This window comes from Borostomias antarcticus, assembly GCF_949987555.1.
Source record: "Borostomias antarcticus genome assembly, chromosome: 6".
In the NCBI taxonomy this organism is placed as follows: domain Eukaryota; kingdom Metazoa; phylum Chordata; class Actinopteri; order Stomiiformes; family Stomiidae; genus Borostomias; species Borostomias antarcticus.
Window position 1 is genome coordinate 28,319,088 of NC_140239.1, and position 72,089 is coordinate 28,391,176.

Here is a 72,089-nt window from a genome sequence, read left to right on the forward strand (position 1 = left end):
ACTCATTAAGAGATTAGCCAAGCGCTGCACTCAGCACTCGCTCAGGTTCACACACACACAGACACACACACACACACACACAGGCGACACACAAACAGAAAGCAGAAGTGGAGAGAGCAAAGGGTTTCGGGCGTCGTGGTTGGCTATGGCACAAGGCTCTGACAGCAATGACACAAGTTACACTAAGTCTCCATCACCCGGCAGCAAACAGGTGAGATGTTCCTTTACCACCTTTTTTCCACTTGTCACTGTATTTATTTTGTTATGAGTTGACCATTGGGACTTACAGTATATAGATACAGTACTCTGCATCTGCTTCTGTACATATGGCTCAACCTGCAAGCAGCTATGGTGTGTCAAAATGTTTTGCAATGCCAATGCCCATAACACATACATTCTACTGTATATATATTATAGACATACACTTTCATGCACATAGTATTTGCTGAAAAGTGTCTTTAGAGTGGTGTCTGTTTGTTTCTCGCCCTTTACCAATGTTTTCTCTCACTCACATTGTGGAATTTGCTTTGGCGAGCCATACCTTGTGTAACTAATAGTTTGCTCTGCCGAGCAGTTAGAAGGATATGTTTGCAGTTATCCAATCAAAACTGTTGACAGAGCTCAGCCATCAAGAAAGAGAAGGCCAGCAAAATATTTGGTTGTCAGTTGTTGTGGATTCATCGCTCATAAAGGCTTGTGGAAATTTGCATGTATGCATGAAATCCATGTATGTAAGCACATGAATATACCATTCTCGTCAAAAACGTTGACCACTCAATCAAATTATTTGGATTCTGAATGTTGTTTTTAGTAAGGTACATATCTATATGCATTGCGCTGCTGAAAAGGTGACTCAGCATTTCGACAACGCTTAGTTATTCTGATACTGCAAAAACTGTTATATCCAGGACACGAAACAGGGTGCGTTCTGAATACATGAACTGATCAGTCACACACACCCTGACCCAACCCCAGCCCTTCCCATCTGAGGCTGTGCTGAGCCCGTTCTGCTCGATCATGGCTGAAAACCACATGGTATAAAACCACTTACCCAGCAGTAAAGCTTCCATTTCCGGGTCACGTTTTCATTGATGAGAGCTAGGGTTCCCATCTCAGCCCTGTATCAGTTAGCTATCCTAACAACCCCAGTGGTCTAATCAGTGATGTTTACTCGGTTTTGACACCTGTGATTACAATTTCATAAAAACAAAACCCAATTCACACAGAGACGACTTGGTCTGAATCATCTTACGCCATCCAACCCTTTGCTCAGTCTACTGCATCTGTAGTTTGAAGTCAACAACGTTGTTCTTTTCTTTCCATAGATGCTAAATTAATATCTTCTGACATTTAAGAAGCTGGCAAGCTCCATCTTGGTGTTCGTTCAAAAGCATGACTTGCAACTCCTGTCTCTCCGTTCAGGGCTCCTCGGATGACGTAAAGAAAGTGATGAGAAGGGAAAAGAACCGCATCGCCGCCCAGAAGAGCAGGATGAGGCAGACCCAGAAAGCTGACAGCCTGCACTTGGTGAGGAGACCTTCCACCGCCACCCTGGTTGAGGCACAGTTGCTTGGCTGATGCAGTAGATGAAAGGCTCTGTACCGGAGCTGTATAGCTCCTTTATTGGGATCAGACCTGGGTCACAGGGATGTCATTCATGGGTTTCAAATGTAGTCCTAGACCTGCCATGTTGGGGACCAACAGAGGTGTTTCAAATGAATGAATTAGTTCTACTGCTTAGGATTCTATGCAGTAGAGCCAATCAGATAAACTGAAACACCTGTGTTGGTCCCCAATATGGCAGGTCTAGGACTACATTTGAAATCCATGAATACTTGAATGTATTAGCGATGCACCTGCTTTATTCCCCTGAGTTGTCAGGACTGTTTTGTTGGTTTCTGGGTAAACTAAATCAGGGTACTGGTATAAGCACTGGTATAAGCACTGGTATAAGTACACCTCAAGTGTATGGTAGTATTTGTGAATCTTCTTTGACCTAGGTCTAAATGGGATACTTACCAAAAAACTGGTGGGCATATTTTATCTAATGACATTGTCAGCCTTGTAAGGATCATTGTACTGTAGGTAGTATTACATGCAGAAATCATTTGCACAACAGGTGTAAGGTATTTGAATGAAGTCACATTCAATCTTTAAAAAAAAGTAATTTATTTAACAGACAAACGGTGGCAATCACACACACAGCTACAGACAACTCAGGACATTCGATACTAAAACAAAAAGTAGGACACAAACATTAAAATAATAAATGCAAAAGCTTGTGTAAACAGATGATACTAAATACCTGAGCAAGCGCAGCCTCCCACAGACACTCTCTCCAGTTTCCCTAAAAGTAGTTTAAAATCACCTCAGGGAATTAAGCTGGGCTGCCTCTGTTCCTGCTGTGTGTTGCAGGTTGAGGGGGCAGAGTAGGAGAAGGCCTTTTTAACAAGTTCTGTACAGACTGAGGGGCTGGCGAGAGTGATGAAGCACTGGGAGAGTAGGTTATGATGGGACTGTTTATGTGACATGTAAGTGGATAGATAAGTGAGCAGTAATCCAAGGATGATGTATATATCAATATAGATGAGAAGATACCAATGCAGAGTTCTGCGCATTGATAGCGATGACCAGTTAACTAAAGAATACAGAGCACAGTGATGTGTGAGGGGTTTACAACCGGTTATGAATCTCAGAGCTCCGTGATGGACAGCATCCAACAGATACTGTATAGGGAGCAAGCAGAGGCATTCATATATAATACATTCCCATAGTCCAGCAGGCAAGAAGGTGGCGGCAACAAGCTGTTTCCTGGCACTAGAAAGAAAAACAGGATTTGTTCTTAAAGAAAAACAACAGAAACAACATAACAAGACATTCGTTTTACATCCATCTCGTCTTGAGTCTTTCCATAAGAGTTTCGGTATTTGAATATAGTCACATTCAATCTTAAAAAAAAAAAGTAATTTATTTAACCTTTATTTATACAGGTAAAAACACCTTGGATCTTGATGAAGCCAGTTGTAGAACATTTCACGTCCCAAGGAAGCAGTTACAAAACAATATGTTTTCTTTCTGACTCAAGTCTAATGTTGTTCCAGATTCATGACCAAGTTGCAAACTTGGCAGGTCAAATCTAAAGCTGCTTTGCAACTTGAAAAATGCCACCAGTCTGCCTGGTTATACTGTAATTATGATCACTCAGATTAGGTTATACTGTAGGCCTATTTATGATCACTCAGATTAGGTTATACTGTAGGCCTAATTATGATCACTCAGATTAGGTCAGCAAAGATCCCATTGATTTGTCAAAGTGAACCTTCTTAACTGTTAGGCCTATACCAAACTCTATATTCACAAGGCATCTTCTCATAGACATACTGTAGGCATCTAGACAAGAAACTGAGCCTGGCCCTTCATTTGTATTATATTTACAAAATGCTGGTTGACCATGTGGCGATGTGTCATGGCTTCTGTTGAGCTGCACACTTGGACGCTTTTCTGTGTGTGTTTGCAGAAGTCCGTGGGCATTAATTATCATGTGTGGGCGTCATTCCCTTTAGAGCAGAAATCAACACTAGTGGTTACAGAATCTTACTGAACCTAAATATCAGAGATTTCCCTTTTACTGTACTTGCATTTTGATGGACTTATCTTTCGTTCCGGTCATTCTTTGTGTCAACGCGTCACGTGATAGTCAGAGCAGAAGTACACACTTTAATTTCAACTGCTCTTTCTGGTCAGTGATGTGGTGCAATGTGATGTTTTTAGTCACATACTCTCACTTTAGTTAGTTTTGAGGGAAGCCATTTCTGTTTGTAGCTTCTATTGGTTACGTGTTTTGTAGAGTGGGAGAGTATGGGTGAGTTTGGTTCAGTAGTTGAGGACTCATCAAGTCTCTGAGTGTTCCAATTTATACAGTATTATACAACGGCTAGTTCTGACCTTGCAATCTGATTGGTTAAGAGCCGTTGTATATGCCACGATATACCACGGGCAAAGCCTCTTTACTGTTCTATGTGAAATATTACTGCACCAATTATTACTGCCTGTAAAAACGTTAGTTCCATTGCGGAGTTCACTAAAATCGATATTAAGACACTGAAATACTAGGTATTTATCCCAGAAATGTTTCCCGATGATATAACCGTTGTATAAAAGCAATAACTCACTCGTGGGTTGTGGTATATGGCCAATATACCACGGGTTGTGTTGGTCAACAGCAGACTGCAGCACAACCCGTGATATATTGGCCATATACCACACCCTCTCATGAGTTATTGCTTCAGTAGCCAACATGTAGCTGTCACAAGACATTCATGCAACTCAGTGGGGTGTTTTGTGAGTATGTTGTTGGTCCTTTCCTTAAGAATTCTGCCCTCTCTACAATTGACTACAATTGTGATTAGCAATAAGCTAATCAGTTGTTGACTAATCAACTAAGCTTTCCAAAACTCAAAGAGTGGAGGTGGAGAGGATATCGCACTCTCTCTAATTCACTTTCTCTGTAATCTATAGGCTTTGGTAAACAGAAAATTTGAAAGAAATCCCCTGCTAGCTTTCATGAGCACTTGATCTTTTTGGTGCCACCTTTCTTTGGAACTCCCTTGTATGATCTGAACAGATATCATCGTCATTGACTTTGAAGCAAAGGGGTGGGTGGCGATATGAATCTATGTGAGAAATTCCACCTGTGAAATTTTGTGAGGGTTGTCTTTTTCTCAGGGTTGTCTTTTTTTTATGAGAGAGAGAGAGAGAGAGGCAGAGGGGGGCGGGGGGCGGTAGTGGTGGACTACTAGAGCAGTCAGCGTATTCTGTGGTTATGGTTTCATGGCCTTGCACAATAAACAGGAAGCTGAATTTTCCCTCTATGACACGTTTCCTGTTTCCTGAGTAGTAGGCTATTCGTTCAGTTTCTCTCTCTCTCTCTCTCTCTCTCTCTCTCTCTATCTCTTCAGCATAAATGAGATTTAGTTGTAAGACGTGGGTAGGAGGGGAGAGATAGGCTGTCATTTCTGGTAAAAGATGGATGGCAGTGGGCTGTGTTGGGACGTGACGTGAGTGTAGGGGTTTACCCAGGGTTCTCGATGACAGTACGGCCCCCGTCTGAGCTCATTGTTGTCGTCTCTAGTCCAGGGACGACCTTTACAAGACCCAAATGGAACATTTCTACCCTGTTATTCCCACACCTCTGAGAGAAAAGGCCATCACCCACAACTTGTGTTTACGCCTTACAAAGATCATGTCGCTAGCTGTGATGACACCCAGGCCTGTGCTCTGTAGGGGAACATTTACAACCTGGGAGTGAAGATTAAGACGCCAAATAGTGACAGTTACATGTAATAGAACGACACTCTCTGAGTCTCTGTGCAGTAGCTTCAGTAATTTTCACATCCCAGGCACCAGGATATTAAGTTGTGCCCCTCAGGTTGATGTTATTGACATCAGGACATACACACGTTTTACAAACAAAACGAAGCCAAACAAATAAGGCCAGGCACAACAGACTGAGAAAATTCCACAATTTCAAGGTTGAAGAATGAAACTGAATGAGATGAAATGGAACTATCTGGCACCTCTATTACGATCTGTGTCCCTTGATGTAACGTCATTTAACATACTGAATGCTACAATCAGTAAATGGGACAGTGACGCATGCTGGTTGGCCTTTAATCCACCTGTCTGTCTGCTTCCTGTTTCAGGAGAGTGAGAATCTGGAGAAAGAGAACGCAGCCTTGAGGAAGGAGGTGAAGAGGTTGACGGAAGAAGCAAAGTACCTGTCCTCTGTGCTGAGTAACCATGAGCCCCAGTGCACTGGACTGGCCCCCCAAACCTCTGACCTCCTCTATCCACCTCACCATAGCAGTTTTCATCAACACATTGCTGTGCCGCACTACCAGCACTGACCACCAGGTAGTGCTAAGATGCCCGGCACCAAGAGTTACCCTGTATTTCCATTTACAGTACTCAAATTTGGACCTAGGGGAAATTTAACCCCTATTGACTGAATGAAGCAAAGACTCTTTTTGTGTGGACAAAACAGGCCGCAGTAATAGTCTATTCATTGGCGCGATATCACCATTTTACTCATTTCAAAGATGACACAAGATTATGAAATGAATTGATGTGTAGAATGAGGCCTTGAATGTGCCAAGTAGGCTAGTCAATGTTTACAAGACAGAAAACAAACATGAATGGAGAAATAATTTTGTGCTTAATAGCCTACTTTGTTTTGAAATATTTTGTTTCATATTTCTTATTTTTGGAGAATGAGGGTTACCTTTTTTAACTTTGCATCAATGTTTTTTCTCTAATGTTGTATTTATGTTTTATCATGTAAATGTATAACTAAACTAATTGTGTAGTTGTACAGTAAAATTGAAATGCTCAGGAAAAGCAACTGCACATTAGATCTGATACATGAACATATGACTGACTGTACTTGACTGACAAGATATGTGGTAGTGGTTGAGAACAGAAACGACAAAGTGCTTGAATGGCGTGTTGTATACTCTTAAATCCAAAATGATGCTGCTTTTTGTATCTGTATATGTATGTGTACAGTAGACCTACACAGCTTATTTTAAGTTATTTCTTTATGGATGAGACCACGTGTAGGCCTATCATTGAGTTTATTTGCCTATTGTGTGATGAGTCTGTAACGTCTCTAGATGGCACTGCATACCTCTAAGAGAGTATAAGGCACAATGTACAGTAGTCTACATCGGTTTAATATTTGTCATTGGCTCCGAGAGAGATCTCATTGTCTCACTTGAACAATATAATGACTTATTGAATGTTAAGTATTCGGCAATGTTGAATAAAAACAAAGTATAAAAAACCTACTTGCATGCCCTAGCCTAGCTGTATTTTAAAAATTCGACAGGCTAAATCTAGAAACGTTATATTAGCCTACCCTACGGTCAGGCTACAGCTAGCCTACATCTAATATGAGGGCTAAATCTAATACGAGGGGCATTATCAGCCTAACCCTCTCTGGCTGTAGGCCTATTTTGAGTAGCCTAAATCTAAACATTTCTCTGAAATGAGAGATTTAAAGAGAAGAAAAGTAGTTCCTAGTGATGCAGGAACTCCGCCCTCGAATGCCCATGTGTCAGGAGGCGTTATCGCGTGCTGCTGACGAAAAGTTTGGACGCGCAACACCATAAACAGAATAACCGTAGCTTATTTTAGTAAAAAAGAGTTGCATTGAATATAACATTGTAGATGGGTAGCCTACATCACGGCTTGTGGGGTTCACCGCTGGAAAAAACGGTCAGAAGTTGAAATTATTTTGTCTTTGTAGTAGGCTAGTATTGGGCACATGTGCGTAGCGTACACCAAGGAAACCTGAGACGGAAACGAGAAACGTTAGCCTCCAAATCATGCTCTAAATTACTATCTCTGTGCAATGCAGCCAGTTTATCCAATATCCCCCACACATACCTCCCCAGTCCATACAGGCGTTCGTACATGTTACTGTTGATATCAACGTGGAAATATAAAGTGTTGTCGAAGTTGACTGTGATTGGTGAACAGATTCTGCTGACAAGAGCCACTTTCGAGGAAGGCAACAACAACCCCGTTGGCGACTTGGGAAGAAGCGACAAGTTTTTAATCTCATGAAAATGAAATAGAGAAATAGCTGGCCATTGTATTCTTCGCATGCATCGAAGACTGAACTAGTGTTATTTTGACATGGGCGAAAAACCCCACCTCGATGGTGAAATCAAAGACCTGAATGTTACGGACTTAGAAACACTGAAAGTAATGCAGTCCATTGACCCGGAGGATCGCACAGAACATGCGATAAAGCCGAATGGCAACGAACCAGCGCAACCCACTCATCTATACAAGCGGCGATGGCTTATTGTAGGGCTGTTCAGTTCGTATTCCCTTTGCAATTCTTTCCAATGGATACAGTACGGGATAATCAACAATATCTTCATGAAATTCTACAATGTAGAGTCTTTCACTATAGACTGGATGTCTATGATCTATATGTTGACTTACATCCCATTCATATTCCCAGTGACTTGGCTTTTGGATAAGAAGGGACTTCGAGTCATTGCGCTTGTGGCAACTGCTTTGAACTGCGCTGGGACATGGGTCAAAGTGGTCAGCGTAAGACCGGACCTGTTCGCAGTTACCATGCTGGGGCAGGTCTGCTGTTCCCTGGCGCAGGTCTTTATCCTCGGGATGCCATCAAGAATTGCATCGGTGTGGTTCGGTTCGCAGGAGGTGTCCACGGCGTGTTCTATCGGAGTCTTTGGAAACCAGGTATGTTGTAAGTTCCAAGTTAAATATTGATTTTATTTCTTAATAGTGGATTTAGTTCCAGTATTCATTAAACATCCCAGTTAACTGATTGATTCCGACATCTCCATGTATCCATTGGGCGAGTTGCGCAATTACGCACACATGTTGCGGACGTGATCGACATTCTCTGCTCTCAGGGAAACAGTTGAGTCTTGAATATGCCAGCCTGAATATGCACAGTCCATATGAATTAAATTGAAACCCAATCTACCATCCTCATCATTTATTCGAATATCCCTCTTCAAAATCCCTTTCAGTTCAGTGTGTCCCATATCAACATATATGTAGCCTAATAGGTTTAGGTTTCAGGTTGGAAACCACACATCAATCAATCAATCAATCAATAGATCAATCAATCAATCAATCTATCTCATGAGCTCTCAATCCACCCCAAGGATCAGTCTAGCTTGACCCCAGATATTTTTTCTACTTAACCAATCAGTATTCTACAATGAACTGAAGGGTCTACACACATGGTCTACACCAAGCCCCTCACTGGTGGTGTGTGGTGCAGTGCATTTTGGGGTGATTCTGGCCGTTGAGAAGTGGATTCTGGCCAACAATAGGCCTGTCTCCAAATTCATGCTGGTGGATGGAACAGCTACAATAAACTGGTTGTGTGTGTGTGTGTGTGTGTGTGTGTGTATATATATATATATATATATATATATATATATATATATAAAAAGTCTACCCTAATATACGCAGTGGCCTATATTGCTGGGAGCCATTTATTGTCTAGAGCTCGAATGACAGATCATCACCTTGTCAGCCAAGTCAACCATCCTTGACAGGACTGTCAAGCAATCATCACCCCTGGATTGTGGCAGATATCTTGTTCAAATTCAAGATCAGGATCTACACAAGTATTGTTTGGCTTTTTTATTGCCTATTGGAGTTTTACCGTTTTACAATGGGAGTGAATGGTGGGCATGACCTAGTCACAGTCTCCAGTCAATATAATCAAGCCCTTAGCATCAGACAGCTATGTTGAAGGAGGCACGATCTGCTGGAGGAACCTGAAAATGGCACATGTACAGCATCCTGATGCCAGTAGGGCCTCATTGCCTCTGTACTACTGTATGTGAATTGCGAATCTCTACACTGAACAAATATTTTAGGGTGCAGAAATGATGTTTAACTTTGCCCCCCAACCACTGAGAGGGGAATCATAATGTTTTCTTAGCGTTGTCAATGCACTCTTCTTCTTTGAGTGAGAAGGAATGAGAGTCAGGAGCGTATAGAAGAGATGTTACAGTACAGCGTGGATTTGATCTTCCTCCGAGGGAAAGCATGTGTGATTGGCATTTGACCCATTTGAACATTGCCACATCAACTTGGAGTGCTGTTCTCAATCTTCATTCAAACATTGCCGCATCACCATGCTTGAGAACTGTACATAATGTATTTACTCACAAACAATAAATAGCCATTAAAGCATGGCTCTGTTGTTATAGGAGGCAGCCACAAAAATAGGCATCAACACCATAAGTCATGTCTTAAACTACTATCTATCAGTGTAATCTGATGGGCTGTCACTCTTTGCATGTATACAACAATTGAATATGGCCTACAAACTGTAGTTATCAGTTATCAGATATTTTATAATATGCAGAATTGTTAGGCTTTGGATGAACGTGAGCATGAATATCATATCAGCTTTATTCAGAGTTGTTGAACTTTTACCTCAATCTTCCTATTGATCATTTACGACGACACAGCAAGAAATTCTTGAACCTATTTGCTCTTTTATTTTAGTGACAGTTTCCTTTTTGAGGAAAGACAGCTTATAAACAGAACAGACAGAATAAGGTATATTCTAAAATTGTGTACTTACTGAGGACAGTCAACATTTTAGTCAAATAGTGTCTATACTGCAGTTGGAACAGTTGGAATTATCTTTAATTCATTGAGCAGTGACTTAAAGACTATCTCTCATAGACATTCCTTTGTTTTATAGAATTTTAAAAGTTCAAAAAGTATGATTGCGAAGCCTTCATAAGCTTGTCATCTTGAGAGTTTCAAAGTTTGAAGGCGGTGCATCTTCCATAGATAACCGTTCACATTCCGGACATAAACTTCAGGATCATCTCTATTTGCACAATCCTTAAGATATGGTTGGCTGGTCTCGAGTCGGAAGGAGGGCAGTAGACTTGTAAATTATCCCCAAAAAATGCACCATCACATGACAGTGCTGAAGGTGATAAATAGTTGAACGGGTAGAGGGACCTCCAAGCAGCTGGGAGTGAACAGGCTGTCGGACATCCCTGCTCACACGCCCTCCCCAGAACCAGCCACAGCCATTAGACTGTATCTAGTTTCAGCTGAGCTCCGAGTTGTTTTATCGGAGGCAGATCTCCACATTCACACCTCCTTATTCCCCAGCGCCCCTCCTAGACTGCTTAGAAATGCCTCAAAACAATGATATGATGAAGAGAAGTTTAGAGGTGAACATTTCGGACCCAGACTCTGAACTAAGGGGCGAGTTGTCCCACTCCAAGACCGCAAAAGATCTCACTCGAGGTCTGGATTCGGTGCGGTGGACCCCGGGACCCCTGGGCAAAACTATCTCCAATGGTTCCCAACTGGACACGCAGGTTTCATGCGGCGACCTAGCGGATCTCGTGCCCAAGGAGACCAAGGTCTACAGGCGGCGCTGGGTCATGCTCTTCCTCTTCAGCGCCGTGTCCGCCAGCAACTCCTTCATGTGGCTCCAGTACGGCATCATCAGCAACATCTTCATGCGCTTCTATAACATCGACTCGCTGGCCATCGATTGGCTCTCCATGATCTACTTCCTCACTTACATCCCGCTCCTCCTACCCGTCCTGTGGCTCCTGGACCAGCGCGGCATCCGCGATGTGGTTCTGGTCGGCGCGGCTTTCAACTGCATCGGAGCTTGGATAAAGATCGGCAGCGTGGGGCCGGACCTGTTTGCCGTCACCTTCTTTGGTCAGTTTGTGTGTTCGGTGGCCACTGTCTTCATCCTAGGCATCCCCTCTCGTCTGGCCTCGGTGTGGTTCGGCCCCAGTCAGGTTTCCACTGCCTGCTCTGTTGGAGTGCTGGGAAATCAGGTTGGTTGTCTTGTCCTTTTTTGGACACTTCTAAGATTTTCACCGGTTTAGTTTTGAATCGTACTCTGGAGTAGCGGTCTTTGTGGCTTGACGCTTGTCTGTTCTCATGAATAAGTCATCTTTTAATCGATGTTGGCCAAGAGGACAGAATAGCGCCTCACTTTGTGGCATTATGCTAAGTTACACCTGACACAAATGTAACAAATGTAACAAATGTACGTCAAATACCTGACACTGAAGTGTGTCATCGGGTTTCATCTTAGAGATGGGCTTATCGTATGTCTCTGTTGTCAATTGTCAATAGATAATTTGCATCATGGCCAACTTTTCGATAATATAATATTGATAATAATAATACGTTAGTGTGCTGATGTCACAAATAGAGTGAAAAACTGTGTTGTAAAGTTATTTTCACTACACAGCACCTGACTAAAAATGATAATGGGCTTAGGGGCTACATACAGTATATTACAGGATATTACAGTAAATTACAGGATATTACAGTACAGGATATTACAGTAAATTACAGGATATTACAGTATATTACAGTTCTTCTCCTCAGGGCTGTCGGTTCTCAAGTGGGTTCTCTCCCTGGCCTTTCTGTGCTGAGTGTGCATATTCTCCATGTTCACACAGGCTTCCTCCATAAAGAACCCCAACATGAAAACGATGCCAATGCAAGAACAGATCGCTCTCCTGCCCCGTCTCTGACCAAGACAGGGTGCGAGCACATGGACTTGGTCCCTGGTCACAACTAGTTCAAGTTCAAGGCTTTTATTGTCATGTGTATTTATAAAATACAATGAAATGCACTGTGCCCGGCACTCTCAGACATCAAGACATGACTTAAGACATAAGACAGTAAGACATTACAACAATATGACAGGAGACGTTTACAATATAAGACATTAAGACACTATAGACACTACGAAATACGACAATAAGAAATTAAGACATTACAAAGAGACATTAAAGTGCATAGAGCAAAAGTAGGAGCATCAGTGATTCATCAGCCTAACTGCCTGTGGAAAAAACTGTTACTGAGACGGGTGGTACGTGACTTGTAACGTTTTTTGGATGGAAGGAGAGAGAACAGTGCATGGGGAGGGTGACTGGGGTCCCTAATGATGGTACAGGCTTTCCTCTTACAGCGAGTGGTGTAGATGTCATGGAGTTTAGGCAGATCGGTGCCAATTATCCTAGCTGCTGTCTTTACAACCCTCTGCAGTTTCCCACTGTCCTGGGAGGTCATGTTCCCATACCACACCGTGATGCAGAATGTGAGAATGCTCTCAATGGTGCACCGGTAGAAATTTGTGAGCGCTTTTGTGCTTAAACCAAACTTCTTAAGACGCCTCAGGAAGTACAATCTCTGGTGTGCCTCTTTGAGGGTGCACTTGGTGTTCAGGGACCATGTGAGAGTGACTACTAACACAACTAACGCGTTGTGTAAAGCGCATTGTGTTGCCTCTGTGTACTGTAGGAAATGCGCTATACAAATAAAGTTTGATTTGATTTGATCACTGCTCAAGGCTGCCCTCGGACATGTCATCGGCGGGCGGACGCCCTGCATGCGTTTGTGTTTTTCATTACTGCCTCCCTTTACACCTAATGCTGTGTTCACATTGTGCGCAAATATTTCCGGCCGCGCTGCGAGTTTACTTAGGAAGTCAATACAATTCACGTGAACTGGGCGGCGGGCGGCACGGGCGGTGCGAATCAGGTGAACCCGGCGGCGCGGCGGCCATGATTCGCCGCGCGCCGACATTCGCAAAAGTTACATTTTTTGAACTTTCTGCGGCGGATTCGCACGACAACCCATTGGATCCCGCGGCGAGATTGGGGCGAACTGGGCGGCGCAAATTTTCTCGCAGCGCCTGGTGTGAACGCAGCATAAAGCAATCACCACATGAGGCAACATTACCGTAGAGAGTACATGCCAGTAGGGATTTGGCAAATGTCTTTGACACCATTTCTCTCAAGTGAGAAGTCAGACCGAGCTGTTGATGCTAACGTCTGTCAGGTTTGTGGTTAAAGGGGTAGTGCGCTATTTTGGACATTTAGCCAAATTTGTGGTCTGTCTACCATGAACCTGAAACACAGAGACCATAATTTCACTTATCCATTCCAGTATTGAGCTAGCTGCAGTTTTTATGCAGGCTCTCACCGGGCTGCAATGGAAGTCAATGGGGCATACGTAAATGCATTGGAAAAAGTATGAAAAAGCGAAATGATGGTCTCTATGTTTCAGGTTTATGGTAGACAGACCACAAATAGGGCTAAATGTCCCAAATAGCACACTTCCCCTCTAATAAAGCCATAAAGCACCACATAGTTCAGGCCAAATCTCTAACGTCATGTTTATTAACTAAATACGTACCTTCTCTATTCTTCCACGTACAGCTGGGTATTGCCATCGGGTTCCTTGTGCCGCCCATCCTCGTACCCAATGTGGAAGACATGGACGAGCTTGCGCATCACATCCGCATCATGTTCTACATGACAGCTGGAGTGGCCACCCTGCTCTTCATTCTCGTCATCATCGGTAAGATGTTTAAAACATAAAGTAAAGTTAGCAACAGGTTAAGTTGCCATTTAATGTGTGTATTTGTGGAATCCTTTCACCTCACTATCACGATTTAGACTAAATATTTTGCAAATATTCCAGAGGTCACGCCGGAAAAATGCAGAACGCAGGGGCCCTTTCCTAGCAAAAGCCTTTTCTCTCCCAGGAAAAACAGGACGTTTTGCTACCATCGCCATTCATTTTTCCAAAGCTGTCTGTCATTTCAAATCATCGCCAGCTACTATCGGCCAACATTACATTACATAACATTGCAGTCATTTAGCAGACGCTTTTATCCAAAGCGACTAACAATAATTGCATTTAACGTAGGAAAAGCCAATGTACTACTACTTGCCAGAACTTACAAGTGCATCTTCTTTCCAAAACAAGTGACTAAGAGCATAATCTAGTGCTGAAGGCAAAGTGCAAGAATATCTAACCATCTAACCAACATATCTAACCATCATTATAATTAATTATTTATCACTATTTTGTTAAATTGGCAAATTAAATTTAGAAAGATACTAATCAGCATACGCTAAACTGGTCAGTTGGAAGTACAATACTCTATCTTGCTAGCCTGTATGTACACTAGTGTCAGACAAAAAACAATGATAACTAAACTAAATTTTGAAGCATAATTCGTAGCCAGAGAGATTTGATTGTTGCTGGCTAAACATTACATTTTAATTGAAGTTGTACAGTTGAGGAAATTAGATAAAGGGTTGCTATTTTTGATCTACTTTTGTGGATGTTTTAGCATGAAGCCTTATGTTTATATACTCCTAGTAGGCTGAGTGAAATCCTTCCTATGAGTTCGCCAAATGAGGATGTGGAAGTGATATCCGGCTACTTTAGCAAGTTGTGAGACAGTGTGCATTAGGCTTAGATTCTGTTTCCCCTTTCCTGCTTACCGTAAGTTTGTCTCTGGTTTTAAATGACTTGTTCTGTGTCCATAGGACATTCTGTTTTCAGCAGCCAGAGGTTGTGATGATTGTAATTTAGGGAGCTTTGACTCCAACACAAACTATTTCCTTCAAGCGGGTGTTGAAGAATGGCAACCATTATGACAGTTGTGAGTTAGAAAAATGTGCCTGAAAATGAACTTTGTTTACTGACAGCTTTTGCATTTCAAACACTCCAGTGCAATCTTGTACTCCTTACTGAAGTCTGCTTTTTGACCCAATTTCCAATAAGAAACTGGGGGAGGGATATAGTCAGGCCCTGCTGGATGGACATGATTTTTTGAGGCAGTACATTGCAAACAGAAACATAGTCGGCATAGAGATACCTTTATTTAGTCTTCCTCAGTGTCTGGCTAACTCACTTCCTCTCTTCTCTTTTTGTCTCTCTGTTTATATTCAACACTGTGCCTCGTTCCCATAACATGCACCATTATGCTGGCGTGGCACTAAATGAACACATGCTACTACAACTTTTAGAAGTAGGCCTGCAGCACACTACGTCATAAGTGTGGATACTCCTCCACAGAGGGCACTGGGCCAGGTCACAGGCAGGAAGGGACAGAAAGGATGAAAACACCATTGTCCGTTTGCGGGGTGGCGTGTTGCTCATGAGTATTAGAGACAGAGGAGCACTTGTCAATACATTCCATAGTAGTACAACGCAAAGCAGTGGTACAAATGGCGGTCATTACCATTTCTATTGTCTTCCCACAGCTCCCCTATTTATATCCGAACAGTGCGTCATAGATGACCCAAATGACCTATTGAGGCGGATATGAGGGACAGAATTTTAATTGGCCGTTTTACTCAGGGGCGTGGTCAGGTTTTTTTGAGGAGGGGGGGGGGGGGGGGGCTACAGCAACAATTACACAGTGTATTTGTGTCTTCATCAAGTTTTATTGGCTACATTAACTCTTCATCTTGTAAGGAAAGTTTACATGTTTTCCTCTTGCACGGTCAACATTAAAATGCTGATGGACATGTGTCCTTGTTTATGATATTCTCATCAAATGTATTACTAGACTACCCAGTTATTGGGCAGTGGGCAGACAAATTCTGAAAACGTGATTCAGCAAGCTGTTCAGAATTTCCTGGGCTAGTGACACCACGAGCCCATCTGAGAAAAAAGTGGGGGGAAAACATCATAAGATAACTAGCTACTCAGAAACGTCCTACTGCGTTTGCATTGTTTGAACTTCTGAAGGCAGTTGAGAGTGGGGGCGGGGACTAGCAGCTCATTTGCATTAAAGATACAGACACATGAAACGACGTGTTCAGAACAGGACTGTAACAGAGGGGTGTATTCAAAGACACGTTTTGGGGATCCCAGAGACCTATATTAACTTATTGGAAAAAAAGCATAATAGGGGCCTTAGATCAAAAGCATAATAGGGGCCTTAGATCAAGCAGCAATCATTCCCACAGTGGAATTTCAAGTTCTCATCATTCAGAGGTACACTATACAGAGTAAACATCTAGTAATCAGTCGGAGATTACCGAGCGCGCTCCGACTCCAGCTAAACTCTCATGATTTTATTCCGACATTGGAAATTTGTCTGCGACAGTGAAATCGGTTGAAAAGTTGGTTGGTGTCAGGCCGGCATAAGTGAACTCACACCAACAGTCTGACTAGATGCCATGTGCATGTGTCCTGCTGGGCCATCTGGGGTCCTGACTCATGCCCCGGAGCTTGGAAGGGGTCTGGGGTCCTGACTCATGCTCTGGAGCTTGGAAGGGGTCTGGGGTCCTGACTCATGCCCCGGAGCTTGGAACGGGTTTGCCGGTTACGAAGACAAAGTTCTGCTGCTGACTCAGATGGAAGCGTGCATCTGTCAATGCAAATGTAGAAATGTAGTTTGGTTGCTGACACCCATAACTGGTTGGATAACAAATGAGAGAAGAATATTTGTCAGTTTAGAATAGCAGGCTATATATATGCAGTGTTACTGTACAACCAATGGGGTTTTCCAAATAGTTACATATTAACTTCTTATTCAAATTATATGGTGGTCTCTCAACACCAGGACTCAAGCTGCTGACTCATTCAATTCGACAGATCTTAATTGTCCCTGAGGAGCTGTTTGTAGGTAGCAGAGAAACTGATCATATACTGTACAGTAAATGCATCAGACTCAAATAGAATACAACTGTAGAATAAGTTAAAATAGATTATAGACAAAAAATACTAGCTTGATATCAGACAGAACTTTCAACCTGCTACACTCCGTTGAGATCTTCATTCTGACGTTGCTTCCACTCTGATGATTTCTGTGTGGGAGGGAGATTGGATTTTCCCTAAAGCCGGGCTCAGACTACAGGATTTTTGGTCCGATTTATCCCTGATTCACCCCTCTCGACAATCGGAGGAGAAATCTGGTCTGGAACGTTGGTCGGGGCCGATAATCGGCCCAGATTATCTTGTAATGTGAGGGGTTTACAGATCCAATCTTATACCTCCCGATTGGCTCGCAGACCCATCGGGGCGGCCCCGATAATATCAAACATGTTTGATATTTAAGATTATTACATCTCTACTTTACAAGTGAGACGGCGAGACCAGTGGTTCGTTGCTCCCTCGGGCACGATAAGATCCATGAAACAGAAATTCACAAGTTTCTACACGTTTTCCAAAATGGAGGGTGGTTCTCAAACTCTGCAAGCTAAGAGTAGCCTATAGCCTGTAGGCTAAACATTGATTTTCACATTAAAGACTGCGGATGTCAAAGAAGACAGATTACGTTTTAAAAGAAAATGTACTCAAACTTTGATCCATAAAAAAATGATTTAAAAAGTGATAATAAAGCCTAAATAAATAATAGCCTACTGTGCAAAAAATAGCCTAAATTAATTATCATTTTTTGAAGGTGTTATCGCTATCAGTCGAAATAAACATTGGTGACAGAGCAGCAGATATGTTATGTACAGTATACAGGCCCAATACGGCATAAAAACATCTAGACAACTAGAAGAACTAGAAATGGTGCTCGGAGAGCACAAACCTCCGCCCATGAATGCATTCCATGGCTCTGTGCACACATGGTCGAGACATGAGGTCGAGAGCGTTATTCCCATCCAAACCCTGTGTCTCTGTGACCCTCCCATGTTAAGATATGGCCGTTTAAAATTTTCTAGTAATTTTTATTTTCAATTTTTCGCTCCCCAGTCCAAAAAGCGAATGGAGATGAACAGCTGGCCGTGTTTGGGCGACCTGTGGCACCGCCACGACATTCGGATGCGATTCAAATTTTAATGGGGTTCATGAAAATCTGTCTGGTAGTTTTTGCGTAATCCTGCTAACAAACAAACAAACAAACCAAGAAACGGCTTGTGGCCCCGCCCCGTGATTTGGATCCGCTCCAAAATTTAACGGTTTCTACGGTGGCCCATGCTACACCCCTCCACCGAGTTTCATGAAAATCGGTTTGGTAGTTTTTGCATAATCCTGCTAACGGACAAACACACGCCACTGAAAACAATGCCTCATGCCTAGTTTCAACACGAGACCCATGAGAGTTCTTTCGCTGATTCACAAAGTTTGAAAGCACTGCATTTATTTAAGGTGCTATATAAATAAAGTTTTATGACCCTATATAGCTGCGTGACTCAACACTGTAGTAAGGAGCCACCCTCTCTCTCTTCCTCTTTCTCTCTCTCTCTCTCTCACTCTCACACACACACACACACACACACACACACACACACACACACACACACACACACACACACACACACACACACACACACACACACACAGGTGTGTGCGCACACGCTTGAATAGAGGGGGTGTGACTAGGCTACTAGTAAAAACACACATCCAAAGATCGTGAAGTTAGCATGGCTGAACGTCTCAGTCCTCATTGCTGAACGTCTCAGTCCTCATTGCTGAACGTCTCAGTCCTCATTGCTGAACGTCTCAGTCCTCTCAAATGACTCTTCAGTGAAGAGGTTCATGTCTTGTGGTTGGGAGAGCCTTGGTGCTGCTCAGACACCCCAGGAGAGGCTGGACTGATGCAAAGAACCACAAATAAAGACATCTGCCTGCATGCATCATACCCCACAAGGGTCCTGGATCAGTGCCAATCATCATACCCCACAAGGGTCCTGGATCAGTGCCAATCAACTCGTGGAAAATCAGCTTTAAGCTCCTCCTGTGATGGCTACAACCTGTGAACTTCTCATTCTTGAGGGACCTGAAAGGCGCCTTATAAATAAAATGTATTATTATTATATTATTATTATTATTATTATTACTATTATTATTATTATTCCATGAAGTATTGTAGGCTAGAATGTATGCAGTCGGAACAGAATAGTCCTTTTTTTTTTTGAACGCATGTGTAGTCTGATTGTCGGTCCGTGTCTCGTTTGCCAGTGTTCCAGGAGCAGCCCGACCTCCCGCCCACTCAGGCTCAGGCCGTGGCTCGGGGCATCCCGCCCGAGCAGTACTCCTACACCGCCTCCATCCGCAGACTGCTGCGCAACAAGCCCTTCATCCTCCTCATCGTCAGCTACGGTTTGCCCGCCACCTTCATCATCCATCGCCGTCACTTGCAATGTTCTCACTTTAACACGATCACGTGTAAAATGTTGTGCGGTATATTCTTGATTCTCAAAACCTCAACGATGTAAGTGATTTCAGCTCTCTTGGTGGTGAGGTGTTGGTATTGGCTGCAGATTCATAAATCTGAAACCCTGATAAGAGCTGAAGTATGATGTAAAATTACAGTGGAGGATGTGTACTATATATATATATATATATATATATATATATATCCTATATATATCCTACACTGCATCACAGGTGTTCTGAATTAGAGCTTGTAATCCCAGAGAAAAGTCCTTACTGTGCTGGCAAGGAATCTGTTCCCTCCCAAACAGCAAGTGATCCTTTTCTCTGTAAAACAATGTTTCCGTTTCTTATCGCACTCTCTCATAATGTCTTTGCCAATGATTAGCTGAAATTAATATGATCGACTGCTACCAGAGTCAAGTTGGACCTCATATCAGCTACTTTATATTGTGTGAGGTTGTTTGAGTGAGGGCGTTTGTCTTTGAGAGCACTCTGTGTGTGTGTGTGTGTGTGTGTGTGTGTGTGTGTGTGTATGTATGTGTGTTTATTTCAAGTTTTTGCCAACCTTTACCTTTTTAAGTGTGTATGTTTTTATGAGACCTGTCACTATCGTCAGCCATCAAGAGTGATCTAGTCCTCATTGGCTGATCTCCTTCTACAGTGTCCAGTTATGTTGGATGTACAGCACAGCTAACAGTCCCTGTGTCTCTCACAGGGCTGAATGTGGGGTGCTTCTACGCTGTCGGCACTCTGCTCAACCGAATGATCATTCAACACTACCCTGTAAGTCCTGTCCTCTTCGCTCACTCTGTCCCTCTTCGTGGACACTTTAACAATGTCATGTACAACACTGAAAGCATTCCAAATAGGTGCATGTCCATCCAGATGATTTAAATAAATGCGCTTTCCAATGTCTGGATAAAATCATCAGAGTTTTACTTGAGTTGGAGCACGCGCTCCGTTTGAGGTGGCAATCCAAGCTGCTGTCTTAAGTCAGCCTTTTTCTCGTCTTGACGCTCCGGTAAAATCAAACATATTATCGGAAGTTAATGACCCTGCATGATCCCAGTCTTTACAGAATTGTTTAGTCTGTGACTAAAAACGTCACGTCTTGAAATGTTAGAGGGTGTCAGACTTTAGTCATTTAAAAATATTTTCGAGTGTATGGTAGGCATTTATTTCGAGATTGCGCTTTGTCTAAATTATATAATGCTGCCTTTGTGCAGAATGCATTTGTCTTTGAAAATTGTGTTTTGACTACTATAATGTATAAAAGAATAACATAGAACAGATGTAGAAGAGATTAGACTAGCAGAACATAATTGAATTGAATAGAATTGCCTAGCAAAAAAATCACCTATGGCATAACCTACATATCAGTAGGGCTAGGGGCTAGGCCATGAAGACCTAGGGGCTAGGCCATGAAGACCTAGGAGCTAGGCCATGAAGACCTAGGAGCTAGGCCATGAAGACCTAGGAGCTAGGCCATGAAGACCTAGGAGCTAGGCCATGAAGACCTAGGGGCTAGGCCATGAAGACCTAGGAGCTAGGCCATGAAGACCTAGGGGCTAGGCCATGAAGACCTAGGGGCTAGGCCATGAAGCCCAAGCCGATATGGCTACATACAGGACAGAATGAACTAATGTTGCTGCTTACTCTTAATGAGTATGCTAGTCACACGTCATTCGAATGTAAACATTAAGTCGCCTGTTCCAACTGACATTTAACACAGGGTTATTAGAACTGCAGTGTGAATCATATAGTCTTGGGCTTAGGTTAACCCTGGGTGTGAAAAGGGGCTATATTAACCCAGGGTTAACTCTTAGCCCAGGGCTAAGGATAGCCCTAGGCTAAGAATATGCAGTGTGAAAAGACCATCATAAACATTGTAACCTGACCTTCATTATATCTTTTTGCTAATAAGGATCCTTTTAAATTTAACTAATAAAAAAAAAAAAAGTTGCTTAGACTTCTTCTTATTCCTAAATAACGACAGGCCTACATTTTTAAACGATAGGCCTACATGTGTTGTGCACCCAGCATGCATTTGTCTTTAGAGGTTGGGCTGGACTTTGAACCCTTTCTTTTCAGCAACCCATGTTCAAAATACGTTCTGCGGCTATGTACAGTATAGAAGCGAATCAGTCATCAGTCTTATCATAAACCATATAATACACATAGTCTATTTTATATAGCCAATTATATAGCCTAACAAGCTTTGTGATTGCTCGACTAATAGAATATTTGTCGGACAAGAATATTTCGACCAAGCAATTCCAGCCCAGCACTCAAATCCTACAAGCACATTCTGGGCTGTAAAATGATGTTAATCGAATCTAATCTCTAATAATTTTACTGTGCAATATCCAAACGTGCATCATCATTATCCAAACGAGATCGCCTTCGCCCGCTCACACGAGGGCGGAGTTCAGGAAGACGAGAACGAAAACGGCGCTGTCGAAAGTTCGCGGGTTTTGACAGCGCGAACGATACGCTCGCGCGAGGTGCAAAACGAGACCTACGGCAAGGAACCTGGGAACAGCGGGGACATGACACTGTGTAACCCAGGCCTAAGGAATGCTCAAACACGCACACTCACCAGCATGGAGTCTCCAAGGCCCAGACTCCTGACCTCCAGGTCAAGGGTCGCTAACCTCACTCTACTGCTCCCCTGTCTCTCCTGACCCTCAGGGCGAAGAAGTGAACGCAGGGAGGATCGGTCTCACTATCGTCATCGCAGGCATGGTCGGGTCACTGATCTGCGGCATCTGGCTGGACCGAACCAAGACCTACAAGTAAGCCACTACAAACAAACAAACAAACAAACACTCTTCAGACAGACTCTCACTGACATAATGACTTGAATTGGATAATGAATTGGATAATGTTATACAATTTAGCTAGTAATGTTTCACACTGTTTTGTCTGCTGAGTTGTCTTTGATGTTGTGTCCATTTTCCCCTTGAACTCCCCCCCACTACCACCCCCACCCCCTCCACTCTCCTCTCTTCTGTTTCTTGCGTTCAAGTTGGTTCTTTAACTACGTGTTTCTGGTCCTGCAAGCTGTGCAGCTTGTTTTGTGTTCATCTTGTGTTTGTATGGTGACCGCTGGTCCCCCGCTGTGTGGGTTGATGTACAGGGACCAGCTTTGTTTCTCCAGGTGCAGCTTTGCTGACATCTGTCCGACCTCCGGCTCATCCCAGGGGGTCACTGGCCGACCGGCCGTCCGTTCACAGAACCCTCCTCCGGGGCAGTGAAGTCCCCTCTGCCCTCCCCCCTCCCCCCCACCCCCCATCATGTCCCCTGCGATAGTCGGGGACATGATGATAATTCGCCTAATTGGGTCTTTGGACCGCTGTGGAAACGCAGACAACAATGGGCTAAAAATAGTCCCCGGGACTAAAAGTTCCAAGGACTTTGGGTGGATACGTGGCTTAGAGGAATGCTTATCAAGTGGACATACTTGTAGAGAACTTGCTAGAACGTGCATATCCCCCTCACAAGCTCGCCAGTTAGTCATTGTGTTGCTGGGCTGAAGGTGCGAACGTACGTAACAAAATGCTCTGTCAAGGTGGATTGTGTAATGTTTTACTTAAAATTAACTTTAATGTTTTAAGTTGTGAGCAGCGCAAGTACCTGTGTTAACCTTTAAAAAATACTCTCCAAATTCAAGTCTTTATAGTCTGCACATTTACCACAGATGAAGTTCACAGTTAAATGATGACTCCTAAACGGCATTGGTCATTGTGAAATGTTTTTGTGTGTTTCCCAGACAGACCACGCTGGCGGTCTACCTCATGTCTCTGGTGGGGATGGTGGTCTATGCTTTCACCCTCAGTCTGCACCATCTCTGGGTGGTCTTCATCACTGCTGGGGCACTTGGGTAAGCCCTTCATACACTGTCAAAGGATAGGGTCACTTTAGGGCCTACTCTCAATCCGTCTCACAGTACATGAACCTGACCGAAACCAAACGTTGAAACCAAAGTTCTATTTGAAACAGAACTATTTCACGACCGCACCACCTCATACCTTTCACGCTGTAACCCTCCGCAGTACGTTGTAGAGAGGGGGATGAGCCTGATCACATCTGGTCGGCTGACCAGTCGCTCCTCGTCGTACCCAAATCTAGGCTAAAGCCCAGGGGGGGCTGAGCCTTTGCCGTCGGCGCCCCCAAACTCTGGAACGAGCTGCCCCCCCACATTAGGCTGGCCCCAACGCTTCCAGTGATTAAGTCCCACCTAAAAACATCTCCGTGGCGTTTTAATACTAAGTATCAGAGTAGCTCTTTTTTTTAAATTATCTTTCATTATGCTTCTATTGTCCTATTGTGTTGTCTACTTTGTTTTTTGTATTGATTGAAATGGAAAGCACTTTGGTCAACTCTTGTTGTTTTAAATGTGCTCTATAAATAAAGTTGGATTGGATTGTAGAGTAATAACTGTGATCAGATGTGATCAAGGGGCCGTCGCCGTCTCTACAACGTACTGGACTGTGGGAGTTTACATTGCAAAACCTATGAGATAGTGTGCTTGCGAAATAGTTTCAAATTGAACTTTTGTTTCAGCACTCTATTTCGGATTGCGCTAAATTTCATAGGAGAGCATATTGAGACCAGTAAGATTATTACACCCTCTGCATCCTGTCTTGGAAAAGCACATTTATCGTACTTTTTCCAACATTTCACTGACCCCGTTGGCTTCCATTGTAGCCGAGTGCGCACCTGCAGAACAACTAGCTCAATACTGAGGCAATCAGGGAAATGATAGTCTCTACATGTCAGGTTCAGGTAAGACAGACTGAGAATAAGCCCCAAAGTCCAAAATAATGACTAATGGAATATCCTTTAATTTACACACAGTCAAAGCAAACTTACAGTGTTTAGTAGGATTACATGATAACATGTACTCAACATTACTCTAACATTTAAAATGAGAAGTAGACACAAAACATTCAAACACAGGATTTAAATGACAAAGGAACTAGTTGAGCAATGCATCCGATGCGTCCATCATGAAACCTTAAAACCTGAAACCTAAAATGGCTCCTTTGTTTTCATTTCAACTCTACTTGAATGAACCTGCATGTCCTGTTCCGGAATCTTCCACTTCATTGTTTTGTTATTTCCTCAATCAGCTAATATAAATGACTCAGTTCCCCAGCAGCACAAACACATGGGAAATGTAATTCAAAGGCTCAAGTGTCAAGTAAAATCAGTGATTCACACGATCTTTGGTTTGTTATTAACTGTTCCTCTATTTTTGTTCTATTTTTATATTTTAGTCGTTTAGCATTCAAGGTACTGTCTGACACCTGGGCGAAAACCTGCCCCTTGCTCAGACTGACCTAGTTTTCAGACTACATATATACATAAGGTGTAGATCAGTATGTTCAGTATGTTAAATATGTAGATGGTACAGTATGATAACGTGGCTGTGGCGCTCCATTCATAAAACTTCACCTCACTAGGCCTGTGAGGGGAGTGTATCCTCACAAGGCCTGCCTCTGTCTCCTCCTACTGTACATACAGTACAGGTCAGAGGGATTTTATTAGGCTTCTTTTATGAGCTATCACTGTGTCATACAGTCAGAGGATAGATACGCCAGGGCCCAGACGGGTCGCGGAATGTGTTGCAAGTGGGAGAGAAATGCTTGCATTGCAGAAATACTTCCCTTGTAGTGTCACATGAGGGCGGCCCGGAATTAGCAAATTGGTCAGATCGTAGCAAAAATACCACCTCAGAGATGTTGAAAGAACAGTGACAAATAGTGTGCATTGTTGGACATACTGTACACTTTGCTTAAATGTTTAGAGCCTTTCCAGGGAATGCATGAAATATTGTTTTTGGGATCAATATTGTAGCGTAGAAGGTGCTATTAACGCCCCTTCTTGAGAGGGGCAGTATTAATGCCCTACAGTGTGACAAGACTGATTTCTGCCTTGTACTAGTGACATTTTAAACTCTAAACAGAAAAGCAACTGACTCTCATACAATTACATATCATAGATCATGATGATCATGACATCATACCTTCATATTTTCAGCTTTTTATGTGCATATTTACTGTAGTTGTATAAATACGACCTCACATCATCACTATTAATTCTGTGAAGTGTCACCCTAAAAATGTTGCTTCCTTGGTGATGCCATGTCATTGTGTGAGAATTCCATTTATACTGTAGTAATATTAATGGTTACTGTACATACGGGTGGGGGTTTCAAATCGTCAAAATTAGAAAAAAAACGGAGTTGTTTAAAGGACATTTTGAGCAAAAAGTAAGCTACATTATCACCAAACGTCTGTTTTTATTACATTTAAGTTTTAGTAATAATTTGTGATGTTATGGCCTCAGAGGGGGCGTTAATAGCACCCCTTCCACTACTTCCAAAGGACAGCCATAGAAAATTCAGCTCAATGTCTGTTATTATCTGTCAAGCTTTATTTTCACATCTACAGTAAGCATACTTGTCAAATAATGTTTTATCCTCAGGTATGTGAACATGGTTGTACTCTCTTCTACATATACATTGAACAATATTGTGTAGCTCTTGACGTCAACTCACTTGAAGACAAGTAGTGTGGCCATGATGTCTTTCTCAACATCATCTTAACATTGTCATGGTAAGGGACTGTTCTGATGTAGTCTGTCTGTTTCTCTGTGGTGTCTAGGTTCTTCATGACGGGCTACCTCCCGCTGGGGTTTGAGTTTGCCGTGGAGCTGACGTACCCAGAGTCCGAGGGGACCTCCTCAGGACTTCTGAACTGCTCCGCACAGGTGGGGCTTGGCGTGGAATTATTAAATCTGAGGGAAAGATTTGATGTGTGTTCAGTCAGTATGTACAGTATGATTTATATCTGGGTGCTCAGCTATTGTGTGTGTGTGTGTGTGTTTGTTTGTGTGTGTCTCCCATGTCCAAATGTGTGCGTGTGTCCAAATAAGTGTGCTGTATCGTGTTTGCTTGGATGTGCGTTTGCTTGTGAACGTTAGTCTAAATCTTTGTAAACCTGTATGTGTCGCAGGTGTTTGGGATCATCTTTACCATCTGCCAGGGGAAGATCATGGACCACTTCGGCACATTGCCAAGCAACATCTTCCTCTGTGTCTTCCTCCTCATTGGCACTGTACTGACAGGTAGGCACTTCCTCTTCCAAATCAATTTTACAAAAAGCACGCTGCACATTCATACTTAAAGAGTTCTCAGTTTCGGAGACGGTTTTGAAGTTCAGAGAGAGTTTTTACATCGTGGTTACTGTGTAACGTTTGCGTGACTATTTCAAGGTTAAATGTAATTACTCAGATTACAGGACCTGAAGAACATTACTATTGTGGAGTGTGGGCACAGAGGCACTTAAAAACAACGCATGATGTCCCCATAAACCGAAGACTCATCCAATGATTACATTTTCTCCTTCCCCCTTAAATTAATTATATACTTTCCACAAGAGAGACTCTGTGTTCATAAATGAATGTTTTAATCAGGTAATGGATCCAGTTTGTTAAACAATGTTGCTTAGAAGCATTTATCTGGGAATGCAATGCGAGATGTTGGTCTACAGCCACAACAAAACGTCCACTGACACCATGGTTTGATTAGTGGATGAACTGATTACCACTGAGGTACAAGGAAAGAGACACATGAAATTCACTCTATTTTGAACAGTTTTACAAGTTTTCATTCATCCAATCTCTCTGAAACACAGTCGACTGGGATAATACAACAATAAAATATTGTGACAAACACAGCACAAGCTGGAATGCAAATTAACGTTTTCCAGAGATTTCTATGCTACCGACAGCAGTTTGTAGGTCACTGTGGTCATTCTTAATATCTCACTTTTCACCTCATCTGACGGAGGTTAGCCAAGTAGGGCATGGTTCATTAAGGAGTTAATGGAGCAATATGTTCCAATATGTTACTCCTTAGAAATACATTGGCTACTGCATTGGGGCTGAAGTCCACATCATAACCATGAGGCCAGAAGTGAGGTCTTAGTCCGTGGGCCAGACCATTCAAGGTGGCAAACTTTTTATACTTTTACTTATACTTTTTTGAAAAGATCCATGTCTGTAGATGACATTTTGTTATGATAACCATTCCTGAGTGGTAGCTGTGTCACAGTAACCAGCTTGTGAAGTTACACAACCCATAAAGTAAATTGCAATTTAGATGCTGGTGCATATCTTGGTTTAGGCTCATGGTCAGGAGATGTTTCAATGTTTTATAATATTACTGTGCCCAGTTGTTTCCACAATTTTCGACTAAACTATATATTTTCTTTCATCCCTGTGGTATATAGGAACATCAGGGACACAAAACTAGAATACTCACTGGACTAACGATTCAGGAAATGTACAGTATAATATACCTATACTATTTCCTTGTGAGAGTTGATTGTGATTCTGAAATTAGAAGGGCATTATTACTAAGAAACTAACTAGACCAAAGCCAGTTAGGTCTCAAACTGGTCTTTATACATTTGTTTAAATGAATAAATAAATACATGAAAATACAGGATAATAAGGAATACCACCGTATATCGTTAGTGATGGGAACATATGAAGGTTACATTATTACCAAGCTCTGTGTGTTTTTAGATGGTATTAAAAAGGGTAGCCAAGTCCAGAATCACACCACTCTGTCACTCATCAAACTGCTCGTCTCTCTCGTCATCTGACTCCCCAAGTTCAAAGTCTGGTGCGGCAGGTGCCATGCAAGGTGCTAGCCTGCTCATTGGGAGCAATTTGGGCTTCAGTGTCTTGCCCAAGGACACTTCGACATGTGGACAGGAGGAGGCAGGATTCGAACCGCTGACCCTTCGATCACTGGACGACCCGCTCTACCACTGAACCACTCTCCCCTCCGCTGTGCGTCTAGCCTTCTCAAACGGAATATCACAACACAAAGCTGCCTTTCTGAATCAATCTTCTTATAATAACTAAGATATCCGCTGGAAAAAATATTTTTTCCAATTGACAGATTAAGCTCTAACGTCCGCGAAAATGCTTTAGTGAAAGCCAAAACATATGACTGCTGCCCAATGCATGAGACTGTTTGCGCACGCTTTGAAATGTGCAGTTGAGGAGACTATCGTCAAATCACCCAACCCTAATGTAGGCCAGGGGAAACACTGCATAAAAACACGGGGGCTTCTGAAGTAGATGTACAATGTGGGCTAGATCATTTGTTTAATAACAAAAATAGGTGTCTTATTGTGCTGCCTGCAAGTTTGAGTTTAAAGTTTGACAGCTGTCCCGACTACCGCAGTCTTCCCTCAGCCTAGCTTCATTAATCTAGAGCTTGTCCAGAAAGCTGCTGCTCGCCTGGTGTTCAACCACCCCAAGTTCTCCCACACAACTTCCCTTCTCTGTTCCCTACACTGGCTCCCCGTAGCAGCTCGCATCCAGTTTAAAACTCTGGCGCTAGCCTACAGGGCAATGAAAAGAACAGCTACCTCCTACCTCCAGGCCATGGTCAAGCCCTAGTTAGTAAGTAAGTAAGTTTTATTTATATAGCGCCTTTCACAGCACGAATGCACAAAGCGCTTTACAATACAGATAACACATAAAAAGGAAGAAAGAGCGACATACAAAATGCAATACACACAAAATACAAGGCAATTACGACATACAAAATACAGTACAAGGCAGTTACAAAATACAGTACAAGGCAGTTGCCAGGGGAGGGGAGGGGGAAGGGAATTACCATACAGGCAGCCAGCCTCGACAAGCAGCCATACAATCAGGCGCGGCCAATATCCTGACAGCACTGTACTGAGCCCTACACCCCCTCCCGACCACTATGCTCTGCTACCTCAGGGCAACTGGTTCTCCTGTCACTCCGAGGCCCCTGCGGTCGATCGACACAGTCACAGCTCTTCTCTGTCCTGGTCCCGCAGTGGTGGAACGAACTGCCCACTGACGTCAGGACAGCAGAGTCGCTGCACCGCCACAGGCTCAAAACTCACCTCTTTAAGAAGTACTACCAGGATCCTCCCTCTTAAGCACCTATTGCATTTATATTCACGCTATGCATGAAGAAACAGTCTCTATGGTGGCAACTGGCTGGACTCGACCTCTCCCGTTTTGGTGCAGAAGAGCTGATCTGATGGACTGACAGGTTACAGACCTGCGGTAAGCAAACACTGCAGAATGATCTAGAACCTGACTTTGAACTTGGGGAGTCAGATGACGAGAGAGACGAGCAGTTTGATGAGTGACAGAGTGTGGTGATTCTGGACTTGGTTACTCTTTTTAATACCATCTAAGAACACACAGAGCTTGGTAATAATTTAACCTTCATATGCTTCTATCACTTCAGACGAGATCACTTTTGTCAAATTTGAACATTTATTATACAAGCGGCATAATACATGCATATGAATTTTTGGCGGTGTGCTCTGTCCGGGGGGGCCCCCTGCCTTCCACCGCGTGCAGCGCGTTAGCAGGGGGAGGCAATCTAGGTGTTCCCCCCCTCTGGGCCAAGCCCTTGGCCCAGAGAGCCAGGAAGGGGGAACGGCATCTAGCCCCCTGCCTCAATGACGATCAGAGTGGGCTGCGATCGGGAAGACGCTCGGAGGTAACTCAGCCCACTAAGACCGTCAAAGAGTGCCACAGGAGGACTGCTGTACATTATAGTCCCTGGTCCCCACGGGCCGACGCCCGTGGGTTCCGCGGGAGATACAGCCTCGTGTCTCTGCTTCCATGGCGCCCGCCACGGAAAGCCACAGAGACCAGCTAGCGGCTACTCTGGCATCCACCGGCCGACGCTGGTGGAATACCTGCAAACTACCCCGGACAGAGAGCGACGATGACAACAGACGACATCGACATACGCAGGAGGAGCAGGGGAGGAGGTGGGGCGAGCATGCAATGCACAACAGCAGTAAAGCAAGCGCGAACAATGACATGTTTTGACAGCTTAAATACATGCGCTCTAGTGAGCTGACCAATGCTATGACAGCTACAGTCAGCTGGTGCTGCGTCATGCGTGACTGATTAACCTCTGCTGACCCCCCGGCCCTGACGTACGTTCCTCGGCTGAATTTGCGTCGTTGACTTCATTAACGATATACTGTGGTATTCCTTATTATCCTGTATTTTCTTTGTGTATTTAAACAAATGTATAAAGACCAGTTTGTAGTTTCTTAGTAATGCCCTTCTAATTTAAGGCTCACAATCACCTCTCACAATGAAATAGTATAGGTATATTATACTGTACATTTCCTGAATCCTTAGAGTCCAGTGAGTATTCTAGTTTTGTGTCCCTGGTGTTCCTAGATGCCACAGGGCTAAAAGAAAGTATATAGTTTAGGCGAAGATTGTGGAAAACTGTGACGTTGACAGTTTGAAGAGCTCAAGTGACCTCTATATTTGTCAGAAAGACTCACAACTGGGCCTGAATGAAAGCTAAGAAGGTCAGCTTTAAAATGATACCGAACACAATATTATAGATTGCAATTTACTTTGGGGTGGGGGGGGGGGTAACTTCACAAGCTAGTTACTGTGACACAGCTACCACTCAGGAATGTCTATCATACCAAACTATCATCTTTAAAATGATAAGTTTTGCTACCTTGACTGGTACTGACAGGGTAAAATAATAGATAAAAACTTTTTACAGACAATTTGTAATTCTTTAGGCTAATTGGAATCAGTGAATCTCCTAAACCGACTCAATTGATATACACATGACCTTGAGGGATATATGCATTTTATATTGTTTTGGTTACTTATTCACCAATTTATAGACTTGTATCAAAGGTCGACATACTTGATGCCTTTCTATGTTTACATTATGTAGGGGGGCCCCCTTGTGGACTAATACAAATGTGCAGAAATACACCTCACACTGCCTAAATGTAATTATTATATCATAGGATTAGTTATAGGGATAGTTATTATATCCACTTATTTATTTGACTAATCCAGTTGATAGAGTCGTCTGAATATTAGGCACCAGAATGACCTCCTGTCTTTTTAACCTGCTCAGCCATGTTCTTCTCTTCCCCTCAGGTTTAATCAAGTCTGACCTCAGGAGACAGAAAGCGAACCGATTGGCCAGAGCAGCTGTAAGTGTCAGGGAACAAGTCCTTGGGGAGGGGCTTAGGTGGTGTGGGAGACATTTAAGATAAAGAGGTAGTTTAAGGGGTTATCACAGCCATGATGGTGTGCTACGATACATGTTCTTTATTATAATAAGAGGCACAGCCTGCCAAATAACTGGCAGTGAAGATGTGAATTATACTCGCTACATCCACTATGTTTATGTTCAGATACAATGAGGGCATGGTGACACACAGGGGATCGAATATATACCTCAGTTGTTGATATTTAAACGGCCTGTTTATGACTATTTATTAGAATTGTATTGAGAACGTGCTATGGCCTGAAGTATGCTTTCAGTGTCACCTTACGTGTTGTGGTTGTTCCAGAAATAACCCCAATCGTGCTGCATAACTCATCTGTCTTTGATGTCCTTTGTCTGTCAATTGTTATGGCACGGCTTAGAAATAAGATACCACTCTATACATAGTCATGATGGATAACAGCACCCTCCTAAGGTTACAGTCTTGAAAGAATGTATGAGAAGCACATGATAGCATTTTACAGCCTCTTCAGTTTCATGAGGCCTTAACAAGCAGGACTTTAACTAGCAAAGGTTTTACTACTCTATATACAATGTAAGACTCTTCTCTCACTTTAGTTACTTAACGGTTTTGGGAAGTCATTTGAAATTCAGTAGTTTGAGAGAAAAAAAGGGTGAATAAAACCCTGTTGCAACAAAGCCAAGTTTAAATATTCTCTGGTCCCCTTTTCAACCTTCCTATGTAAAAAAAGATTCATTTTAAAATCAACAGAAATCAGGTAGTTCCATTATTTTTGACACTCGATTACCTTTCTTTAATCATGATTACCTTGATCTTGTGATACGCTGTGGCTTTATTTACTCGTCCCTGGCTCATATTTCAGAACACGAAAGAGGAATAGAAAGAGCGAGAACAGATTAGGCAGCAGTTTAGTGACTTAGTGTCCTATATATATGTTATAATATACCGAAGATTGTATGTTTTGATACAAAGTTAGTGGGCACGGCTCAAGAGCAAGGCCAATCTGTCTCAGAGAGAGACTGAATGTTATCAGTCAGTAGCACAACATGCATCACAATGAGCATCAGCATGCTTATCAAGTTCACCTCCATTGTAACAAGTAAACTATGTTGCAATTCCAGGTTTGGACACACCAGAATAAACATTTAATACCAATGAAATGGTACATGTATAATAATACAATAAGCTACAGAAATGTTACCAGAGAGCCGACGGGACCCAGAAAGAGGAAAGACATGAAGGAATAATTTGCTATTTCCACCACAGTGGACTCTGACCACAACTGCAGACCTTGTGTGACCCCTAGCTGTCATTCCAGGCGGACAAGCAGACCGCGGGGCAGGACAGTGAGGCCACGACACTAATCAACCCAGCTCTGCCTCCCAAGGCTTGATCATTAATCCGCTCCCCCTCATTCCAAAAATCTGACATCTCTTTTTAGCTCCGCAAAAAGTCGGTCCAGGTAGGGGCACCACCGAGCACTCTCAATCAGCACACCCTTTCCTCTGATCCTACCACACCTACCTGAGCACACCTGCACACCCTCACCTCACTTCCCCTCGGTTATAATTAACCTCACCTCACATGTCAGTGATTCCTCACTCACTCAATCAATCAATCAATCAATCAATGAAGCACAGACTCTTTAGACCAATCACATGAACGTTGGAGGGACATTTCACAAGGAGGGTTGTCATACTTGTTCAACTAGTTCCAAGCATGTATTGTGTTAGTTGACTTACTCATTGACTTCTGGTTGAGATACGTACGAGCTTTCAATGCAGCTCCACTGGAAACCATTTGATAGTTCAGTAAACTTTAGTAAATTCGAGTACATTGTTGGTTCTAGTATAAAATATACATATAGTTGCTGTGTAGTGTATTTGTGGAATAATTTTTATTAACAGTATGTGTGTGTGCTTTAGTTAATTGTCTGCTGTGATATGACACTAAAAGTAGCTTTGCACATTTACTACTTTACTGTGAATCCTGACAGGTTTAGCGTTTAATGTTTCATGTGCTTATATTTGCTAGATGCACTAACAATAGACAAAGTACTACTTCTTAACCTCTAGATTAGGGGGATGATCTAAATTTATCATGTTAACATTATTTTGGTGATTCTTTTGATTGACAGGAGCTGTCAGACAATCAGGATGGAAGCACCCCTGTGCCTGCAGTTTTAAATGAAGCTAGGTTTTAAATCACACACACACACACACACACACACACACACACACACACACACACACACACACAAATATTGCCTGGAGATTTTAAGAATGGTAAGAATGGGAGATAGGCACAATCAGGAAGTGTGCAAAATGACTCTCTTCCAAACAAATTATTATTTTTTTAAACGTTTGCCTAATTGTGTGTTGGAAAATGTTGTTTTTTACTTGAATTAATTTTTACAGTCTGGAATGTGAAGCCCGCTTAGGAAGGCTGATGTACCTTGACAATATTCAAATCAACACTCGTTTTTTGTCTTTTTGTCTCTTTTTTTGTGTTTGAGTTGCATTTGTTTGACTGTTTTTACTGGAATAATTGTCCCCGACCCAATTAAATCGAGGTTGGGGGGTATTAATTTGACATTGTACATTAGTGCTGTTTGGCATGCATGCTGTACATTACATTAGTGTGTGTGCGCGTTCATTCGTGCATTTGTTCAACTCTCACACATGTACCAGAGCCCACCACCAGGGGGCACTTGCCCCAATTCATTTTGTTCTGTATGTAAAAAACTATGCTTGGTGTTGCAGTAAAAATCGAATCTAGTCTTCTCAGGAGCCCGTCTGCTTTCTAAATCCACAGACTACAGAGTTTGAGGAAGCCTAACAGTCTGACTGAATTGACATTTCGTTTCACTTCATTATTCAGTCTGAAAATGCTCCCATTGCAGCCGTTTTCTGAGATGGCCGTTGCCGAAGGAGTATTCAGCGATTAGTTCATCCCTTAACCAATCATGTCGCGAAGTTTAATTCCATCATCACATTGAAAGGACACTGATTGGCTGGGAATTCTAACTGAGATCCACTATGGTGGTAGTAACACTCTAAAGCAGCCATTCTCAACCAGTGGTCCCGTGGCCCACTGGGCGTCCTTAGAGTGACATCAAGTGGGCCACGGAGGCAGTGGTAGCCTACTGCCAAATGGTTAGAAAAAAAGAAATAAAGTTTGGTAATTGACATTTTATCTAAATACACTCAAGAATTCACATAATACATACATAAATTCAAGTTAAAATGCATAATTTCAATGACGAGCTTGAATATCACCACGCCAATCACATCCAGATGTGTTCAGCTAACGTAGCTCGCTTGCGAACGTTCCCTCGGATGCAAACTTTCCCTCACCCTCGGATGAGAAAAGTGATGGAACACCAGTTTTTTTTTTCATGTATTCGAGAAGGTGGTCCTCAGAATTACTTTAACAATTAAACGTGGGCCTTAAGTAAGAAAAAGGTTGAGAACCCCTGCTTTAAAGGACAAGTTCGGAATTTAGCATTATAAGCCATGTTAAAAGGTTATTTACGATCATATACAACGGCCGATATCAATGTTTCGTCAAACGGTGCACTATTGAGATATAGCCCGTTGCCGCTAACACACTCAGTGGATCCATAGGTGCATAGACCAAATCCCTCAAAAACATCATGAACTCGTTTTCAAAGATAGGAAACTCACCAAGTGGTCACTGGTGTATGCTTCCGATCGGGCCTTATTTATCATTTAGCATTGAACTTTTTTCACTCGCAGTACATACATTTGTAAACTTCTGCTTGAACTTTTGGAGGTCTGACTGAGTTTAGACGCTACTGTAGAAGAAGAAGAAGAGCCGCTTCCTGGTCACAGGTCTACACAACAACAACAACAACAACAACAGCAACAACAACAACAAGTCAAGAAGCCTAGGATTGATCTGCAGCTGGTATTTCATTGATAGTGTTAGGTAGAAGTTCGGAAGCATAGTTTATGGCAAATTCTTTTTGACAACATCCACGGACACCAGTGACCACTCGGTTCGTTTCCTGTCTTTTAAAATGAGAGATTATGGTGTTTATGAGGGATTTTGTCAATGCACCTACAGTATGGATCCATTGAGTGTGTTAAGAGTGACGGCTATATCTCGAGAGTGCACCGTTTGACAAAACTTTAATATCATCCGTTGTATATGATCGTAAATAACCTTATAACATACTCTACTGTATTTAATGCTCAATTCCGAACCTGTTCTTTAAGCACAGCAGAGCATAGACCATATCTCAAGAGGACCTCTGAAAGGAAACAAACTGACACTTTTCAAATGAACAGTAACATTGTCATTGTCATTACATATTACATTTTCATTTCCTTACACAGAAAGTTATATTCACTCTAATTGTTATAATTGAGTTTTTTATATTAACTATTCTAATCACTGATATTGTAATTCACTACTTTTAAATTAATGCTTGCATTTTAGACCAACCAAAAAATATGATGGGCCTATTATGCCGACTCCACAGATAAATCTAAACTAGATGACTTACACTGAACATGCTGACAACATCAATGGTGGGCGACCAACAGGTTAATTTTATCCGTTATCTGTCATATAAAATGCACAAATGTGTTCTTGTGATTTCCTATGCATGTTTTTACAAATATGGACTGATTGTAAGATATTAATTGCCATTTATATATGGAAATATGTTGAGCAATATGTCTGTTTTTGCTATGAGCAGTTGCCAATATTGTTGTAAAGTCATGTTATTGAAAGAAGTATTTTGTAAGATAATTGTGATGATGATGATGAATTGTTTTTACCACATGAAGTGATTTCCAATCCCTGCCACAGTTTAAGTAACAATATTAGAGTCAAAACAAATGGTAGCAGTTGCAGTTAACACTTGTATTTACTTGTTGAGTACTGTAGTTGTGATATCGGTTATTTTATTTTAATAAAACTAGACTCTTAAACATGAAGTGTAATTGTGATGCGTATAACTCATTAACTATTGTCACATGAAGATCTCTTGAAGGTGTTATAGAAACAAAACTACTGTTGCTTATCCCCACATGGTTGTCTCACAATGGATGAACCAGAGGTATCAATGACAAATGAATCCATAACATGCCCCTTTGCAAGTGTATCATCAGAAATTATCATTATCAGTTGAAATCATATCTCTCAGCCTTCTGACCCTGTTAGCTACATAGATAACTCAGATATGAGTGACCAGACAACCTTTCTGTATGTTTCACACTGTTTGTCTTTACATTGAGGGTTAAACTGCTCCATTAATATGGGAATAATCCCAACCCCTTATGGTATAAGTACACAGCTCTGAACAATAGATCTGTTGATAAGCATGTACGCAGGTAAACTGTGCCGTTCTCAGATTGTCTTCGTGGTTCAGATCCGGTTGTCCAAATTCACTCCCTCAGAGCGGCTCTGGGTTTAGTTTAGTTTAGTTTATTTTGAATCAGCACCTCCTGTTTGAAAGGATTTTAAATTGTAGTTCTTAATGTGGATCAGTTTATTGTAGTTCTTAATGTGGATCAGTTTATTGTAGTTCTTAATGTGGATCAGTTTATTGTAGTTCTTAATGTGGATCAGTTAATTGCGTAATTTGTGTTTGTGCTGCGCTGTACCCTATGCATGTACAGTAGGCCCAGGGATCGGTACTATTAATGTCCACCTATAGATACTGGCAGGACATGTACTTCATCACTTTGCCAGTTGTCCAGTCATTCTCTTAACCAGATTTTGGCTCCTGACCTGTAGTACTTCACTATCCAGTCACTCATATACCATGTGATTCACATTGTTTTTCACAACCACTGACCAGCATCATTGTCAAATTATCACAGGAAAAGCTCCTGGACAGCCTTGTTCTTTGTTCAACGCTATCGTATCAATGCTAAGAGGGATGCATGGAAATTTACAGAGAAGTACAGTTTGTAAGAGCTTGACCTGCCTTATGAACCCCATTTACGTTTAAAAAAAATAAATCCATATGAAGTACTGGCTCCTGCTACAATGGAGCTCCTTTTCTGAAGCCAGGCCTGAGTCTCGTGGTCAACGCCAACATCTGGCTTTCTCATCGCTGGGGGGCAGCAGACCTTCGCCAAACTACCCCCCCAATAAAGAACACGGGAGAATAGGGTGAAACACATGAGACTAATACCTCAACCTTACGGATTGCTGCAGAACCGACCAGTTCATTGAACAAATGCAGAGCTTGTGTCGCACCTTGTGGTATTTTTGGTTAAAAGAGTTTTTAGACCTTAGTTGAAGATGTAGTCATGTACTGTTCCTTTGGCCCGAACACTGCTGTGGCAGATGTGAAGGCTTTGCTCTGCAGATTCCTCTAGATATGTTCTAGTATTACAGCATGAACTGGGAGTTATATTCCTCCAGATATGTTCTAGTATTACAGCATGAACTGGGAGTTATATTCCTCCAGATATGTTCTAGTATTACAGCATGAACTGGGAGTTATATTCCTCCAGATATGTTCTAGTATTACAGTATGTACTGGGACTTATATTCCTACAGATATGTTCTAGTATTACAGCATGAACTGGGAGTTATATTCCTCCAGATATGTTCTAGTATTACAGTATGTACTGGGAGTTATATTCCTACAGATATGTTCTAGTATTACAGCATGAACTGGGAGTTATATTCCTCCAGATATGTTCTAGTATTACAGTATGTACTGGGAGTTATATTCCTACAGATATGTTCTAGTATTACAGTATGTACTGGGACTTATATTCCTACAGATATGTTCTAGTATTACAGTATGTACTGGGACTTATATTCCTCCAGATATGTTCTAGTATGTACTGGGAGTTCTCCATCCATCCATCCATCCATCCATCCATCCATCCATCCATCCATCCATCCATCCATCCATCCATCCATCCATCCATCCATCCATCCATCCATCCATCCATCCCATCTGCTTATCCGGGGTCGGGTTGTGGAGGCAGCAGTTCCAGCAGGGGGCGCTAGACATCCCTTTCCCTAGCAGCATCAACCAGCTTGTATAGCGCATTTCATACACAGAGGCAACACAATGCGCTTTAGAGAGAGCAATGGGGGGAGTGGGCATAGGTCCCACCCTTACATATTCCAGAGGGAAGCAAAAAAAGAGTTTCACCCGGGGGCCAGAAAAGCGAGCTGTAAAAGTTCTTCCCTGACCTCTCTCAATGAGACGATCGTGCAAGCTCCTGGAAAATGTTTATCTATTGGCTAAGAACATATACAGAGCAGTAAACATGGGCTAAATACTTCATAAGAGAGACATGACTAACAGTGGAGTGCACAAATAGTTACAGAGAAGTTGCCTACGTGGTAGACCATTATGTGTTAGCTAGCAGCTATCCCTGTAGTCTCTAATATGATATTTGAGTGAATCATATAACAAAGCACATTAAGCACTGAGCAGAACAGGCCCATAGAGAATGCCGCAAAGCAGAGGTGGGGAGAAAGGATTAAACATTCCTTTAGGATGGGAAGACAGTGAAATATTAGAGCTTTCATCAAAAGCGGATGGGGGTAGCAGTTCGCATCAGAGCCATTCTAATTCTGTATGCTTTGCAAGAGATGACACTAATTGGAATACAAAGTGCAATATCAGCCACTCTTTTAAATTGTATTTTACTATTAGATAAAACTATTTCACAAAAAAGCCAATAGTTACAATACTATAGGGTAAAATGAATGACATTGATTGATTATTGCCTATCATACTGTATGTGCATGCAAAGTAATACATTTTATGTACTTTCAAAATATAATAATAGTACCTAAAATGTATGACACTTTATTATAAAAGAAACATGTTATACATAATGTTATTTGAGGTCACTGTGGTGACTTTAATACTGACTCACAGTTCAGAATAACAGACTGCATGTAATGTATCTCCCTGGCCTCTGGGTGGCGATATTGTAACATGTTTTTCCAAACATTCACTGATGACGAAATCACATCAATCCCATTGATTGGTCATTTGTTTTTTTTAAATATTGATTGGAAGTCAGTGAATTAGAGGCAAATGAGAGAAACATCTAATTGTAATAGTAAAAATAAAATAAAAACTTACATTTTATGTAGGACCACTTGACTGTCATGTGTAACTAGACCCTGAGCCTCTAACCGTCAATTGGTGTGATTTTTCCATTCTCTGACGTCATTCATCTACAGTATGGAATACCCGTTTTTGGTGTTTTGGTGTTAAGCTTTAAGTTTTAGATGGTCTACACATAACTGAATTCAATAGTATTCCAGATACTTGGTGTGCTCATCACATGCACATTTATTCATAATGTAAGGTTTAATTTACACCTTTTGTGGATCTTTTATGTTTGGACAAATCCCCAAGTGTATTTTTTTTTTTTTTTTAATTCAAACTAAATAAGGAATTGATTCCTGTATTGAAGGGGTGATCATAATGTACTAAGCCTTGTTAGTTATATTATATATATAAATGGAGGCCCCAGGATATAACTACCTGGACCTCTTTGTGGAGCTGACTGAGCATAGGGCTCTATGGTGGAGTCTATAGTGTATGTACATGTACAGGTGCTGTAGCTATATGAGTTGGCCTTCCTTGCGGAGTTGGCTGCATGAATGAGGACAGAGCCCCACAGTGGAGCTGACGTGTGTGTGTGTGTGTGTGTGTGTGTGTGTGTGTGTGTGTGCGTGTAAGATAGAGCCGGGTCTCATGGTGGAGCTCATTGTACTGGATATTAATGGTCCAGTTTTCATGACAAAGGGAGGACTGTTTATATATTGGTCTTATAAAACTCATGCTCTCAACCCTCAGTCCCCCACCTTTCCTGATTTGGCTGCTTTTCCAACCATATCGACGGTTACATATTGTAACCCTTGTTCTATGAGTGGAGCGTAGTCCCACAGGGCAATCTCCTATTGGCTTGAGAAACCCTAACCAGCTACATTGACTGAAGTAAAAAAAAACATACACGCACCTGTGCCCAACTAGGTGTGGTGCACTGCTGTGTAAGTGGTCTCGCCCACACATCTGCTCCTAGCCGAAACTCAGTGGTTAGACTGAAGTCTATTATGTCCTGTGGGGCTACGCTCCACTCATAGAATTATCGTTACAATATGTAACCATCGTTCTATTTCGTGAAGCTCCGTCCCATAGATCAAGCTCCTATTGGAGCAAAGCTTCAAGACCGCACCATACACTCTTGCTGGACCCGTTAACAAAACTGGCGAGCCAGGAGACAAGCCAGGGCTCCAAGGTGAGGCCATACCAAATGTTGGCCCAAATGAAGCACTGCTGCACTCGGTTTATCTCAGCTGAGGGCAAGGAAAGGGTTTGTGAGGAGAGAGACGGATCGGGAGCTGTTTAGACGGGTATGGCACTAGACCGTCCACATGATCTACCAGGTGTTAGAGAAATTCCAAAATCGTCTCAACCAAGCAGGAGCAGCATCTCTTTCACCACAGCAGCGCGTAAAAGCGGCCCACTTGCGAGAGGAGACCGTAGCAGTGGAAGCCGCCCGCGCATCCTGAAAAGTACTGATCACTGCCGGACCTCCTACCACACAACCTCCGCTGTTCAATAGCCAGGCCGCCAGTGGCCGCCCCAGTATTGGAGGCACACCAACGGATGAAAAGGCAGTTTCACAGAGGGTTAAAACAATAAACTGAGAGAAACTCAGAAAACATCAATAAAGTGGGAAAACAGAAAGAAACAAATTGGGTGTAACACTTTTGTGATACTTGAATTTCATTCGCAGAACACCAACATCATCACCCCGTCTGAGCCGCCCTCCGCAAGTTCACAATCTTCGTTCCCCGGTGGCGGCGGCGGTGGCAGGCAGTCGAGGAAGTGCTCTCGCCGAAGCCTCTCCAGAGGCTCAAGTTGAGCGCAGGTCTGGTCGTCAGGATGCGACACCAGACCTGCCTTGGCGTGCTGCGGCCCCATGCAGAGTGGATGTTCCACGTCGCTGTTGACGGTGAAGGCGCAACCGCAGAATCTCTCAGGTAGACTAGGCCGCCCCAGGGGGCGCCGCGAGGGACGCCGCCGCCTCCACGGTGAGTCGCTGGGACTTCATCAGAGTTTTGGACATGAATGAAGTGCGCTGCAAACTGTGCAATGCAGTACTGACAACGCAGGCAGTAGCCTACCACATTCGTAGTAAACATCCACAAGCCACATTTCGTCTCAGACTGAGAGTAGCCTATTTTTTGAAGTTATTGTCTAGTTGACAATAACATTATTCTTAATGGCTCGTTATGGCTCTAGCCATGTTTTCTTTCCCTATAACGACACTGCAATGGATCTGTCTGCCGGTGGAATGCGGTTTTAAATCCACACCTACAGTACCAAACGATGAACAGCTGACATTAGCTGAATTAAGAAACTTGCCGCTTGACTTTTCAACTTAAACTGACCACGGGTGAGAGAAAATGTGTCCAGGGTCACAACTGTCGTTCTCCCACATATCACATCCATCACAGGCTCCTGCAGATTCATGCTCTACAACAACAGAATAATTTGCCCTTTCCTCACTGATGAAATGGCGCAGGTGCTCATCCAGGCCCTGGTCATCTCCCGCCTAGACTACTGCAACTCCCTCCTTGCTGGGGCCCCGGCGTCAGCCATTAAACCCCTCGAACTTGTCCAGAAAGCTGCTGCTCGCCTGGTGTTCAACCACCCCAAGTTCTCCCACACAACTTCCCTTCTCTGTTCCCTACACTGGCTCCCTGTAGCGGCTCGAATCCAGTTGAAAACGCTGGCGCTAGCCTACAGGGCAATTAAAGGAACAGCCCCCTCCTATGGTCAAACCCAATACCACCTCCCGACCGCTACGCTCTGCTACCTCGGGTGACTGGTTGCCCCATCACTCCAAGGCCCCTGTGGTCAATCAACACGTTCACGGCTCTTCTCTGTTCTGGCCCCGCAGTGGTGGAACGAACTGCTCACTGACGTCAGGACAGCAGAGTCACTGCCCATCTTTCACCACAGGCTCAAAACTCATCTCCTCAACAAGTACTACAATGATCCTCCCTCTTCAGCACCTATTGTATTTTAAATTGCTATTCTTGCACTTTGCCTTCAGCACTATGCTCTTAGTCACTTGTTTTAGAAAGGAGATGCACTTGTGAGTTCTGGCAAGTAGTAGTACAGTGGCTTTTCGTACGTTAAATCCAATTATTGTTAGTTGCTTTGGATGAAAGCAAGTCTGCTAAATGACTGTTATTTAATGACTGTAATGACTGTAATACAATGTATGTGAGTGTGTGTGCATTTTAGACCTGGTGGAAATACTGCTTAGTAGTAATTACTATTTGTACTTGATTGTTTTTCTCTGGCACAATGGAACCATTGTGGGCAGCTGTGGCTCGGTGGTAGAGCAGGTTGTCCAATGATCGTAGGGTCAGCGGTTCGAATCCCGCCTCCTCCTGTCGAAGTGTCCTTGGGCAATTGAAGTCCCAGTGAGCAGGCTAGCACCTTGCATGGTAGCTGCCGCCATTGGTGTGTGTGTGAATGGTTGAATGAGAGGTCATTGTAAAGTGCTTTGGATACAAGTGCTATATAAGTGCAGTCCATTTACCATTTACCATGTTCCCAAAAATGCCAACCCCACCCACCTGACTCCGGGTAGACCCAAGTAAATGCTGATGTACTGTCAGTATAATTCTAGACGCTTCAAGTGTTTATGGAACGATGTGCTTCTAGGATTGCAAATCATTGAGAAATGAGGATCTATGTAAGAAACTCTGTGCCAGTTCTCCTCTTTCAGCAAAACAGCACTCGCTGTTACCTTTGTTGTGTGTGTGGTTCAGTTCTATTATATTCATATCCACTTCTATTATTCGTAAAGCCCATAGCAACTACCGTAAAGTAAGTCACCCTGTCTCTGCTGCACAAACTAGTGAACATGAGGTTCTGTACCCAGACAAGGAGGTAAAAAGTGAGAAGATACCCAGCGAGAGAAGCTCTGTGGGTGGGGGGGGGGGACTTTGAAGAACTGGCCTGAAGTAGCACGGAGCCCCTGTTTGTGTTGCCTGTTCAAACAGTGGCAAAGATTGATGGTGCTGGCTGTTCAGGAGGCGCAGTAGTGAAGGAAGAGCTGTTTGCTCTGCAGACAGACTGAGCACAGACATGAGACAGAGAGAGAGAGAGAGAGAGAGAGAGAGACAGAGAGAGAGAGACAGAGAGAGAGAGAGAGAGAGAGAAAGAGAGAGAGAGAGAGAGTCTGAAGTGGACGGGGAATGAAAGAGATGACCGAGAGACAGAGTGACATACAGACGTAAAGTTAGAGAAACTAAGGAGGCTTTAGTGACAGACATCTGTGCGCTCCATTTTCACTTTTGCACATTCTAGTTTGATCTATGTCCGTGGTAACAGCTGAAGTGGGTCATTTGTGGATCCACCCATTTGCACTTACCGGGGTTATTAATAGTTAATATGAATGTGCGGACATGTGCATTGTTTAATGCATGCACTGTAATACAGGGCGCTAAGCAAGCCTGCACACATCCATCACTCACTCCCAGATACTCTACTGTAGCTGGTAAAGTGCTACTGTATATACAGTGAAAGTGTGAAACTGTTACTGATGGTAAACTCTGGCTCAGATCCAACGAGCTCTGGTGGGTGCCAGTACCAGGGTGTACCAGATCCTCACTCAAACATGTTCCCCCACATCATCAAAAGAGATTAAGTGTGTTCTTACTCTTCTCCACTATTGCACAGTTCTTCAACGTGTGTGTGCGTGCGTGCGTGTGTGTTTGTGTGTGTGTGTGAGTGTGTGTGTGTGTGAGAGAGAGAGAGAGAGAGAGAGAGAGAGAGAGAGAGAGAGAGGGCTGAGTTCAGTGAGTCCTAGTATTCTTATTTTTATATTATTTTTAAGGTGGTTTTCACACAATGCTGGTTCTTGGTGTTGCATCATAACGTACAGTAAATCACAAGGATTTATGCACTTTGTTGTTCATTACATTTCATTACTTACTCTCTGTACAAGTGGTTTATTCTGTGTCGGCACTACCTACTGTACAGATCACACGCTACACATGGGGCCCTGCACGCTCCCTAGGCTAGATCTTCTTGTGAAGATTCTAGAAATGTCTTTGAAGGCTAATTTGGACATGAGCAACACATGCAGTATTTTAATTTTTTTCTTGAGACAAAAAGTTACCATACTGTACACAGCGAGTATCAAGGGCCTGATATTGCTTTGACAGTTATATTATTTCAATCTTAGGTGTTAACTGCTATACTTTGGGCACTTTTTCTATGCTCGGAAGATAAATCAAACCAGAACCAGTGGTATAGTTTAGGGTATATCTTGCAAGCTTGCATATTACTTGCCCATTTTATTATTGCTCTATCTTTTGGGTTGTTTCATGTGGTCCGTCTCCAATTGGACAGCGCAAAGAGCTGCTAAGCCACACGGTGTCTGCTTGTCTCCTCACAAAGTGTGGAGCAACATCTCCACAAAGTTAAGAGGCTAATAACAAACACAGAAGAAGGGCGTCTAGAAGTATTTTGCTCCTGCTTGTTGTGGTCTTGTTGATTCACTGCAGTTCTGGGCAACTAATTTCTTCCAGCGTTTTGCGAGGCTTACGTGTCATTTTCATATTTCGATGGAGGATGAACAGGACACTTGGACATGCTGTAAAAGGGGAAAAATCACTTTTAAAGTTTGCCGCTAGCTACTGTTTTGGCTTTTAGTGTGTAACACCCGCCCATCTAGAGATTCAGCCCCACCATTAAACGATTTGTGGATTCTGTGCAGGCATTATGGAAACATGGTGGGTTATATAATATCAGGCGTGTACTGGCTTTCATCCCCATGACCCCCACGTAACCATACTGGGATGGCGACAGAGATGACAAACCGTTATTATCAGATCATTAGGATTATATTACAGTTTCAGATCTTTTTTCCCCTCGCAGCAAAAGACAAAAGCATAGTTAGTCACAGGTCGGCGTTCTACGGGCTTTACTTTCCTCTCCTCTGCAGGACACTTTACGACGATTGATGTATTTATGAAAGAAGTTGCGGAAAAAACTCTTTGATTTACCCTCTGCACCTCCCCTCTCTGGTGAAAGCAAGAAGCGTCTATACTTTGGGAGAGTGCGTTTCTCAGGCCCGCCTCGGGTTTCAGAGCTGGCCGGGTGATCAGAGCAGCAAGGTTTGTGAGCCTTGGCACACGCACACAGCCCCAGACTGAAGAACCCTTTGAGGACCCAGATTAACCTGCACAGTAGTTAAATAAACACGCACCGCTGAGCGGCCGCATGAATGGACATTTCATCCTCGCCCTGACACTTTTCCGTGATCGTATTTGATTGCCGCTTGCCGCGCCCCATGATGCAATTTTTCTAAAATAGGGGGCGCAGAAAAACGTGAACATGAATTATGGACTTACAGACAGATGTAGTGTGTGCAATCACAGAAAGAAAAAAAAACTTACCTTGCCCTCACACTGTTTCAACTTTACCTCTTGGACGCTACATAACCACCGCTGGAAACACTCCTTTCCTTTCAGAAGTTGTTCTTCAGACTCAAATGAGCAGTTGCCTCCTCTCTTGGGCTTTTGTTGCTAACAATACTTCCCCTTGTGTATTATGACTCTGTCCCCTAGCTTCGAGAAGGATACATTGACCTCAAGGCCTAATTGGGTTGACCGCTTTGTAGGTTTTCAGAATGAGAGGGGTGGGGGTGCTATGAATGACTGCGGGGGGCTTTGCAGAGTGTGAGGTAAGCCCCCCTGGCGACAGGCCCTGTTAAAACAGCGGAGGCAGGGCAGACAGGGTGGTGTTTGTACACAGGGAACTCCAGGCAGCTCACTAAAAAGGGCTTTATTATTTAGGCCTCTGCCAAGCGAGGATCGGGGTGGAAAATATACAGGATCCCCGGCGCCAAGTCCCTAACGCTTGGAAAATCCTCCCCAGAAGCGTCCAAGCGCGGGGCCTGGATTCAATCACCCACCGTGGCATTTGTCCTCAATTTCTGGAAGAAATCTACAACCAAAGTACACCGACGTGACCTTCTTTTACACAGCTCTCTTTAGAAGGCATATTTGTCACATTTGTCATTATTACCTGATCAATTTGAGTTAATGTCCCTGGAGGATTTCCAAGCCTCAATATTGGAGAGGATTGATGACTGTTAATAGTAACTGTCAAGATATTAACTACTTTGGCAACATTGTCGTTCCTTTAACTGTCTTGCCCGTAAAGTTGATTCAAATTTGAATGTGATTGCTCCATCAAATCAAACTTTATTTGTATAGCGCATTTCAAACACAGAGGCAACACAATGCGCTCTACAGAGTAATGGGATGTGGGCATAGGTCCTACCAATACATATTCCAGAGGGAAGCAAAAAACAGTTTCACACTCCATCAGCTTGGTTTCCAAAGACAATATACATACATATTTCTAGTATCTAGATCTAGTTAACACTCTGAGAATATATAAGTAGAAGGTTATAAATCATTATGAACTCTGACACTCAACACCTAAACCATATGCAGAGAAATGTATAGCTACCTCAAACTCAGATGAAGGCTGAACTCCGTGAACCAAAAGACCAAGATATGGTGGAAAAGGCCCAGCTTTAAGCCCACTGTCATCTGTCATTGTTTCCTGAAATCCAGTAGGATTGCTCTCAGGGCCCTCCGATGTGCTCATCGACAGACAGGGGCCATGGGCGCACCCCCTGCTGTCAGAATGTCCCATGGATTTTGGAGAGTGCTCAAGTGATTCTGGATATAATGGCTGTGGACAAAATCTGACAGATTAATGTAGTCATGTTGTCCTAAACTCCACCCTTGTTTATCCAGTCAAATGTTTTTGTCTTTGGGGACTACTCTTTTTACGATAATAATCTGGGTCTGTCACTGTATGGGAATGTATGAGATATGTATCAATGACACTGGCTGAAAACATAAATGGGCACACTTAGGTAGAAATGTATAATATTTTAAAAAATCTTTTTCTTTTCTTTCAAAAAAAATTCAGGACATACTATGCAAGATGAATTCTCTTAATATCTCAGACTGTTGTCTTGTACTGTAGATATAGCATCTTTACCTTCTGCAGTTTTAGACATTAATCTGCTAAAATCTTAAAGCCTTAAGTACAAGCTCACACGTACAGTAATATGCTGAAAAGAACCATATACTATAGCAAGAAATGCTGTCGTAGATTGTGTTTCTACTTATAGCTTTAAGGGACTGTAGGACACATTGTCACGCATGGCCTTGCTTTGCCACAACACTGACTTTGATCCTCAAAACTGGTTCGGTGATCACATGAAAATAAGATTCATAACTGACGGTTATCATTGAATGAAGACATTAGAATCAGGGCCAGGAGAGTAACGTCAAACACACCCTGTTAGTGATTCACCAAAACAAACCCAGCTGCAGTAGACTGATAACAGTTGGGCCAGATCCCAGTACACTTAAGTTGTGACTGACAGTTAGGCGTTGTTTTGCCTGTGTGTAGAAAATACAAAAATATAACAGTATGTCATTATGTTATAAGCAGAATGTCGATGCCACTATCAAACTGTAATGTGAGTCTGGTAATATGACTAAGGTGGCAGGAAAGTGACTTCTCAATTAAGAATCTGTTTAGGAAAGACTGTAGGAAGCAAGAGCTAACTTGCATAGCAAATGTTCTGTGTACAGTACCTTGTTCGGCATATTTTTCTACTTTGAAAACTGTTGTTGAGTCATTTTCTTCCCTGGACATTTCGAGCACTTGGAGCTGAACTTCATCCAGTATCAGACAACCAGATATGAGACTGCCCACGTTTTGCTATTGGACCAAAACAGGTGTCTGAGTCACAGTGGATGTCCTTGATTGGTTGCAGCAGTTGTCCATCTCAGTACTGGCTCTGGCTCAACCCATTGAAAGTTCCTTATGTTTTGGTTTTAGTGAGCTGAAACGCCACTCCCCTGGAAAAGGTACCTTGGCGAGAAAAAGAACAACTGTGAATGCAATCACCGAAAGAGGGGAAGTGACATCACCCTGCAAATGGCCAGCTCTGTGAATTATAATCAATCATGGGGCTAATGCTTTCACTAAGCCCGACGACTGTGCAGCAGCTCTAACAGGCTTTGGCGTGGTCACGTCAACTACTGAACCCTACTGCTCTAAGCCTTAGATTTACAATAGGAGTTTACCGGCTGGGACATTCTGCCCCATCCCGCAGTTAGCTTGCTAGCTAGCTGGCAAGCCTGGTGGTATTCCAACATACAGTACATATATTCCTCAAAAATAGTTCGGAAAACGTTATTTCAGTCGATTATTTCTAACCCTTTAATAACATTTCATTGTATTTTATATCACCTTTACAATGAGGTACAACTTGTATGGATCGTGCATTCTTGGAATGAGCAACACAGCTAAACGTGTGGGTAGCGACCCCCCCCCCCCCAAAAAAGTGCCAAAATCCCCTGCAATATTCTTCTGTTGGTATTCACTCTTATTTTGAGTTGCTTGGCGGATTGGATGATTGCACTCTCCCACAGTAATAAGGAAAAAACAACACATTTTGGCCATTTTTACACTTCATTCATTTGACACTCTCAGGGACCTCAGTAGTGTGAGGAAGATCCAAACGCAGCCAACAGAAAAATATTGCAGGGGATTTTGGCACTGTTTTTTGGGGCCCTACCCACACGTTTAGCTCTGTTGCTCATTCCACGAATGCACGATCCTTACAAGTTGTACCTTGTTGAAAGGTGACTAATCAGGCTTTCCAACGATATAAAATACAATACCAATTGCTACTGTATTACTAAAGGGGAGAAATAATCATGGATATGTGCAGTGAGGATTTGCTTGTGTGTATGTGTGTGTGTGTGTGTGTGTGTGTGTGTGTGTGTGTGCTCATGTATGCAGTGTATGTGTCAATGATTTTATCATTATCTCTCAAACTTTAGATGCTTATCCCACTGTTTGCGGGGAGAATGAAGATGAGGATATTCAACAAATTTTGGGTGGTCGCAAGTGCATTGCAAGTGCATTTTCCCCAATGACGGAAGGAGACTGAAGAAGTGTTGAGAGGGGTGTGTTGTGTCGCCTGCGATGCCGAGTGCTTTGCGGGCCAGGCGTGTATTGTACATGTCCTGGAGTGAGGGGAGGGGTGAGCCAACAATCTTCTCAGCTGCTCTCACTGTGCACTGCAGGGTCTTGCGGCAGGACGCCGTGCCACCACCGTGCCACACAGTTATGCAGCTAGTCGTCGTGCCACCCCTGTGCCACCCCGTTATGCAGCTAGTCGCCGTGCCACCCCCGTGCCACCCCGTTATGCAGCTAGTCAGAGCGCTCTCAATGGTGCCTCGGTAGAAGGAGCGCATGATGGGGACCGAGGCTTTGGCTCTTCTCAGTTTGCGGAGGAAGTAGAGGCGCTGCTGAGCTTTCTTCGCCAGTGACGCGGTGTTGGTGTTCCAGGAGAGGTCTTCTGTGATGTGCACGCCCAGGAATTTGGGCTGCTCACTCTCTCCACAGCTGCACCGTTGACAGTCAGTGGGAGGTGCTGGGTGTGCACTCTCCTGAAGTCCACAACAATCTCCTTTGTTTTCTTCACATTGAGAGTGAGATTGTTGTCACCGCACCATGTGGTCAGTTGGCTCACCTCATCCCTGTAGTTGGACTCATCCCTGTAGTTGGACTCATCCCTGTAGCTGGACTCATCCCTGTAGCTGATGAGACCCACCACAGTTGTGTCGTCCGCAAACTTATTATTAATATATTTTTTAATGATATTTTTAATGAATTTCTGCTTTATTGGGATAGGTCAGTGTAGATGACAGACAGGAAAGGTGGGAGAGAGAGAGAGGGGAAGACATGCAGCAAAGGGCATGGGCCGGATTTCGAACCCACACCGCTGCAGAAAGGTCTAGCCTTTACATGGGAAGCGCCCCAGCCCATTGAGCTACCGGGGGCGCCCCGTGAGGTCCGCAAACTTAATGAAGAGGTTGGTGCTGTGCTTTGGTGAGCAGTCGTGGGTCAGTAGGGTGAAGAGTAGGGGGCTGAGTACACATCCCTGGGGGGCCCCCTGTGTTCAGGGTGATGGTGCTGGATGTGATGCTGCCGACCCGGACTGCCTGTGGTCTCCCGGTCAGGAAGTCCAGCAGTCAGTTGCACAGCGAGGTGCTCAGCCCTAGCCAGTCCAGTTTCTGTATCAGCTGCTGTGGGATGATTGTGTTGAATGCTGAACTAAAGTCTATGAACAGCATCTGTATACACTACAAGTAGTTAGAATTCGACACATTGTATCTTATCTGCACTTGGTCTCAGACAGAGCAGATGTTATGAAATACAACATGCCGTTGCCTCATGGTTTTCTTAGGAATTGATATAATTCACATGTGCTGGGAATTTCCTTTTTCTCAGGCACCGTAGCAAACAGGTCAACTGAAGTGACAGTGACTGGACAACTGACTCAAAACATCCTAACCAGTGATCGTTCAAGAGTGCAAACAATGTCATAAAGCCTTGAGTACTTTTATCGTCCTGTGACGTTTCCTTTCTCTCTTTCTGGCGGTTGGACTGGATTCTGCCCTTTGCTTCTCATTCTCACAAGGTCTCTGTGTATTTGCAGAACCAGACACTTTCTAAATCTGCCAAAATCATATGTCAGCACTGGCCCCATACACTGTACTGTCCACATGTACCAGTCGGAATGGTACCGAATGGTACAGTGGTTTTGACAAACCAAGCCAATACAACCTGTCAAGAATTACGTCACAATGGCACAATGTTTTGGAAGTAGTGATGTGAATTCAGTTGTTTTTAGGCATATGTTATCAGAAAGCAGACAAGCTTGAATATGTGATGAAGTGGTTGAAGTTCCAGCATGAGATGAGACTAGTTATGATTATGCTCATTACCTCAGCGACAGCATAGAGTGAGAGGTAATATTTTTAGTACTGTGTTTGTTTGTTTGTTTGTTTACAACAAAATACTTCGCCTTATCAGGATTACACAAAAACTACCAGACCAATTTTCAGAACCCTTTAAATTTTGGAGTGGATCTGAATTACAGAGCAGGTCCACGAGCCGCCCAAACACGACCGGCCATTCACCACCATTTATTTTTTGAACCAGGATTACGCAAAAAACTACCAGACCGATTTTCATGAAACTCGTTGGAGGGGTGTATCATGGGCCAACTTAGAACCCATTAAATTTGGGAGCCGATCTGAATCACAGGATGCGTCCGTGAGCCGTTTCCTGGTTTGTCTATTCACCTCCATTAATTGTTTTTGACTAGAATTACACAAAAACTACCAGACCGATTTTAATGGAACTCCATTAAATTTGGGAGCAGATCCAAATAATGGGGTGGGACCATGATTCGGATCTGCTCATCCGGTCGGTCATTAACCTCCATTCATTTTTCGGACTTTTGTGAGTGCACAGAGATGCAGGGTTTGGACTGGCATGAAGCTCTCCACCCTAATGAATGCAGCAATACTGAACATGACCTACCTGCATGCACGTACGTTCGCACAGAGCCACAAACTGCATTCACAGGGAGGTCTGTGCTCTCTGCGCACTATTTCTAGTATACAATATTGATGTAAGCTGATTCCAGTGGATTCTATCCTTGAAAAAAATCTACTGTTCACGTGCTAACCTTGTGTTAAAGCATTGCCACGAAATATCACCTACTTTTGGCTCCTGTCCCTTTTTACAGATGACATAATGTGCTTTGCTGGTCTAAAACTAATATTGTTGTATGGGATTTGTGAGGAAATGAAGGTTTTGCTTGAAGCGTTGTGTGTCTTTCAGCCGGCCGTTCCCAGTGAAAGTGATCCGAGGGAGGTCCTGACATTTTTTTTACGCCCCTGATAATCAACTGGCCTTTCTTTTTCCTGCAGAAAGCAGAGCTGGGCAGCAAAGACGACCCAAACCGATCCATCGCTACAGCATTCAATGCTAAATTAAGCTACTGTAAGAAGAAAAAGCAGAAATGGGTTATTTCCAGAAATAGGAGCTAAGTCCTTAAACTTTTTTTCACCCTTCCGCCCCTGCATCATTGAGCCACATGCGTTGGTGTGGGACGACCTTGAGATTGAGGCCCGTGCGTCGGCTCCCACGGCACCAGTTTGCTGGCTGGAAGATCCCGGTGTCTCTAGCAGTGACCAGCTGCTCACTCTTATAAATCAGAATATTTTTGTGCACACTTTCTGTGTTTCGCCACGCTTTGACACTACCTTTTGACGTGAGTTTTATAAATGAGGTTAATTAGTTATTAACATGGCTTAGCTTATTTTGGTGAGGCCAGAGGGGGCAATTATGAGTGTTGACAAAATTGAGAAGAGAATAAAGTTGGCATAATAGTAGATACTACTATGGATGTGACAAAAAAAGAACGTTTTTTTTTTACATATCACCTGGACTATAATAATAGGCAGTTAAGTACAAAAAAATAAAACAAATAAAGTCTGAAACTAAGGAATTGGTGTATGCCAGGCTTAGCTATAGTAGGAAACGTCACTGACGGACGGTAGGTATTAATCAGCCTGTGAGACTGATAGCGACATAAAGAGTTTACAGGGCCAGATTTAGCAGGATTTAACCGGCTCCTTACTAGTTGATCCGATTTTGAGTTTGAATTTTGACAACCCAAGCGTTGCAACATTAACAGATAATAGATTAAATAGCGTCATGTTCTTTTCAGTGAGATCAGTGCCCCTGATACATACTGTATCACCCTCTTGATAACCACAGCGCATGCAGAATGAGGTGTCTTCTACTGGCATTCTCTCTTTCTGCTCTGTCTTCGCAACAGTACTAGATAAACAGCACGCCGCTGCCACATTCTGCGCACCCCCATACTCCACATCGAACCCAAAAGCTGACTGCTCCTCCATATGATTTGTATTACCTTGATATGAAAACACATCATCCCTATTCTTTCTCCAGCTTGGGAGCCATTCACTGCTGTGTTTCTTTTTTTTCTCCTCTCCTAATCGCTTCCACTAGTCTCAAATCAATCCCTGACCAACGATCTGCTAAAAGGGACATTTGTTTTAGATGATGAGTGATGCACAACCCCAAAGCCCAAGCCAAAGAAGCCCAGTTTGACATCTACAGTACGGTTGTGATATCGGGATCTGACACAACACTACGATGTGGGAGGCTTGGGATTTCGAACACCAAATCAATTGAGAGTAGGAGTTCTTTCAGACCAGTGTCCAGTAAGCAGGTTAGACCTACAGCCACTCCATAAACCAGATGAGCGGTTGCGTCATCCGCAAGCGCTGCTCATCCTATCGCCGTTAAACGTAACGAACCGGGGTTGTTTTAGCTAGCTGCTCAGGGAGCTGGTGGTGGTGGGTGGGGGGAGGGGGGGGTTCTGGATAAGGTGTCCTTGCACTGTCAACACTTTGAGAAATCAAAGTCTCCTCCCTCTTTTTTCCCCCTGCACGAACACGTCCTCATGTTTTCAATATCCCAGAGAGCTTTGGACTTTTGACTCCTGGAAGCGTTTCCCATCCCAGGCCCTGGTGTGGGAGTCTCATGTGGTGCGTACGGGACTTTTAAGAGCTGCTGACACGGACTATAGCTCCAGGCTACCTTGCTATCGTCATCCGCACCACTCATTTTTGGGCAGAGAGTGCAAAAACATTATGGTCAATGCCGCCCCCCCCTCCCACTGATATGGCTATCTGCCTGTGGTTCGAATGAATGTCTTCTATCATCCAGCTGTGCTCATATGTATTAACCATGGCCTATCACTTCATCCACCTCACTGACCCCACTCATTGATCCGCCCACTCACTCATTCACTGACCCATTCACTCATTCACTGACCCATTCACTGAGCCATCACTCACTCACTCACTCACTCACTCACTCACTCACTCACTCACTCACTCACTCACTCACTCACTTACTCACTCACTCACTCACTCACTCACTCACTCACTCACTCATCCATCACTATGACTACTGCTATCACTACCACCATTTACAAGTAGAGGAGAGGTTCTTCCAAATATCTGCGTCATCATCCAGACACACACACACACACACACACACACACACACACACACACACACACACAGTATAATATATATATATATATATATATATATATATATAGGCTATGCAATGGGAGTGTGGTATGCATTAAATGGTGATGGCAGACTATGTGAAGATACTCTAAGGCAGATTTTTATACCTGTTACCTCCGCTGATGTGCAGTTTGCCTGCATCTAAGCGAACGTGATAGATGTACTTTTTCCAGTCATGCTGGTTTTCTTCTCTCTGTGCCACATAAATACAAAATAATATAGTGCCACTTCTAACCATTGTGATTTTTGCATGCCATGGATGAGCCTATACTGTAAGTCAGTGTATGAATTAAGCTATAGCATAAGGTGTGAGGCTTGTCCTTTAAGGTCGTACCAAGTAGAAACAAGAGATGGGGGGGGGGGCATGTGAAGGAGGAAGACAATAAGCCAGTGAGAGAACAAGGGTGACGCTGAAAGGTGACTCCATGTGTGTGGTCCCCACTATCGGCTGCCCAATGCACGTGTGCTCACTGTTGATATTCAAAAGCCTGGGAGGTTTGTTTGGAGTGGGTAACTGATACTTGCCAATGGAAGAATTCCCCTGTTTTGCCACTGAGTGTGAGAAGGAGAAGCCTGTTTGCCATGTCTGCCCACTGTCAGCGAGTGTTATGCTACGGGAAATACGCTTGGCTCGACTCTGCCCTGCTCCTTCTGGCTTCTTTGGAGTTCATCGCGACGGTAGCACCAGACCACACATACTGCCTCTTTCATGATTTCCCTTAAGCTGTGCTAAGGATTCCTACTGTCTGTGCCAAATTGCCTATTATTGAAACTTTCAATAAACAAGCACAGAAATGTAATGCCTTTGTTTGGGTTGGAAGCAGAATTGAAAGACTTCAAACCGTTTTTTAGGACACCCAGGAATGGGGCTATTTGAAGTACCGTTAAGTACAGACGACCCAAATTGGGAATGAATGCTTTACTGGAAGTCTATGGAAGATTAGACACATTCCCATAAATTTTTTCCCATCTGAATCACTCCTGAATTCCGTTTTTCACCCCGTTTCTTTTCTTTTCGGAACTGCAATACACTCCTACAGAGAGAGATTGTTCCCCCTTGTCTCCGCTGAGAATTTGCTGATCTTTGCACGAATCGAAGAAAGCCCTATCTCGTTGCGTTTCCTTTGATCACAGCTCTTTCTTCACCTCAGAACATGACATGAAAAGGAGAACTAAAGAGGCTTAGGCCCTGGCGGGATTCCTTGTCCGTTGTAATCCTTGTCAGCAGGGTGACGCTCCCTCAAGGGCATCTTGACACCTTGTTTTGATTGTCACCGCTCACAATGCCAGCACTGCTTACGCACAAAATGGCGTTTAAAGATCATTGGATCGTTTTATTCTTCTCTCTCCACCCTCATTCTTGCGTCAGTACAAAGTGCATGCCGTAATCCTTTAATGAATGTCTTTTCCTAGTGTTTAGTACACCGTCACATTCCAAACCTCGGCAAAGTGAGCAGCTGGATGGGGGCAAGGCTGTTTGAGTTCATCCTACATTGTCAGGTGCGTGAGGCATTCAGACTGCAATTCATCTTCGTACATTGTAGTCTGCTTTGATTAATGGCATGGATGAACTGAGAGACAAACTGAAAGCCCACACAGGATAGAGTGGGATAGAATCCAAGAGGCTGGAGTAGAATGTGAGGTAACAGTAATGGTGTTTAGGGAGTTTTAACAGTAACATAATATAACATAATACTCATAATACTCGTTTTGCTTTTGTCATACAGGTCAAGCTGTTTTTGATTTCTTAAAAACTCAGAAACGCACAGGAGTAAAGAAAAAACAAACAAACAATTGAACTGCATAATTTTTTAGATGAAGATATACTGTATTAGAAACATGAAGGTGAGCATTCTGCCCAATCTGACTTTGAATTGCATGAAATATTTCTTGGCAACTGAACACCTAAAGAATTATGCAACCGTACCCTCTCCACCATGAAAGTCAACAAAGCTGTTTAATTTCCTTCTTACAGGTGGGAACATCAACATCAGCAGCTTCATATTATTAACATATTATTAGTATTGCCTCACATTCTTGGTGTGTTTTTGATCACAAAACCCTGCCATTAGTATTGTAATGAAAAGCACAAACACAAAGCTCCACTAATCTTCGATGAAAACTAGCTCAGTTACCTCATCCATCCAACTCACTCACCATCCCTCCCACTCTCGGATTCTTTCATCCATGTTCAAAATGTCTTCCTTTGATGCTCAATGTTTCAACGGGACTGGACACAAGAGTAAAACAATCACAGCTAATTACATCCTCCGCAAGGGCAGAAGAAGCCAGATAATTATTCCTTTCCACCAAGTTCCATCCCAATAATGGCTCCCAAGGTAGCGTTAGCTAAGCCAAAAGGCATAAGCACCGACGGACACAGTCCAAAGATGCACTTTCCCCCCTCTCTGTCCCTCCCGTCAGTATCGCTGTAACACAGGGACAGGGCGGATGTTAGCTGCTAATTGCGAGATTATAAACAGATTTGACCAGTTGAATAATGATTGTGGTCATCCCCCGCGGATAGGACCACCAGATTGAAGAAACAGAGAGAGCCTCTTCTCGTCAACAACGCCCCCCAGGATGCGACTTAGTGAATACATAATCCCTGTGCAGGCATCGGAGGGAATCCAGGGGTGTGTGGTTGTAGTGTGGGGCCAGATCTCAAGGAAACATTCATTTGAAAGGATTTTGTCCTTTCTTAGTAGTGGAGTTTAAGTAATTGCCCCTGTATAGAGCGGTAAAATCCTGAAAATGAACCTTTTTAGCTTCTTTAAGTTCATATGGTAAAAGTCTCTGTGACTTATTTTCCTTGATTTTCACACAACCTCAAGGGTGTTGGCAACAAAGATGTGGGTTCAACCCCACTGACTTTTCACCATGACCTCCAAGAGACCTTTGGTGTGAGTCCAAAAGAGCCAAAGCAAGTGCCAGCATGGGACACTAACATTTTAGATGGTTTCTACCCTACATTAACTTCTCAAGATCAGTAAGGGACTGCTGGCTCTTCTCAGGGCGTTCCATCCCTCGGATGTCTCACAGCTGACTGCTTGCACCTGCAAAACACTCAGCTTCTACATGAATTATACCAAGGGCATAATGGTCATGCTTCCAATGTTTTACAATGGCCACAGATACTGCGGAGTCTGTTTTGAATACATTGACGTTAAATACAACCTGTGTTGGCACATTTAAACAACAGCTGGTGCCGGGTTCTTGGGAAAGAGACTTTCGAACAGATGAGAGAAGCCGGTAGCCTTTCAACCAACCGTAAAGTATTTTTTCCATAACTCTGATTTATGAGTTATTCTAAAGACTGTCACTGTATATCACTATTCTATAGCATTACCATGACACTGTTTCCACGATAATACATAGACTTATTATGCATCTGTCTAAATAGTCGACCTGCACTGTTGGCCTTATAAACAGGGGTCTCAGACCCTGAATGAGGAGGTTTTGCAGTAAGCCATCCCCAGATGTGAACAGGTTTCTTACATATATGCGATGGATGCAAACCACATGAAGCTGTAAGTGGGTGATAAATGTCCATCTAAACACTTGGACTTTTTTCAGTCGTAGCCCACGCCTACTTAAATGTTTGTACAGTCGTAGCCCACTGTCCACTGCTTGTACATCACATGTTCAGCATAGCGATAATGTACAGAACAGAAGTGCACATGTTCCTTCTCTTCCTTCATTCATCTGTCATCTACAGCGCTCCTCATTGTCCTCCAAAACCACCCGTATCTTCAGCAATCACACATCCAGTCGCCTCCCTTTTTCTTCACTGTGAATTATTGCTTTTCATTTATGGTGCCGTCAGCCTCAACCCTGCTAAAGGGCCTTGAGAGTGAGTGCGGCGCTGCGATCTCATGAGAGCGGCCAAAGTAAACAGCTGCCTCCTGGGCAGAGGAGTGAAAGACCAAACGAGAGACAGGAGAGAAGGAGGAGGTCGGAGAAGGAGAACGTCAGATAATGCTGTCTTGCAGAGATCCCGTGTAATAATTTCTAGAAGTTTGTGACATATATCCCGTGACTTAGCAAATAAATGTGTTAAGACTAGGGGGGCAACTAGGGTAACAAATAGATTCACGAGTCAGTCTCTAGGTAACAGATGGATTAGGTTTCAGAGGGATAATAAGGAACCATTTGCTCTGTTATGCTCTATTTTTGTTCCCTTTACTGATAGTAGAAGCAATGGATAGTGTTCTAGTGGGCTGTGGTGTGGGCACCCAACCCTGTGGTATTAGTTTAACGATGTTCTGAAAGGAAAGTTTCTTTGGGCCCACATTCACAATGAGAATATGATTCAATATATGGGCACATTGCGTTGATTGATGTAATGTTACTGTAAATATATCTCCTCGGGTCTTTGAGCCAGATCATCTCTGGGGCCAATGTTCTCTTTTCTTTTCAGGAGAGCGGCCAATGAAATTCAGTCCGATGCCAGCGTGTTGCTAGGCAAGCATCTTAATGACCTCGTCAACAGTGTGTATTGTCGACAAGGCAGATTTAGCATCAGTGCTAGGCCTTTCACCTCGTCTCATCTCTATCTTCCTTTGCAGGGATAAACTTGAACCAGGCCTTTGTGGTGATTGTCATTGTGGCATACGGTACCCCTGTAGCTTTTTGGAGTGGAGTGAAACAATATCTCAAACCCAGGCCTTTCTGATCTGCCACAAAAATAACTCTCCCCCAGGAGTCTAATTTTGAAGTAGCTTTAGAGGTACAGTATTTCTATCCCCCGGTGTTCAAGACTACATTTAATCTGCAAATTAACAATGGGAAGATCAAATTTCCCTGTAATCAATTTCATTGGCATTTTTATGGGTGCCTAGTTTGGGGTATTGGGTCACAGTCAGTAAAACTTAAGAGTGAGTGTAATGGCCTTAGAAGGGTCTTCTGAGGGGGGGTGGGGGGGCAAAAAAAAGTTAATATATTCTTTGGAAAAGGATGGAGTTTAAATCATTCGACAGCTGTTTTTAGGTTTCTTTTCATAGTTTAGCTTTTAGGTGATTTTTTTTTGTACTGAGACGGACAAGACATTAGTTTGATATTATAAGTATAGCAAATAGCAGGCTGCTATTGAAGACTACAATAGGTCTACCAAGTGCATTTTACAATTGGTCTACAAAATAAAAGGATAGGTCTACAAATACATACTGTAGTTACTAGAACGTACTGTATGAGGTCTGTGGAACAACACATTTCTGCAGCATTGAAGGTCCTGAAGAACACAGTGGCCTCCATCATTCTTACTTACATTCTTACCAGGACTCTTCCTAGAGCTGGCCGCCCAGCCAACCTGAGCAGTTGGAGGAGAAGGGCCTTGGTCAGGGCGGTGACCAAGAACCCGATGGTCACTCTGACAGAGGTCCATAGTTCCTCTGTGGAGATGGAGAACCTTCCAGAAGGACAACCAATCTCTGCAGCGCTCCCCCAATCAGGCTATTATGGTAGAGTGGTCAGATGGAAGCCATTCCTCAATAAAAGGCACATGAGAGGCCGCTTGGAGTTTGGCAAAAGGCACCTAAAGGCTCTCAGACCATGAGAAACAAAATTCTCTGGTCTGATGAAACCAAGATTGATCTCTTCGGCCTGAATCCCAAGCTTCACATCTCTGAAGGAAACCAGGCACCGCTTATCACCTGGCCAAAACCATCCCTACGGTGAAGTATGGTGGTGGCAGCATCATGCTGTGGGGAAGTTTTTCAGCGGAAGGAACTGGGAGAAAGATGAACAGAGCAAAGTACAGAGAGATCCTTGATGAAAACCCACTCTAGAGCTCTCAGGACCTCAGACTAGGATGAAGGTTCACTTTCTAACAGGACGACCCTAAGCACACACCCAAGATAAAACAGGAGTGGCTTCGGGTCTGTGAATGTCCTTGAGTGGTCCAGCCAGAGCCTGGACTTGGACCCAATCAAACATCTCTGGAAAGACCTGAAAATAGCTGTGCAGCGACACTTCCCATCCAACCTGGCAGAGCTTGAAAGGATCTGCAGTGGAAAATGGGAGAATTTCCCCAAATACAGGTGCACCAAGCTTGTCGTCATACCCAAGAAGACTTGAGGTTGTAATTGCTGCCAAAGGTGGCCCAACAAAGTACTCAAGGGTCTGACTACTTATGTTAATGTGATATTTCAGTTTTTTATATGTAATGTACTGGAAAAATCTAACTATAAAGGCAGGAATCTCTGTCTGTATGTCTGTCTGTATCAAGATTATCTTGAGAACCGTGCGCTCTATGATGTTGATATTCGGCAGGTGCACTGCTCAGAACTTAAGGAACTGTTCAGTGTAAAGTTGTTTGGATGAGCAATTCTCAAGAAAGCTGTGAAAAAACAGCCCAGTCCAAACACTGGAGAAATACCGGCAGCCCAGCAATCAGTAGGGAGTTCAGGCACTATGCCCTCTGCACCAATGGGAGCTCCAAAATTAACATAATGTATATTCTTGATCATTTTAACATATATTGTTATTAAGGATGTGCGTGGATCGTCGTTTATCCAACTATACGGCGCAGTTTCTGCTAGTCATTTGGAAAACAGTCCACTAAATTAGTCCACTAAATAGTCCACTAAATTAAATCTAATACATTTGATTAAAAAACAATTCAATACAAGTTAGACTAGTTGTATAGTCGGTTTCAAAACCACTGTCTAGTCGGCAGTGAAAATAGTCCCTTTGCAGAAGTTGTTATATAGCCTACCTAGTTATCACTCAGTATAGCTATGTGTTGTGGACAGTTCTAAATGGCATTTAGAAAAGCAAAAATTGGCATTCAAATGAGCTAGCTAGCTAGCTAATTTACTTCAATTTCTATGCAACAGTCTGATGTCAAAAATCTTTCAAGCACACAAGTCTGGTGGCTGTATTGGCCTGCACACACACATTTTGTACAGGCACTGCACTAGTTTCTAAAAAACTGTTTTCGCTTTGTCATTATGGGGTATTTGTGTTGATTGATGAGAAAAGAAAATCAATTTAATCCATTTTAGAATAAGGCTGCAATGTAACAAAATGTGGAAACATGGACAAAGTAAAGGGGGCTGAATACTTTCTGAATGCACTGCGCTGTATGCATAGAGCTGCCAGGGGATTCCTGAGATGTCGGCCTTTTCCTTTTTAAAGAATATTTATACCCAGCAAAGAAAGTAAAAAAGTATTTTATTGAATTTATAATAAATTCTCTTTTAAATTGTTCTAATTCTTATAACAGGCATCACTGTAGTACAGAGCCTGAACCAGCATCAATCTTGGAGGTAGACCAGTTTCCTAACCGTATAACACGTCTTTCATAACGTATACAGTATTGCTGACATTCAGACTTTAGACAAGCATTGCATTCTAGCATACAATCAACTCAAAGTATAACTAACCAAGGTACATAGTAAAATAAATGCCTGGGGGAATTGACAGTCAAATTATGGGCAAAATAATGTATCATATTGGATGTAAACTATCATGTTAAGGGTGACTACTTCACCAATACACCCACCCAAATCAGACAAATTATGGGAAAAATAATGTATCTTATTGGAGGTAAACTATCATGTTATGGGTGACTACTTTAACAATACACCCACCCAAATCAGACTCATGGACCTGTCTAGGGCAGTTAAGTTTTACAGTAGGGAACAATATCCGTGCAAATTCAATACCCAAAATATTACTTTTATAGCCTAAATGTTAGCATCTCTTGATTAGGCCTGATAGGACATTGGAAAGAAAATGACTGTGCTACTCGAGTAATATCTGTGGTTCCTTTTCATTCCGAGCACAGATAGTCAAAGAAACAAATCTTGCATATTTGTCATACCTGTATGTAGGCGTGCATGATGGGAAACGTACAGTACAATGAAATGCTCAGCTGCGTCCATCGTGCGCCTCGATCGGTAGGAGAGTCGGATGCTCTACCGACTGAGCTCATGACATTCAAAATTTAACCCCGAACCGTTCTTAAGATTGATCAAAAATGGATCTATTGATTATGATAGAATGGGTTGCATTATGATTAATATCAGATCTGAATCACATCATCTTTTTGGAAACTTACAAACTTAATTCTATTCTCAGACCACATCTAGAGTAAATATGGTCACAATGGCTCTACCATATGACTTCTGCTCACTGAATACTTTCAAAACCACTAATATATCCCATTGACTATATTTAGCCCAAACTCTTGAGAACAAGGAGAGTCTATTCCAGTAATTTTGGAGGATCATCTTTGAATTTGGAATTATAAACCCTGTTTTGAAAATGGAATCGGAAAAAGGAAATCTCTGTCTCTGGTTAGTTTTGGCTCAAGAATCAAAATGGTTTTAGTTGTTGCAGAGTCCACACATTTTCGATCTCTTGACAGAACTAGTGTCTCATTATGAATTTAGCGATCCAAATGAACAGAATAACTACTGATATTGGGTGATGCAGTAGTTACAGTTTTATAGCATGAGAGTATACTTTTGGAGCTCTTTGTTTCTGTAGCTAACTGATACGAATTTGGCAAATCACCTCCCAAAACTTTAGGGATTATTATAAATCAATTGCATACTGTAGGTATTATGTAATGTTAGCTTGACATAGCAGTGCATTGACACTTTTATATACAGCAATATGTCCTTCAGTGGAGATGAAAGCCTGATCTTGAATTGAATTCCATTTTGCCGACTTTGTAGTACATTCTTGGCATACAACTGTAATTAAATTGGCAATTGCACGTTTGAGCTCATGTAACCCCGTTTGACTAAAAGCATCCAAGGACCTGAAAATCCAAGATCCGACGGCCCATTGAAAAGCTGAAGGGAGAGGAATGCCAAAATGAACGTTTTTGCCCTCCTTTAATAAAACCTTTTTTTTTCTTTATTCGCCTAAATCAGAACCAGATGAAGGCCTATGCACCCGGTGATCCCCGGAGGTATGGCCATTCAGCTCACAGTGAGCAGCTATGTGCTAATTAGAGCACAGGGACACTGTAAGGACGCCTGCAGGGGCTTGAGCACTGGGCGGACTTAACCCCTTGCTTGCCAGATCTGTTGTCAATCAAGTAGCTTGAAGTAGGCACTCGCCAGATTTCTCTTTGCCCCAAGTAGCCTCTCCCTCTAACTTTTGTGCTTGTCGTGCTCCTGGCATGTTCAACAATCAACTCAAAATTAAGTTGATCCAACTAAGTTGCATACTAATTTGTGGGATATTTGTCTTTCCTGAGTTAAGGATGAATGATTGTTTTGATTGAGACCAGCCCATTCACCACTTTTTTAGCACACCAACGCTGTATGCAATTGAGAAATGCATTAACTGTACAGATGTTGAAAATTCTTTAGTAGGAATTATCCCTTGAGATGTACAATCTCGTTTTCAAGGGGGTCCTCAACAACAATAATACAATAACAAGACAATTCAAGAAAACATTTAACAAAAAAAGGAAACTTTTTTTTTTAATGACTTCAAATGTGACAAAAAAGAAACAAAAATATAGCTGCAAGCAGCAATAACGGGGGACAAGTGCAACAAACGCATCAAAGGCAACAGCTGAAACAAGCCATTCCTACATTTGAGCTAAGCAGTCATTGAAAATATCAATGAAAAAATGAAGAAAGCGTGATGTGTGTGGCTAAGCACAAAAAGGCTTACATCGACATCAAAACTGAATCTGTCAACTTTGTGTGGATAGGCCTATACCGAAAATTTGCTCTCTAGCCTACAAACACTAGCCAAGATCTAAAGACACAGAAAGGCAGACTCCAGCCTGCTTGGGAATCCTTTGTATACATTGGTGTATATCCTGTTATGCACTGTATGTATATTAAGATGTATATACAGATGCTGGTTGCCCTGCGACTGGCACGCTCTGTTTTAATATGTGTGTTGCTTATGTGGCTCTGCATGCTACTCACCCTCTTCTGCCTCCCCTCTCCCTTGCGCCTCTCCCTCCTATTTTCTAGCCAGTGGATGCCCCACTGTCACCTCCACACCACCCTGAGTCAGATAGATACCCCTTCATTTCGTTTGATCCGAAATAGGATAGGTTCTGAGTTGGGCCATGCTACATCCCTCTGGCCTGACACTGAGACTGAATTCCCATTTCCTTTCATTTCATTTCATTATTCATCTGAACAGGCTCCCATTGCAGCCATTTTCCGAGGAGTCCTCAGCGATTAATTCACCCCTAACCCATCCATCCTCAAAGTCTGGACTCCGGTCCGGATCTGGACCGAACTACAACTGTCTCCGGACTCTGAGGAAATTATACTTTTCATAGTATTATTTCTGAGACATCTCTGCGATGCAATGAGTCAAAATCCTCAGCTTTATCACAAACTAAACACCAGCTCCCTCATGAAGAACGCACAGCAGAGGATGTACTTCCTGAGGCAGCTGAAGAAATTCGAACTACCAAAGAAAATGATGGTACTCTTCTACACCATCATAGAGCCCATCCTCAGCTCCTTCATCACCATCTGGTACTCTGCTGCTACAGCCAAGGACGGGGCCAAACTGCAACGCGTCATCTGAAGGTGATCGGCTGCAACCTGCCCTCCCTCCTGATCCTGCACCGCTCCAGGACCCTGAAGCGGGCCAGAAGGATTGCGGCCGACCCCTGTCACCTAGCCCATCTCTTTTTGCTACTCCCTCTTTTTTTACTCTCCCCTCTGACCCCCTACCCCCCCCCACCCCCCTGCCCCAGAACAGACTAAATGATTCTGATTCTGAGAATAAATCATGTCATTAGTAAAAATGAACTGGACCAAAAGTTGAGCCTTGAGGCACTCCTCGTTGTTGCACTAATTTATCAGATTTGCTTCCTTGTATGACGACCTATTTTTCTAACCATTTTTTCTGTTATGAAGATGATAATTGAACCAAAATATGTGACAGACCAATAGAGTTAGTTATTTGTTTTTCAAATACTTTTGCAGTAGAGGAAATGATTGAAACTGGTCTATAGTTATTGAGCCCAAGTACATCATCCCCTTTATGCAAGGGGGTGATATGTGAACATTTCCATATGGCAGGTATGAAGATAAAGACGTGTTAAAAAGATCACAAAGAGAGTACTGTCCATGAGAATGTGGGACGATAATTTGAGAAATTTGGCTTCAATGCCATCTGACCTGGGGCCACTACACACTTTTTGGTCATTAATGGCATCCTGTACTTCAAAAGGTTTTATTCTCCTGAAGGAGAAGGAGCAATCCCTAGCCAGAACATTGTTAAAATCGCTACCAGTAGAAGTATCTGGTTTCATGGCAGAACAGAACAGTATTTCAACGCATTGTGTATTAAATGCATTTTAATGAATTTTGTTAGGAGAGGCGTTATGTGGAATAAACCAACAGCAAATGCTGTGCCAGGGAAAAGGTTGAGAAAGAGGTTGTTTAAAACCAGTCTCTTCTTTCTCCTTATCCCGACCCTAAACCTAACCCCAACCCTAAACCTAACCCCGACCCAAGCCTCACTGAATGCAGCAAATTGTGAAATGCATGTTCTTTCTTTGCATCTCCCTAATGCACTGCACGCATTAACATAGAGTATTAGCATTTCTGAAGTGCTAATAAAACTTCTAAACGCACTGGAATGAGATTGCTGAGATCTCTTAAAACACTTTTGATGTTGGGTGTTGCACTTTGCTTTGAAGAGAATGACTTTCACTGTACATGCACATCTTTGACCCTGTCTTAGGCAGTGTGATTTAGTGCTGTTAGACATTAGCAATCAGTCCCCAGAAAGCACCAACTCCCACACCCCGAAACTACTTCGGTGTTGAGAATTTAATCCGTTCGCTTCCTGACTCATGTTATTTATAGTGTGGGAATCGCATGGCGAACATTTTAGGGAGCGTGTCTTCATGAGCCCTCCCACGCAGCATCGGTATTTAAAGATAAAGCAGGTTGACATGAAGAGTACACCTTGACCGTTCGTTAAGCGGATGCCTTATCCTTTTCCTGTTACTTTATTTACGGCTAGGTTCATAAGTAGGCTAAACCTTGATCCACCTGGGAGGCGAGGAAATAGGAAAACGTGCTTTGGTTACTCTCCAGCCATTTGTGTCATTTTGATATCTACAATATCAATGTCTGGCTTGTGCCCATACTGTAGATTGATGGTCATATTTTACACTATAAGGCCATACTGGTCTGTGGTCATCATCTGGCCTGCCTTGATTTCAAATGTTTACATTTACCCAGTAGTGGAGAGATGGAAAAAGTAGTGGATACAATACCTGACAATTTTAGATGGTATACACTTGCAGTGGGCTAGTGTTGACTAATGCCATTTGCTTTGGGAATGGCTCGGGGCTCAACCATATTTATTTACCTGCTCTAGCCATTCCCACAGTTGTTCTGAGGTCAGCAGTGCAGATGAGGTTGAGCCTCATTAATGCGAGCGCGGTGATGTTTTCTTTGGCCGGGGCTAGGATGATTACACAGTGTTTCTGTGAAAGGTGATCTGGGCCATTCTTATTTCTCCCTCCCTTCCCTATCTCTCACAGTGGGGGAGGAGCTTTGATTGAGGTGAAATGCTTCAGGGTTATGTGTCCCCCATCGTAGTGAAAGTACAGTAGTAGTCGACCTTGGACCTGATCTTCCATACAGATGATAATCTGTTTATATACAGTAAGCAATGCAAAATAGAGCACCTAGACTCAAGTCCCTTATTAAACAACAGGATGTATGATTGTCCGTTTGTTTTGTTTTTAAAAATACATTTAACAGACACAAAGCATGCACACACACACACACACACACCCACAAACACACGCACACAGACAGACATACACACACACACATACTGTACAAGCACACACACACACACACACACATGCATCACACAATAATATTATACAATACATGCATGGAAAACACAAACATACAATTTCACATCCACAACACAAAGACAATTTACCACTTTTTTATACAGGGGGCTATTTATAAATCCTAATACAATATGGAACAGAATGATGTGGAAAAGTGCATGGTTACAATTAAGATACTAGGAAACAGCAAGTCTCACTGTCCCTATAGAACCCCCACCCCCCCTCATCAGCTTTCTTGGTGGTTGATGGTTGACCTGCTGGCCTCCCTTGACTCTACCGTGCATCGAAATTACCCCTTAAACGATGGGTGAGTCAGCATTGAGAGCTCTCAGGACTCCTGGGGGTCAAGGAAGGGGCCGATGCGCCAAAGTTATGGGCTCATTAAGTCATTAAAGAAGCAAATGTTTACAGATGTCACTGTGGTTGATTTAGAGATTGTACAAGGATCCGCTCTGTACTGTGGGACCGGCTGATGGAGAGAGAACGAGAGAGAGAGAACTGGGATATGATATTATTAGTTATTAGTCTGAGACATTATTATGAATTATTAGTTATTAGTCTTCAATGACTATTATTAATCAATGAAGACTTTTATCGTCCTGGTCCCAGAATGTTGTGTGCGCGCTTGTGTGTGTGTGTGTGTGTGCACAGCGCTTGTGTTTGTGTACGAGAGAGTGATCTCAGTCGTAAGTAACCCATGCTACAGCTGCACAACATGAACTCTCCTTCCAGAACTACAGTAGAATCTACTCCAAAAGAGGCTGACCTAGAAGGGGGAACTCATCTGGAAAGTCCCTGATAAACAATCCTGATAACCCAGCGTTGAGTGTCCCGGGACCGCTTCATTTCCTTGGGAGGGGGATCGCCTTAAATCTCCGCCTCAGCTTAGTAGCCCTGACCTCTCATTATACTCAAACCGGCCCAGTGAAACCCAAACCACAAGAAGTGGTTGTGATCGTTCATGGGACAATAAAACCAAGTCCCAAAGGTAATTCTCCAGAGTTATAATGGTGATATAGACAAAAGGCTTGAGTGAACCCAGCATGAGTTCATCCAGCGTGGTGCTCAGCTTCATCGGGGGAGCTTGGCGCTGTGGCGCTATCGTCTAGTGCCGTCCCTGAAGGCGGATTTTTTTGAATGTCGGCCGACAAAGTGTCACAGACAGATTAATGCACCCTGTCTGTCTCTTTGGTTCAGATGACGATGCGCCTCTAGCCTGGCGTCGCCAGCCTGATCTCGCGAGCTCACGTTCGATCTCGCTCTGCAGATCAGTGTGGATATCCAACCGTTCTAACGGAATCCGCTTGAACTGAGATTGGTTCGTGCCAATCACAACCGTTTATCGAATATGGGGCGGGTTTAATAAGATGACGGAACAGAGGAGCGCCGTAGAGGCATTTTTGCTGATTGGTTGTAGGTCTATCCAATTGCGTCCGGAGGCATTTTGATCTACGCCCATTGGTAACGCCCCTTGGGAATCGGAAAGCAACTGTGAGTTTCAAGACCTTTCGCAGTTTTTGCGAATTGGGTCTGGCGAAGCCAGCCTACTGCGCCTCACCTCTATGGTGGCTATAAGCCAGCCTAGTTGACATTTTGTGCATTGGACGTCTCAGAGCCTTCCACACAGCAAACTGTGTGACGATCTGTGATGGCGTCTGCAAGAAAATTCAGGGTAACGCTTTATAATAGATTCTGTGTTTTACCCGTGTTTTACACTGTCTTACCAGTGTCTTACCCGGTACTTATCCGGTGCTTACTGGTACTTACCCGGTGCTTACCGGTACATACCTGGTACTTACCTGGTACTTACTGATACTTACCCGGTACTTACCAGTACTAACCCGGTACTTAGAGGTAAGTACGGGGTACTTACAGGTACTTACTCGGTACTTACCGGTACATTCCTGGTACTTACCCGGTACATACCCGGTACTTACTGGTACTTACGGGGTACTTACCGATACTTACCTGGTACTTACCCGGTACTTATCGGTACTTACTGGGTACTTACCAATACTTACCTGGTACTTACTGATACTTACCTGGTACTTACCAGGTACTTATCGGTACTTACTGGGTACTTACCAATACTTACCTGGTACTTACTGATACTTACCTGGTACTTACCGGTACTTACCTGGTACTTACTGGTACTTATCAGGTACTTACCCGGTACTTACGGGGTACTTACGGGGTACTTACCGGTACTTAGCCGGTACTTACTGGTAAGTACAGTGTAAAACACGGGCTCTATTATAAAGCGTTACCAAATTCAGGAGTTGCAAGACACTTTCTGCGACCCCCCAATTAGGCATAAACATTTCGGACATAATGTTGGTCCACGACATCAAACAAAACTAGCTGCACCGACAATAAGTTGACTTAAAGAGAAGATAATACTGCAGGTGGGAGCTGTCCCTAATTGCTGATCTAAGGTCAGATTTAACATATAGGTCAAGGTTAGGGTTTTGGAAGGGTATTAAGAATCAGTCAGAAGATGGATGGGGCCCACACAATAAAGCCCACAGAAGATTTGTACAATATGGACAGCTGAAGCCGACAACAGCCCAACCACAGGGATGTTTGCTGTTTGCTTTCTCTAAACATGACACGGTTCAGCTGGACAGCCCTGTTTACAGGCGTGGCGGAAGGAACCACTGTTTTGTTTGGAGGCGAACAAAAAGAAAAATGGGTAGTTTGGAGAGAAAATGGTAACAACAGAGAGAGAGAGAGAGAGAGTTAGAGAGACAATTAGTTTTCCAAAGTTATGCCTTTTTAAGTGAACATTTGGCCAAATCACACAATGTTCGACCAAGACTTCTATCGGTGACAGCAACCATTAAAGCACATGGCATTTCCAGTTGGACGAAGAGATAGAGAGGGAGACAGATGGTGCATAACAGTTTTGTATACGACTAAATCATTCCCATTACTGTTAGTGTGCAGGGACTCAGCCTCCCCGCTGCCAAGTCCCACTGCAGTCCCATGTGTGGAGTGCATGAGCATGAATTTGAGACGGGGCCGCCCATGTTTGAAGGTTTTTGTTTACATTATGGACAGGACTGCAGCATGACAGCTTCATTACGCACTGCACTACATCGTTGTGTGTGCCTGTGTGTGTGTGTGTGTGTGTGTGCGTGTGTGCAAAAATGTGGGAGTTTTTGTTTGCATGTCTCATTACAGAGTGTGTGTGTGCGTGCGTGCGTGTGTGTGTGTATTGTGTGTGTTTGTGTTTGTGTACAGAGGATGTTACAGGCTCATCAGCAAGGCTTTTTGAGGGAGATCATCAACTAGAAGCCATGATGAGTCCAGTTGAAGGAGAGGAGTAAAGGAAGGGACCTTTTATTCCCAGCATGCACTGCTCCATAAAGAGTAGACCCCCTGTGAACCAGGGTCTTCTATTAGTCAGACCATCAAAGGCTTTCATGTAGTACTTCACCAAAGAAACAAACTGCAGTCAGGCTCAAAAGAACACTTGGGGTGTCTGACAGGATGTCAGTGTGCACCGTATCCCACACGCCATTAACCCTCCTTCATATCTGGTATCAAACCCGTTCATCGCAGAGGGAGAACAGAGAGAAAGAACGATAGGAAAGTTTAAAAAAAAACAACTACTGAGGTTTAACACCCCATCTCCTCTCCATCACCCCCTTTTCACGGTGGCTCGTGGCTCATTCTCCCCAAATTATCCTTAATTTCAACAGAGACAGTCTGGTTCTCTCTTGTACTGTATAGTCGTCTGTGGAAGGAGAGGGGAGACTACTTTCGCTGAGAAAGGCATTCCTGGTCGACGTCCAAGTCAGGCGAGAAACACAGGGAGGAATAAGATGAGCACCTCATAAACCTTTTCCTCTCAAAACGTCTTCATCCTGAACAAAGAAGCCAAGGTATCAACCATGCAGAAAGAACTATGAAGTTCTGAGTTTTATGTTTTAGGCGAAATTAACTTTTTCCTGTCCATAAAGCCCTCAGCTTTTTACTGCTACAGCGTGTTAGCCGTTGATTTTCCATGTAATTAGTTTATGAAATATTTTCGCCATGCTGCGCTGTTGTTATAGCAATAGTGGTCGACTTCAATACGCTGTAAACAGAAGAGAGTCGTGTCCCGTCTTTGTGGGTCCAACCCTCAACACAGACACACACACACACACAGACACACACACACACACAGAGACACACACACACACACACGCATGCACGCACTCACACACATACACATACACAGACACACAGACACACACACGCATGCATGCACGCACGCACTCACACACATACACAGACACACACACACAGACACACACACACATACACAGACACACACACACAGACACACACACACGCATGCATGCACGCACTCACACACATACACACACACTCACACACATACACACACACACCACACATACACACCACACACACACACACACACAGACACACACACACACACACACACACACACACACACACACACACACACACACACTCACACACACACACACACAGCCTCTTCCTCGGAGGGATGGCAAGGCGTGCGCCCTGTTAATACGCTGTGCGGAGCCTCCAGTGTTCAG

General features: G+C 43.2%; 2 protein-coding genes across 3 annotated transcripts; both read left to right on the plus strand.

Moving 5' to 3' along the window:
- Nucleotides 1-145: 145 nt before the first annotated feature.
- Nucleotides 146-5,906, plus strand: batf (basic leucine zipper transcription factor, ATF-like; the record flags this gene model as incomplete). Its single annotated transcript, XM_084439260.1, has 3 exons — nt 146-211; nt 1,423-1,527; nt 5,703-5,906. 3 exons carry the CDS (start codon nt 146-148, stop codon nt 5,904-5,906), a joined length of 375 nt encoding a protein of 124 aa, XP_084295386.1.
- A 1,244-nt stretch (nt 5,907-7,150) lies between these two features.
- Nucleotides 7,151-36,559, plus strand: flvcr2b (FLVCR choline and putative heme transporter 2b). Of its 2 annotated transcripts, XR_014630496.1 has the most exons (11): nt 7,151-8,280; nt 13,797-13,938; nt 19,297-19,437; nt 20,210-20,277; nt 22,186-22,289; nt 23,267-23,377; nt 26,166-26,271; nt 26,517-26,628; nt 31,510-31,565; nt 32,923-33,066; nt 33,742-36,559. XR_014630496.1 is itself a non-coding variant. In XM_084439888.1 (10 exons), the coding sequence occupies exons 1-10, from the start codon at nt 7,699-7,701 to the stop codon at nt 32,995-32,997; spliced, it is 1,497 nt and encodes a 498-aa protein (XP_084296014.1). In that variant the 5' UTR covers nt 7,151-7,698; the 3' UTR covers nt 32,998-36,559. The 2 variants fall into 2 exon arrangements, 1 of the variants encoding a protein (XP_084296014.1); XM_084439888.1 differs by having other exon boundaries at nt 32,923-36,559.
- The last annotated feature ends 35,530 nt before the right edge of the window (nt 36,560-72,089 follow it).

Excerpts from the sequence above, each read along its gene's own strand:
- flvcr2b (XM_084439888.1), top strand. The coding sequence starts at position 7,699 with ATGGGCGAAAAACCCCACCTCGATGGTGAAATCAAAGACCTGAATGTT. Across the intron at positions 19,438-20,209 it reads CCTCCTCATCGTCAGCTACG|GGCTGAATGTGGGGTGCTTC; the intron begins GTTTGCCCGCCA and ends TGTCTCTCACAG. Across the intron at positions 26,272-26,516 it reads TTCTGAACTGCTCCGCACAG|GTGTTTGGGATCATCTTTAC; the intron begins GTGGGGCTTGGC and ends TATGTGTCGCAG.